Source organism: Phaethon aethereus, assembly GCF_964289735.1.
Source record: "Phaethon aethereus genome assembly, chromosome: 8".
In the NCBI taxonomy this organism is placed as follows: domain Eukaryota; kingdom Metazoa; phylum Chordata; class Aves; order Phaethontiformes; family Phaethontidae; genus Phaethon; species Phaethon aethereus.
Genome location: NC_138584.1, coordinates 21,732,641 through 21,804,729, shown reverse-complemented (window position 1 = coordinate 21,804,729; position 72,089 = coordinate 21,732,641). Strand labels below are relative to the sequence as shown.

The following is a 72,089-nucleotide window of genomic DNA, read 5'->3' as shown; positions in this document are numbered from 1 at the left end:
GTTTGCTCAGAATGGAAAAATACACTTCTTTAGATGCAAATATTGCATGAAGAAACATAATTTTCCAAAGAAATGCCCCTTGAAAGGAACACTTGCAAGAAACACACAATGTCTAACGTTGAATAGTTGAACCCAATGCTTGTATTTATGAAATTGTTTTTGTAGAAGGTATTTACAGCACCTCTGATGAACCTGATGTATTTCATTCTGAGCAGTTACTGCCTTTTTCTTAATTCAAAATGCTTCTGTGTCTATTGGCTTGTAGCAGTGCTACCAAATGCATAAGTTTACAGAAAGCTGCTCATTCTGCACTGCAACTGTTTATAAGAAATATTCTTTAGTTTTCTGTAATTTTTTTTCCTGCTGTTTTTTGGTTTTGCTGATCGTTTGATCTTCTGCAGTCAGATAACTAAAACTTTGTATAAATCAGTTTAGTGAGAAGGACTGAATGACAAACATGCCTAAAGAACTTTGAAAATAGTTTCCTTGGCTTTTCAGGGAGCAGTTTATAATCTCGTTTCAGATAGTGTGCCGCGTCCACAAGAACTTGTGGGTCCCCCTTGTTAAGCACAGGGCAGGACTGCACCAGTGATCACGGTCTGGTGGTTGTGTCAAAGCATCCCCAAGATATGAATATTTTCATTGCTTTGGTTAAAATCTCAGCAAGGTGGGAAAAATATTATAAAATTGCTCGGGGAGTTACTCGAATTAAGCTAAGGCAATGAGACTTTGAATATGTCCCTAACTGGGCATTTCGGTGCCATGCCGAAGGCACTGAGGGGTGGTTAGTGGTAACAAGACTGTGCCGAATGAAGGCGTAGTCATCTTGGTATTTGCAGGATGAATTTCTGCTGCCAGTAGCAGAACTTCTGTTAACTATAGTGCAACCTATGTCCCCAGTTCAGAGCAGTGCTTTCCGTTTCTTTTTCTCTGAGTGTAACATAAAGAAAATTTCAACAAGCAGGGCATGCTGCTTAGCTCTTGGCTTTGTCTGTAAAAGCATTGAGTTCAATTTTTTCCCTTTCTTACAAAATAATCATTCTCTGTAAGAGTGCTCTTGGGGTAAGAATACATATGCCAGTACTTATAGCTCATTACCTCACTTCCTATATACAAATACATGTTTTATCACCTAATTCTTTGGAACAAATAATTTGGAGGTTTAGTGTATAAATCCTTTCTAATTGTGTGTCAAAAATCCCTTTCCTTTCTTCTGATGATAGCTTTGTTGGATCAATATTCGTGTTCAAAATTATAAGTGAGCAGAACAGGAAAAGTAAAATTAAGTTCTTTTTTTAACACGCGTGTCTCGGCCACCTGACTCCAGCTTTAGAAATGACAGAAGTGTCAGAGATACTGAGCAGACTTTCAGTGCTGTAAAAACAGTGGAGTGGTATCAGTCACTAACCAGAAGAAAGTACCTTTGTTTTCTGAATTCCTTCATTCAATGGCATCAACACTCAGAAGTCCCTATCAAGTAAGAAGTTCCCGGTCTGACGCTCTTCTAGTCAGCACACATAGAAAGTCAAAACCGTATTCCCAGGTTACAGCTGTATGACTGAGACTAGAATGTGCCTTTGGAAATACTCGTTCCGCTATGCGTATGCCACGCTGTTTGTCCGCGTCCTGCTTTGTCCGTGAGAACCGCAGTGCTGAGTTTCAGACTCAGGACTCTGTAACTCTGTGGGGAACGTAACTCTGTGGGGAACGCCGGCGAGCATGTTAACCACGGCCCTTTCTCTCCATCTGCAGGCTCGGTGACGAACTTTCCAGTGACCGTAACGCAAGAAATTAAAACGTTCCCCCGGCAGCAGAGATAAATTCAGTCCTTGTCTCCAGGTGAGAGCGCAGACACGCGCTCGCCACCGCAACTGAAGTAAATTGAAAACAAGTGTTAGGAAGCGCTCCGTGGGCTACGGTGGGCTACAGGCTTATTGCCTTTTGTATCATTTTTAATCTGCCTGTGTTCGGATTACTCAGGAAATCTTGGAAAGATTCTTTTAAATTATCTGGGACTGAGAGGAGATAATGCTGTACATGTTTGAGGCAAAGCGTATGCATCGTGCCACATGAAGGTTTATTTCTTAGCATAATTATCAGAATTTTGGCTTATTTACAGGTAGATGACCTAATGATTCAAAGACACCTTTTGGTAACACAGAATAAGAAATGTGAAAACAGTCTGACACATTACTCGGGACTTTGCAGTCTGGGCTAGGCATACCTAACCAAAAAAGGACACCAACCTTGTTTGCAGGCTGTTTTTGCATCTGGCTGAACAGCAAAGATTTATTCTGGCAAAGCTGTCGGTATGGAGAAAGGCAAAGGGCACCAACAGGGTGTGATAGAAAAATAATTCAAACAAGAAAACCAACAGCTGGTTTGAGTTGGGTCAACCCAAATACCAGTTTATGACACCCATGCAAAAAGAGAAGGCAGCAAGTTGGCTAGGAAAATGCACAGATAAAACTGATGTGTGTTTTAAGGTATGCAATTTGCCGGAATTCCAGAACGGCTCTATGATCAGTCTTTATAGAAACTGTTATTTAAAAGATGTCTATAAAAAATTTATAAGTAACGCAAAAGATTAGTGAGGACATGGATATAGTTTTACTTGTGCAGGACTGACAGTTCAACGCTTTTTGATGGCCTGTGCTATGCTCAATAGATACAGAAAAACAGTCCAAAGATGACAAAGTCCATGAGACTGTACTGATTTATACTAGTTAAAGATTTGTCTTCATGTGCTGCTTTTCCTTTGTCTGAAAAATGGAGGTGAAAACAATTTTCTTCTACTCTTGTCTTGTTTGTTCTGACTCTGGGCCTTGATGACAAGGACCATCATTTCCGTCTGGGCAGCACTCTGACCTCAGTAGCCCTGACCTCAGGCTGGTGTTTCCAAGCACCACAGTTAAAACTGTAACAATAGTGTTTTTAGCAATAGATATGGCATCTGACGGGGGAATATATCAGCAAATATTTTTTTTTCCCATTTTCCCTTTCAAGAGAAGTATCCCCAGATCACTGGGATGTAATTTTTTATCTCCTCTTTGTAAGAGCAGTGTCCATGGTTACCTTGCTGCCGCCAGTCATGCCAAGTGTTATTATCAAGGTCTGACTGTTGCAGTCATACATAATAAGAGTGATTGTGTTTATGGAGGTTTTATTAGTCAAAATTATATTTCAGCTGAAAGGTTTACTAAAGATGAAATGGAATTTCACTTTGCATTAAATAAGAAAGAGTATGATGGAAAAAATCATATTACAATAAGAGACAATGCACTGTATGCGGGTTTATAAATTTCACCTTAATTTTGGAATGGATCTCTAATCTTGCTGTGCAAGCGACGCATGCCGCACAATAATAGCACAGCCACAACATCAAGTTTTAAAAACTGCACATTCAGTGTGGCAGACTTCCTTGGAAATGATCTAACTTTTGTGGACTGCGAGTCAAAGGCAGGCTCATGTCGAAAAAAAGATGTGTTTATTGTGGAAACTGTGGTGACCTACTTTTAGTGTTGCACTACTATATCTCCTGGTTATTTGCGAGTGCCTGACATTTCCACTGAGACAAATTGCATGGTAGTAAGCCCTTGCAACAGCTACTCATGAGTAATGTTGGGCAGCTTGAGTACTAGCTAAAGTAGACTCCCGTTCTTCTAGGAGGTCATCTAGTTGTCTTTAATACTTGAGTCTTATGTACTTCTCCATCCCTATGAAATCCAAATGCCTTGCCGGTTTAAATGCCCCTACGCTCAAACTGCTTCAGTTAGACAGGAAATCGCACAGAGTAAAACTGAAGATTGATTCTCTAAGGCGATACAAGATATTTTATGCTAGGCGTTGAGGTATCTAACTCTTGGGTGCCCTGATACCCCACAGGATCAGTAGGGCTCAGGGCTGGGATTCATGAAAGCTGCTGTGCTCAGAGCCACTTCAACAGGCCGGGGAGATGTCCTTGCCGTCCGACAGGCACTTAACTCTGGGCTGTAGGCAGAAGGCTTTGTACACCAAAGGCTCCACCCAGGGAGAAAGAACGAGGCAGTGCGTCTTGCATGCTCCCCAATCTTAGGGTGCTGACCTGGAAATGCACTGTCCTGCAAATCTCATCCCCACTGTAGGGAGGGTGAGATGTGTTAATAAAGACAAGGGCAGATGAATTATAACATCTTATTATTCCCTGTCAAATCATCTTCACTCTAAAATCCTCAAGGTTATTTACTCTAAAATCCTTTAGGGCATTCATTCCTGGGTAGGGGATTCTCAATTTTGCTTTCCTTTTTCTGCAACCTAATTAAATATTACTTGAAACAGGGGGATGATGCCCCAGTTAAATGGATGACTGCTGTAATCACGGACCATCTTTGAAATTAAACGGGAAGGGTTCCAGCTCCAGGTGCAGGCAGTACAATGGATACCAAGATATGTACAGTCCCAATTTAGAAATGCATAATAATAGTGAAGCAGTGGTGGTTACAGTAATGTTACTGACTATTGCATGTAATTTCTCCCTGACCCAGGGAATGGTAAGGTACTTTGTACCAAGCTGCTGCCATAACAGAGAAGACCGTACGCCTGCACTGTGCCGTGGAGGGGCAGTGCCGAGACACATACCTCGTGGCATTCAGGCTGCTGCAGAACTGAAATAATACAGTTGCATCAGCACGTTGCAAACAAGATCTGCCAAGAGGACTGGCATCGTTATCTAACCTAGTGATTATGGAGCTTGGCCAGGAGTGATGATGTATTCTTGGTCCCAGTCTCTATGTCCTTGATTATTTCTGGCTCTTTGTTTTTTAATCCAGATGCTGTCTAATGTTAGATGTTTGAACATCCCAGGGAGCATAAACTGGGTCCCAGGTCTCTTCCACCTGGATCCAGGTTTGTGCTTCTTTGTAGGCTCTGCCTGGCCCAGTCCCTCCTGCATTTTCCTGCAGGAGGTGGAAGCTGTAGTTTCATCCCCCCTCAGAAAGGAAGAGCCTGGAATCCAGGTCTACCACTTGCTAAGCAAATACTCTACTCGGGTATTATGCAAAATGTCATGGCTGTGAATAAAAACTTGGCATGCATTAAGATTGTTCAAAGCATACCAAATAAATCCCAAACAGCCTTTGTTGACAGAGAAGTGCTTAGATTGTCAGCTCAGCTTGGATTTTTCAGAAATCTAGTGCAAAATCCCTTTGTGTCTCCAGTTTTCATTACCCCCTGAGCGGTGAGGCAGAGTGTTCGTGTTCAGCATTCAGGATGAGGCGCATTTCAGCTCTCTGCCTGTCCTGGGCACCTATAGCAGCTGGGCCCCTGAGTCCTTTCCTGTGAAAGGTTTTGTGCCCGGAAAGCGGGAGCGGAGTGAGAGCCGGAGTGGTGCTAGCACTGTTTGAGGGCACAAGCCTGGCAGCGTGCAGGGCCCCGTGAATCAGGATTCAACACAGGAGGTTGGTGAATGTTTCAACAGGGAAAGTGCAAACACATCCCCAGTCTGCTTGCATGCTCAAATGCTGCTTCTGAAAGAAAAGGAGAAATAACTTTATAGATAAAATAAAGAAATTAATTTTAAAAGAACTGTACGAGCACAAAACGGGTGGTTTGAATTCAGCTCTGAAAGGAAATAGCCTTTTAATACATACTTGAGCAGTTAAGGTCTGAACCTTACTGGCTTCACAAATAGTGATGCTTATTGCTTGCAAGCTGAGTGCTCAGCGTGACTGCCCAGAGGCTGTAGCCCATACCTAAGCAGCCAGATAGCTTAATAACAAGCAACAGCAAGTTCTTTTCTGCAGCGATGCTGCACTTGGCTAACTGCTCAGGATGTCCTGGAAAAGGATGTCTAATGTCAACAGCATGGGTGAGACGTGTGTGTCTTGGTTCTTGTTTCAGAAATGTGAAATTAGAAATCTTGGCGTGACTGTCTGGGTACTGCTCACCTCATGCTACTCAGAAACTTCTTACTATGCTGCCATATCTTTTCCTGGACAGTATTAATACTCCAGTTGAGCTACGCAATGGCTTACATATACTAAATCTATTTATGTGTTCACAGTATAAGGCTTGCCAGGCCTTATTTGCATTTGTGGTTTATAAAACCTGAACGTGATTTCCTGAATGCCTGACGGTGCCGTATATCATCTCCTGATGTGCTCTGAAAGCCAACCTCCTCATGACTTTTAGCCTATTCCTAAGGCTGCTTACCTTATTGTAATGTTGTTGAGTTACCTCTAACAGAGCCAGCAGCTCGCTACGGGGATTTCATTCCCTCGTGAGATGGCAAAGCAACTCTTTTTCTCAGCTGCATTAGTTGTCTCACTGCAGATAACTCGTCCCAGATTTGCATAGGTGTTGAAAGTCACACCTGCATGTCCCAGCGGCTGCAAAAGGCACCGAGGAGTGCTCAGTGCTTTCTGAAAAATGAGACTATTCAGATTTCAAAATTACCACTGCAAATTAGAGGAGTGGAAAGTATGAGGCAATGAAGGATGGGATTTATTTGCATTCTCCTGATTCCAGTATACTGGTGTGACTACTAAATATATTTTGAGATCTCCTGAGTCTTTGAGAGCATGTAGTATTTTTGTCTTAACAAGGAAAGGAAGAAAATGATGGATGAAATCGTATCGTATGAATTTTATTTAAACATGCTGTCACTGATGTGCGTTTTATTTCTTGGTCCAACCGGAGCTTGGGCCATCCTGCTTTTTCAGCTCTGTAAGTTCTATGATTACACGAGAACCCCCTAAAGAGCCAATAAAACAAGTGTGACAACTCAGGATAAATAATTGCTTCTGACTAATTGTTTCCAAACTAGAGATGCAGTCATATAGGCAAAAATCATCATGGCCAGTTCGTGGAACAGCTGTTTCGTATAGAAATGCTGTGATTCATTTTGTATTCCTGTCCATTATGTGCTCTTGCTGAATTTAGTGCAATTATGTGTAGAAAAATGTTACTGCTTTTTTTTGATGAAAGCGTTGGAAGCTGCCATTTTTCAACGGTGTATTTCTGTGCTGTATTATTCCCCCCAACAAAAAGTAGCCAGCAAGTTGTGTCAGAAAGACATATTATCTTCAAAAATGCATGAAAGGTGCCAGTCTGGTTTCAACACAGTTCTGTGTAATTTATAATTGTTTTCTGTCACGTTAATCGTCCTATTTGGTAAAGATGCATGTTGATAGGAAAAAAATCCAAATAAGAAGTGACAGGATATTCTGAAGAAAATTGCCTGAGAGAAATTTTGCTGGGCTGTTCCTTCTATAGCAACAAATAAACAAACTACCACACAAATAGAAGAGATTCTGCCCAAATTTGGCTCTCCACTTGTGGGAATAGATGTGGAACTGAAACTGCAGTGATCCTGGCTGTTAATTTTCCTCGACGTTTGCTCTGTTATCTCACTTTTCTCCCTGTAAAATGGGATATTAATCCTTCCTTCTTTCGGAGAATTAGTTAGGTTCTGTACAGTCCTTTGGCACTATTAATGAAGGATTTCCTCTGCAATTTAACTCCCCTCTCTCCCTTTACGCAGATACTGCCGTCTGCACCAGGAACCTTTCTCTGCAGAGTCAGATTCCCTGTTTTGCATTAGGAGCTGATGAATGTAAAGCTGAGATTTTCCCTGAGAATCTGGAGGAGAAGCTGAAATCGCTTCAGTGAAAAGTGAGCCAGCGTGGTGGGTTTTATATCCCTAAATTAGCACTGAAGAGAAGGGGAAAGCTTAAGAAGTAATTTCACAGTAAAGCCTCAGTATGCGGGTGAGTAGGAAAATAAAGTATTCTTCATCCATGAATCATGCTCACTCCCGGGGAGGAGAGATAGATACTTATTGCTCTTGCCATTTACCCTCTAGCCAGCTGTCTGAAGAAGAGTCATGCACCTATAACCACATGTTGAAAATATCTTCTCTGCTCTCTCAAGTTGTTATAATGGTTAGAACAGAGAGGAATTGCGAAGGACTTCATTATTCTCACCATTTAATTTTGCAGGATGCCCTTTTGTGCTTCTGCTCTGCGGTACAGCAGAGTCATCCTGATTGATGTATGCATCTGGTGGACACCAAAATAAGGCTACCACTACTAAGAAATACTGACTTTGATGTCACAAATTAAAAAAAAAACCCAAAACAAAACACTAAGACCATTTTGGAAATGTGAAGTAGCAGTGCTTATTTATTTAGCAGCTATAGCACAGAAGGAGAACACCTAAAAGCAAATAAAAAACCCCTAAAGTATGGGAGTCTAGTGCTAGCAAGCACCAGTTCAGCTTTATCTCCTATGGATACAGTTGGACGCAGCAGCAGGAGTGTTATTTTCTCCCTGCGTGATACGAGTCACTTCCACAGGAGACAATATGCAATCCTAAGAGCTAAGCGCTAGGTGTTTCATATTTGCTGAATCTCTTGCTTTGAGTCATTGATTTCTTCACATCGAGTCCCATCTCTGGCCCAGTTAGTGAGCCATTAAGTGAGGAGTCTACTGTGCTGATGAAATAATAATTCTGTTTACAGTGCGCCTTCTCACCAAGGCACTGTAGGTGCAGCACAGTATCTGCTTAATTCGCACTCTTAATAATTAAAGCTTTTCTACTTAATGCCTTTGTGAAAAACTGAATTCTTGTGCTGTCTTCAACCAGAAGCAATTGCAGAGAGGCTGCTTGGGGAGCTGTTCCTAGAAGGTTGCCCATTTGTTCAGGATCGGAGCATCCTTTCCTCTAGAATTAAGAAAACATTCCCTTCTTTTGAGGAAGGTGCTCAGGCCGTGTACACAAGCACCTCAGGTGAGAAGCAGAATGCAGTGGTACTCCATTTCTGCCATATTTTTGTCCCATTAGGGACCACCATGCTCTGAAAACACAATTCATGTGACACTTCAAAGTCTTTTTTCCCCTTATAAATATTTAAGTTATGCTGAAATTATACGTATCCCTTAAAGGATAAATTGGCTAATGATAGCAGAGAAAGATACCAGAGACTCAGGAAAAGTAAGAGCTAGGATGATTTGCTGCATCCAGCCCAATCCAGAATGGAAGGAGTTTACCCACCCAGCTGAGAATTCCCCTAGAGGGGAGAAAATCTAGTTCATACAATTTCAGACAATCACCTTTTATGGCACTCTTTTTTTAATTTTTTTTTTTAATTTTTATTTTCTAAGTAGGGAAAGAAGGAGAAGGGAAGGGACTGAGGTGTCCTGGCTAAGCAGCCGATGTGCTGTCTCATCCCCTAACACTTGCACACTGCTGGCTTAACTATGACCAGCTCCTTGGTGCTCTGCTTAAGAATCCATAGGGGCACTTGCAAATCCTGTCCAGAGATTTACTTCCCTGGCCCACCAAAGCACATTTTTGTATGGTTAGGGAATCCAACTCAGGAGAGAATAAAGGTTAGTTACAAAGGAAAAAAAAATTCCTTTAACCATAAAGGCTTTGTTCTCCTTTTATTCCCCTCTATGAATATTCACGAAGTTTTTGTAAGAAGACACATTAGGGCTCTGTACATAGCTTGTGTATGTGTAAAAATGACGCACAAAAAAAAAAAAAAAGGATGTAAAGGATCAGATGTCATAATCCTAAAGTGCCATCATTAGTCATTTGCATCTGTAGACCTGCTCTTGGGCTAATACAACGTAATTAATTAGTTACTTTGGCTAGATACAGCTCTGAAGTGACCATCTGCAGTGAGATGTGAAAAATGAACCTGAGACACCAGCTATGAAATGTGGTGCCTCTCACACCGGGCTGACATGACTTCCCTTCACCTGTGGGAGCGGCTCCTGGAAGCTAGAGCTTTTGGAGCAGAGTTTAGGCTTTAGGTCACGTTACTGCTTGTGTTTGTTTGAAATACGCTTTGGGCAGGAAGGAAGACTAGCAGGGAAAAGACGATAGTCCATGTTGGTAGGAATGAATTAATTTGCCTCTTGGGCCCATGTGAATGTCGGCTTCAGGGAGCGGTGTCCGTTCCCACTGCCACGGCACGTCCCTTGACGGCCGTGTCAGGGGACCACTGGCGTACTTCATACATCACACTGGGTAAGCTGAAACACCTTGACAGAGTCCCGCTTTCTCCTAATGTGCTTGTGTTTCTGTGCCCCCCTTTCAAATGTTTGAAGGGTGCCTGGCTAAGGAAGGGTGTGGAGATAGACAGTCACTTCAGCTCACATTGCATCATCCCAAACACTTTTTCTGAAGGTAATAGGCTGTAGTAGTAGATGAAAGGTTCTGGTGTCATCAGTCTGCTTCTGAGTAATCGCTTTCCTGACAGCTGTCGTGTGTCATGGTGCCTGGGTGCTGACAGAGGGCTGCAGCTCATGGGGGAAGGGTCACCAGAGCCCCGCAGAGCTGGTGGCTGAGAGCAAACTGCCGTTGGCCAAACTGCACCTGAGCGGCCCTATTGCCGGTGTGGGGGCACGGGAACAACGAAAACTTACAGCGTCCTCAAACAATGCCTCTGAAAATATTTTCCTAAGATTTTTACTTTGCTTCTACCACAAAAAAGCAAGACTGGAAAACAGTCTGAGAGCTCTTTAAGATAAATCCTTTTGTACCTTTCCTACAGATGCAGGTAATTGCAGAGAGATTTGGGATCTATCTAAGTCAGATCCTGCCCATTAAAAAATATATTTCAGGGCTGGGTTTGACATGCAGTGTTGACATCCTTCGTTCTACAGTAAGGCAGATGATATGTTTAGCAGACAGCTACTTTGACAACTTCCCTTCTGAGGAGCTGAAGGAAAGTGCTGAAAATTTCCTGTAGCTTTTGATATTTTATGTGCTTGCTGGGGTAATCTTTATAAAATCCTGACGCTGGGGGGGTCACACTTGCTGCTACCAGAGGCAGGTGCAACTCCAGAGACATCAGTGGAATTGCATCTCATTGCGGTTATGAAGCTGGACCTCCCTTTGAAGAACAATATTGCCTTGCTTACGGTGAGGGGAGAACAGACTCGCCAGCTTCTGAGCTTTGATACCAATTCTGCAGGCTTGTACGACTGCAGGATCTTTCCAAACCTATTCTTTTTTTCCATTAGGAAAATCACCTGCACAAACCTTTCAAGAAATTATTAAAAAAAAAAATTATTTTTCTCCTTGTGGTTTAAATTACACCTTGCGTTATTTCCTATGCGTTGTGTGTGTTCTTTACTTTGTTCCTTTCGCTTTGTCATACTAGAAACTACCTTCTGTATCCTAACGGTGAATAACTAAATGCCCATGTTATGTGATAATGACTAACTCCAGAAAGAGACCCTGAAGCCATTATAAAGAGCTATTGAACAAGACTTCAACTGCCAATGTGCTCATTCAGAATGAGATGAAAACCAGGCAAGTGCCTTGTAGAGGAAGTCAGTCTAGATGTCTCATTGTATCACCCCTCCTTTAATAGGAGATTCCCTGAGCGGGACCTCAACAGTTTTCTGGAAACCTTCTGACTGGTTACTGTGAATATATTTTTCAAAATAATTCTTTTCCACAAGGTGAAATGTATCTAGTTTGTTATCGCTAGTATCGGTTTGAATCATATAAAGATGTATGCCAGATTTTTACTGGAATATTTGAGAAGGCTGTTTGACTTGCATATTTGTAGAATTTTTAGGGCCACACGTAACGAAGTAGCGATGTGTTTTGGCACGGTTGCAACTGTGACCGCTTTTAGTGTGTCTGATACCGGTGTGTCTGGTAAAAGTTACCATTACTGCATTTTTTTGAAGGTACAGTGAGACAAAGAGGCTTCTTCTCACACAGTAAGCCCTAATTAAAATTGGTGCTATATTAGTGTAGAGATTTCTGTCGCCAAACGGCTTGAGCGCGTTTGCCCTCTAGTGGCAGCGAGTTCGTCCAACGACGGGCCCGCAGGAGCCAGGCGAGAGGGGCCCTCGCACCGCGCGCCTGGGCAATCGATCTTATTCACGGCTGTCGTTTGATTTACGGTTTGGTTTATCTGTCAGCCTCTGCTGCCAGCACATCGCTGTACCGGGAAGGCTGCTTCTCACCCAGAGGTCAGGGTGAAGGGCGGGTAAGCCGGCTTTCCCGCTGCTGCCTTCCCTCAAAGGCAGGGCCATGGAGGAGGTGGCCGAGGCTCTCATCCAGAGGGGGAGCGGGGCAGCAGCTGGAGGCGCAGAGGCGGCTGCAGTCGGGTTTCCGGGGGGTTTGCTGTGGGAATCTGCTCAGCTTGTTGAGGCACGCTTGATTACGCAGCGCTTTCGTTACAGCCCTGCTTTCTGCCTAACAAGGGGAAAATAAGCCCTACAAACAGCCTAACGAAGAATTCGGGCAAAGAGAAGAACTTGAAGTAGCAAAGGTCTTGTCATATAAAGGAAACCTTTTGGGGAGGAAGGGGGTAATGAAACCCAGTAACTGTGAAATTGTTGTGTGATAACCAAACAAACAACCTCTCAGTCTGTCATTCAGAGAAATTATTGCAGTTTTCAGACTTCATATGGCAGACTATGCACGTATTTTATTTCTCATACAGTGTTTTAAAAGGTCTACCAACATTTTTGCAGCAGAAGAAACTTTTTTTGTTCCCTAGAGTGCACGTTGATGTGGAAGAAAACTGAGGTTCAATGATTTCAGTGCTGTTAGTGCAACTATTGAGGAAATTATTGAAATTCAAGGATGATGTAATATGGAAATTATCAGGTATCTTCCTGAGGGGGCTGACCCTGGGTGATCCCACTTCATCTGTATTCCAAACACCCATTGACTCAAGGCTCTTGATTTTAAAAAAGTACTATTTTTTACCATCTTGATTGCCTTAGGATGAAGTGCCTGTGGAATGGTGGAAGTGTAACGAGAGCCGTATTGGATGAAGGACTTCCCAAGCTAAAATATGAGACTTTTAAGGAAGGAATGTTGTCCAAAAGGATGCTAATGATAAGGCAAGAATTCAAGAGGAACAAAACCTTACACATTTCCACCACTCTTCAGTGCCATGCGGAAACTGTGCAGCAGGTGAGTGAAGGCGACATTCAAATGTTTGTACCATAAAGGATTTAGCCTTAGAATTGGTGGTAGAAGCTTTGAAAGAAATGAGAAATCCTTCATATTTATAGTTATAGATATATTTACATGATATAAATCAATACTATAGTCTGAGCTATGACTCTGCCTTGGCCAGGCCAGGAGTCTTTCTGTAGGTGTTTGTTCATGTAAAGCTGCAGATTTGGTAGGACTGAGTAGCACACAAAGCGCAGAGCTTTGTCTCTGCTCGTAACCTAAACCTTGACCCTTAATTCAGCTGGTCCGTGCCTACCCACCAAGAGAAAGCTGGAATGGGATGCTGAACGATGTACAAAAAAACTAGTGCTTTGGGTTTCAGATCCTTTCAAAATTGTAAATGAAACAACCTCATTGCACCACACCTGAAAAGCTCCTCGGTCCCCTGCATGAGTGAGGAAGGTGAGACAGAGAGCAGCCTGTGCGTGCTGCAAAAAAGGAACCGCGTGTCCCTCGGGGGAGTTTCGGGCTGTCACATTGCGTCTCACTCTGTGCAGGAGGGAGATGTCGGCATCCCGGCATTTCTCGTGAGCGGAGCAATCCATTTTGTCCGTCCACCAGCTGGCCAGAAGGTGGGGGGAGCGCCAGGTTCCCTGTCTGCCTGGTGCGAACCAGCTGGCCCTGGGCACGCTTAGGAGCCTGCGGAGCCAAGCTGAAGGCAGGAGGCTGGTCGCTGGTCGCTGGGCTCCGAGCCGGCAACGTTACCCGGCCCAGGAAGCTGTGTAATCCGTGCGGCTGCAGCTGGGGATCGGAGGGCTTGGCAAAGGGGGTAACCTGCCTGCCAGATTTATTTTGGTCTGTCAGGCAAGGTCACCAATTAATTCCTCCTGAGCGTTTCAGTTTGGTTGCATCAGGATTTTCCAGTGTGAAGCTGTAATGGTGTAGGGACCGATTCCCAGCTTCACAGAGGAAAGTAAAAGACTTGGATACAACGTAGGTGCTTATACTCAAGACTGAAATCCTTAATGCTCCCTTCTACGCCATTAAATAGCCAAGCGTATTGGTGCCTAATTTCTACAATCTGTGCAGCTCTCCAGCATCCTAAAGAACGGCCTTGCTTCTGCTCAGAAGTGCTGGAAAAGCTGTGGGGCTCAGCCCCTTCTCCCACGTAAGACATGAAAAGCTTTGCACAAGATGTTCTTCCCTCTACACCCCTTAATCTCTGTCAGCGAGCCCCACAAAAGCACAGTATCTGTGATTATACTCATTCAGTGATACAACTGTGGTTCCCACCTGTTTTCATACAATGATTTAATGGGTTTAAAGTTACCTGAGATGTGAGACTTCTCCCCCTCCCCGCCATCCCCCAGCTGTGTCTCAGAAGGGGCAATGCAGCTGACAGAACCTAGAAGATTATTTCAGGTATGACAACCTGTTCCCAGTGAGCCCAGGGCCCTGGAGGGTGTGATGCATATGATGACCTCTTCAGCGTTTCCTACTGAATAGTCTAGGTAGCTATTAGGCTGGAGGGGGAAGATACCTTGTATCCCCCCTAAAGTGCTTAACTCTCCTTAATATACAGAATTTAGTACATCACTCTGGGGAGAAGATTGTACTCTGGCTTCAGACACATGAAAATCAGGTCCTGTAATACCGAAAATTGTAATGTCAGAGGCAATGGGGGCACCATGACTCATGATGTCGAGATGTCCAAGTTAGTATCAAATGGAAGTGGTCTAGCCACGTTTCACAAAAGTGAAACACCGTTCAGAGCTACCAGTGTGTCTGCATTGAGTCTGAAGTAGACAGGTTAGTGTCATGGTGAGATAAACATTTGACTGCCAGTTCTAGCCCCAGCCTGAGCCTGCATCAATCTTTTATGTCCATAGTGAATCTAATCTGTATATCATCCCCCAAGCCCCATGGTCATGGAACAGTTCTTGAATACTAATAGTTTTGTTTTGACCGCATAAGCAGGAATCTAAGTAGAATTCTAGCGTGTTAGTATATTCAGCCCAAATTCTTGGGTCTATTTCTTTTGCTATAATTATCTTTTTATCAGCTGGCAAGCAAACAAAGTATCGGAGCAGCTCTAGCTATAGTTAATTCTCAACCGCATGAGGGACAGATATGACCACTATTAAAGAAGGCACTTAAATATTGCTTCGTATAATGTCTATAAAGAACGCTGAGTTACTCCTACTTGTGAAGGTTAAGACGATACATTGAGGAAATAATGTAAAAAAAAAGTGGAGATAGGTTTGAGGGGAGCTAGTCACAACATTTCATGCGTTTGTCACCACTTACTATATTTTGAAATTCATTTCATTACTGAGAAGATATTAATAGTCATGGAAGTGCCCTGAAGCTTCAGAACGAAAAGAGACTGTGATCCATTTTCCCAGTGAGACAAAACAAAGATGTGGCAAAAGCCTGAGGATTGTTATTTCAGCACCCTAGTTTAACACTGTATTTGTTATAGTGACCCTTGCAGAGTTCATATAGCGCTCGGGGTTTGATGGTGCAGGTCTCCTGTTAGTATTTTTCTCCAAAGCACTCACAATTTGCCTAAAGGCAAAATACATCAAAGATGATGGAGAACTTGGCTGATACAAGTAGCAGGACCCAAGTTTACTTGGACTAGCAGTATGCACAACCTGATGGATCCCAGTTAGCTGCTACTGTAAAGGTTTTGATTTAATCTGCCTCTATTATGCAGATGGCAATTGGAGTACTCCAGGATAATCCATAGAGGTCTTGGATGTTCAAACTCCTTCTGAGCCCTGAACTCCAACATTGCTTAACATCAACAACCCTCCTTTACAACAACTACCACGTCACACATGTCCCTGGCCCTTCGCCTGTTTGTAACCATAGACGGGTGAAAGGTACTGCAGAGGGAAAGCACAGAGAGAAGAAAGAGCAAGTTTGTAAAGCTCCAAAAACTTCAGCAGGCTGATGATTTAACACGGGGTGGAATGTGGATTTTGAAGCTGTCTGAATAGCTCCTAGATGGGGCATGGTGCACAGCTGCAGGGCTGCCTGCTCCCCCCGGGCACTGGGTGAAGGTGTGCTGAGGTGCCCACCTTTGTCCTGCTGAGAGAAGCTGAACAGGCCAGTGGACCCAGGTAAATAGGGAAGGGGAACTGGGACATCAGGAAGAAACAGGCTACAGATAATGAAGGGAAGTGCTGTAATCAGATCTGTCTATCTATAATTCCTGCTTCCCAAAACCCATCTGAAAGTAAAAGTAATAATATTAGGACATATAAGTGTTCGCTGTGAATTACAGTTAAGTGAACTGCACGGGAAAAAAGAGGGAAAACTAGATATTTTTTGGTACATTAAAGCATTTTCAGGTACCAAAATAACAACCTTCTCACACTGATTGAGGAAGAACCGTAAGTGCTATTTCAAACAGCTTTGGATTTTCTTAGTAAACTGTTCTCCCAGCCCTGCTTGCAATGTAATTACTGCCTATCCAGCAATAACAGAAATGAGAATGTCTTAGGCAATGTCTTTTTCCTCCAGAGACAATGTGAAATGGTGTTCAAAAAGGTACAGAATTGTAATGTACTGACAGGGAGAAAACCACATAGTAATCAAGTGTGGGGGTTAGAGGGGAAAAAAACACCCCAAACCTTGATTAGAATTTATATAAAACTGCCCGGAATGTATCAGACCTATAAATAAACCTGGAGGAAAAAAGATTTAAACCATTGTTAGTAAACAAAAAAGCCAGCAGATGGCATGAGAGACCTTGGGATTTAACATGATGCTCAGATGGCCACTAATAGCTGCTTTCTTCTGCAACCTTCTGTGTTGTCCCTGGTTTAAGCCCTAGCTACTGTATTTGCTAGATTCCCGAGGTTTCTTATTCATCAGCTGCGCTTAGATCCACACAGTACATTTATTTTTAGGGACAACTAAAGTTCGTTTAATAACTCACTCAAACACGCTGAGTAAAAGCCCAGCTCTGTTGAGTGTAACCGTTGACTTCAGTGGGGTTAGAACGGTACACCTTTTTTTTAATGCTCATGCTGTGGAGCAGGCATTTAATTTCCAGGAGGGGTCTGATATTAACGGTTTTGTCCTTTCCTGTCACGCTGCAGCTCCTTTCTCTGGAGCAGAATGACTATGCTTTCCTAAGAGTTACTGTGTCATTTAAAATTAGTGACTCAAAAGAGCCAGGCCTGATGGACAAAAGGTTTGTTTGTCTTTGTCTAGGATACAAAAGACTGTGTCTCCAATGGCCTTTTGCCTATCCCACTGTAATAGCAGGATCCAATTCTAAGCTTTTATGAATAATACACTAAGGCTTAACCAAAGCTGACCGTGAACAAATTAAGAACATTGTTTTGATTTTTTCCAAATGTATAGTTATTTTACAGTTGGATGAATCTGAAAATGAAAACCTTCAACTTAGCAATAAAATATACTCATGTGGTTAGGAGATCTAGTGGAAAAATTTACTTTTCCTCTCTAGAATCACTGAAGAACTTGCAAAAGGCATACGGGACTATAAATTCATAAGCATTTCTAACTCCATCAAGTAGGTAAGTAGTCATATCTTTCCGATGCAGAAAATTAGGCACAGAAATCCCCAGCCTCATGCAAAACAGCATTACAGAGCTGCAAAGGCAAGATTAGGACTCAAGCCTGGCCTGTGCTTAAGCTTGCATCTTTTTTCCGACACTCATTTTTTTAAACAATACTGGAGTACTATAACTGCAAGGTCATATTCCTTGATTACTACAGCAAAGTCCAGAGTTCATTAATTCATACCGTTGAGAAGCACTAGGAATGAAAAGTAGAGTGCATAAAAGCTGTGAAGTACACATTTTAATACTCAGTAGGCTACATAACTTTGGTTTGCTTTATAAGATAGGACAGGCATGATTTCCAAATGGGGTTTAAATCTGGACTGCAGATATCATCCCAGATGGGTTGGAAATATCTGTGTGGTGCATTAGAAACTCCAGAAGGGCTTTTTCACACTTGTACTGCTAATGCTCTTAATTCCTTTTGCAAAATGAGCTGGTTCTAAGTGTTTTGCTTTGCCGTGCCCACTGCCAACCTCAGGCTTTACTAACTTTCAATATGTTTGGATTTTACAGCTGCAACATCAGTTGAGTCTTTCAGTCGGTCAAAGGCATTCGCTGCCTCAGCAAGAGGGCACCGAGGAACCGGAGCTGGCCAGGAATGAAAGCTGCCCTTTCAAGGTGGAAACACCAAGGGCTGCGTCTGAGCCGTGGCCTCGCACGGACCAGCGAAAGGCGTGTGCCTCTGCCGCGCTAGCGGCGGCTTCCCCGGCGGAGCCCGCGCCCCAGCCCCGCTGCGTCACGGGGCGAATGCCCTGGCCCTGCTCTGGCACGTTCACCTTTCTTTCCTGGCGTCTGGGACAGCGTGCGTGGTTTTAGCACGGGCAGGATACCTTTCTCCAGGCATGACAGTTCTGCAGAAAGAGACGTGTAGCTGTTCTGTTGGATCCCTTTAATTGGGGTGCCAGAGGTGCAGTCTCATCGGTGCAGGATCCAAAGCGGGGTTTCGGATCAGGGACGGGCCTGACCTGGCACGCTTATTGGTTTTTAACGCCGTACAGTACGTAGTATTATTACATATCATCATTGTAGAATAAGCTAATTTAGGACTGCTGATCAGCCTTTTGCATTCAGGTTTTTTCCAATGACTTTAACGGTCTGTAGGTTGTTTCTGGGAGAAGGCATTTGCCTTTATGAGCTGCTTGTATTTTTTGTACTGTACATCCCAGCTTGGTCGTTGTTAATTAGTGTCATGCTTCTGTGTAGATGACTCTGTTTTACTGTGAGCAGAATTACTTCTCTTACTAATGGCTCTTTGCTGTTACTAAATTCCTGTTCTAGTAGTTGAGCATGAACGTTCTTTTTTTTTCTCTCACTACATCTCTTCACTACCTTTGTCTTCCGTGAAGTGGTTGACTGGCAAAAGTTTCTCTTTTGTAAACAAGTGGATTAAAGAAAAAGGTGTTGGATTAAAGATGACAGTCTGATCCTATGAAAGTCAGTGGCAAATCTCCCATAAGCCACAGTGAAAACAATACCGGGAAGAAAAGAGCTCTCCAGCTATAATATTAGTGTGATTTTAAAGGAAAGTGGAATGCAATATTCTCCATCTCCCCTCTTGTTTGGGGGTACCATTTTTGCAGTGTAGCACTTCTGATGAGTTAAAAAAACACAGCTTTTGTACAGGGAATTTGTGGGTGCTTTAGTACAAATAAGAACAGTGCAAAAATTTGTGTTACTGGTGTTAGTTTGAACATACTTGCATGAAAGAAAGCTGTTGAATAGAGCACTGGCTACCTGCATATAGAACATGAAAGTTCTCAAATACAACATATAGACTAAATTAAGGCTGGGGAAAGGGAAAGAGGCAGGGGAATCCCCTTTTGCCCTCTGTAGGTTATCCTCAGGAGAAGGACATAGTTGCAGAGGCAAATATGTTTGCCACAGGGTATGCACCAGGCATCAGGTTTCAGCCCACTGAGCCCTTGGTTGAACCAATTCATAATGGCTTACTTCTGGAAGTAACGAAGTGTGTGCGGTACACTTAAAAAACCTGGGTCTTTTCTAATTTCAAGTTGGTGTCAAGCTGCAACTTGAGAGAGAGGAGTACTATATGTTACTCATGTTTCTGCTCTTGAAAGAAAAGCACTGAGAAATGTTATTCTGTAATTGTTCAGTGATTTAGTTTTCAATCGTCTTTCTGATAGCTCAGTTTTTAGTTAGAAAGAAAAGTATTTTCTTTAATGACAGTTTCCCGACAGCATTTGGGTTCAGCAGTACCTTGCATCCAGCTCTGGAGCCCTCAGCACAGGAAGGACATGGACCTGTTAGAGCAGGTCCAGAGGAGGGCTACGAAAATGCTCGGAAGGATGGAACAGCTCTCCTATGAGGACAAGCTGAGAGAGTTGGGGTTGTTCAGCCTGGAGAAGAGAAGCCTCTGGGGAGACCTTATTGCAGCCTTCCCATACTTAAAGGGGGCTTATAAGAAAAATGGGGACAGACATTTTAGCATGTCCTGTAGCGATAGGACAAGGGGTAATGGTTTTAAACTAAAAGAAGGTAGATTTAGATTAGATATAAGGAACAAATTTTTGACAATGAGGGTGGTGAAACACTGGCACAAGGTTGCCCAGAGAGGTGGGAGATGCCCCATCTCTGGGAACGTTCAAGGCCAGGTTGGTCAAGGCTCTGAGCAACCTGCTCTATTTGAAGGTGTCCCTGCTCACTGCAGGGGGGTTGGACCAGATGACCTTTAAAAGTCCCTTCCAACCCAAAGATTTTCTGATTCTCTAAGGCTTCTCTTGGAAGAACATGCTGGCCACTATTGCCTGTTATGAAAAATGTATTATGGCTCAGGGCAAGGCTGATCTGTGCACAAGACGAAGAGGTATTGTGCTGTTGCTTGGGGTGCCACCTACTCCTGGTCCCCTGGGGTGGGAGGGAATTGCCTTTCTGCATAGGCCTAGTGAAAGCTTGCAGATTGACACTGCACTGGTTAAACACAGTCTAACTGCCCTGCTTGTACTTTATTTCAGCTTTATGATGCTATCGATCTTACTTATTTTTCTATATATTACGTTTCTGATGTATTTGGAATGCTACCTGATGTATTATTGTTCACTGAAGCTTTTGAAGGCATCATTTTCATAGATATACAAAAGGCGATGGTAAACCAAAAAAAAAGTTCCTATTTATACTTTTAGCTCATGAAGCAACAGCAGATCCATTGAAATTTAAATGAAAATGGGGACTGTGTCACACACTATAGCTCTCTGGAAAGCTACAGTGGGAGTCTAGCAGTCCAATTCATTCCTTTGTAGAATGTACTAAGGCTAATAGTCTTGCTGGGAGTAAAATGTATTTTTTTGCAGAATGGTTCCAAGAACAGACTTTGCTCTTTACCAGAAAACATAAAAGAAAACAAATGCTTACTGTGTCTTTATAATGCTAAATATGAAATTCTTTGCACAATGGAATGTTAGCAGTAGCCGTAATCATGTTTTCCTTTCATCACCTAGTGAACATAATTTTAAGAGAGGACTGCTGTAATTATATTTCAGATAAAAGGAAGCAGAATTTCTGGATAATATTATAGTTGGTCTGATTGTTTTGTTGACAGGGAAAAATAAAGAGAGAGACCACATGCATACTTATTTAATGAACAACATATTTATTAAGCAGTGCGGACTGTACATAATGCATTTGACTTTGGATGCAGTGCAGTAGGCTTATTTTCTTTAAGCACATTTCTTAATATTTTACTACAGCTATTGCATTCTCTTTTTATCTGTCCAGCTATTCAATTTATTTGTATAGTATGTCTATAAGCACAACACTAAAGTGTTTAGCTTAACTACAGTTGCCAGTGCAGGTACAATCAATGTCAGCATCCACAGACTCCACAACATCCTCAGATGCAGATTTCTTATCGCTGCTTCTCTGCCATTCCAGCAGGCTTACAGCAGTATCTGTCAGAAGAGCGAAGCCATTGTTAACTAACATCAAGCAAATTAACACATTTCAAGGAAATACTGTTTTGATGGCTGCCAACTCCCTCGTCAAGTAAAGAATGAAATCCTGCCCCCACAACTGACATCTGACTCATTGACTTGGAGCAGGATTTTCATCCATGATATAATTACTATAATAATTCCCTAAAAACAAAATGAATAACATTTCATGAGCACAAAGACAACAGGCACGAGGCTGCAAAAGTGCTGGAGGTAGCCACCATCAATGTAAGACCACCACATACCAGTACACATCAGCAATCTCTTTTTATGTTAGTGCTGCATATCACTCTGTATTTCAGCTGACTATTTGTCAAAGTTCGTTCTGAAGGATAAGCCCTTTGGAGAATTTTCAGAGGTTCATAAACTTCTAATTAAAGTTTCCCATGTATTGTGAAATCTGGCAGAGCATTGTCAGTTGCAGTATTAACCTTACCACATAGCTTTATCAACAGCAGCTTGAATAAGCCATATCCCTTAATGCTAAAATAATCTAAATGGAATAATGATATTCATCCTCCCAATAAATATTCTTAGCGAGTTGGAGGTTTATCATTGCACCTGGAAGGATATTAGGACATCCATTTACATTGTTTGTGTAATGAGAACGGGTAAAGCTTTCATAGTTTTACCTCCATTTGTTTTATCCCTTAGTTGGACAATATATTTATAACATGCCATCTCTCATCACAGGGAAATCTGGAGACCGCTGTATGGGTTCAGGTTGTATCAGTCACTTATCTCCTGAAATGCTAACACTCTCCTTGTCTAAATTATTGTCCAACCTGATGCACAGGTATTCCATAATCAACTGGATAATAAATATTTCCCAGAAAGGTGCTGGAGATGCTTTTTAAAAATATATAATATTTTCAAGCTGTGAAAGGAGAAGTGCTATAAAATGTCTGAATTCTGTTTTTTATTTACATTCTTGTTATGTCTCTTACTTTTGGGCACACTGTGGGTCTGATCACATCCATGTCCATGTAGGAAATAGTTCCCTCAGCAAACTGGATCATGGCTGAGTAACTGCGATCCCTATGGGTAGGGCTTGTGGCATGTTTGAAATGTAAAACAATATATGGACTTAAACTTGGAGTGATGTCTGCCTCAGTCAAGATCCTAAGACTACAGTCCCACTGATTTGAGGACAACAAGGGAAATTCTGCATCCATGTACTTCATTTTATCCTTGCTCCACTGGTGACAGTGATGGGGTCCCTCTCTTTTGGAACAGAGGACTCTCAGTTCTCATATAAAAAGAGCTGAGAAAAAGTCTTGGTCCAGTGTATGCAAATACATGTTCTCAGCCTGAGAAAGATGATGATTTTGTTTCTGCTGCTCCTCCAACTCATTGAACAAAGAAAGAGAAAGAACAGTTTTTAAGGGCTGGCCTTGTATTCCTATTGATCCTTAGCCTGAGGAAAAGCAATCATCTTGCTAAAAAACCACAAATGGCATCTTTTTCCTTCCTCCATCTCCTCCCCCCCCCTTCCTTTTTTCCTGCCTCCTCCTTCTCCTCAGGATAAATAAATAAAAAAAGCTCTTGATTAGGAGTGCTGCTAGCAGACTACCCAGTCTCTGGTTCAGTAAATGAACCAGAGAAACCTGCAGTTGCTGTAAAAACAGCACTGGCTGTGACAACTAACATATCTTTTTTTCTGATTTTCCTCTTTTCTCACACATTTTTTGTGAGAGAATGAGACAGCTTTATTATAGCCTAATATTCTGAGGCAGTGAGTGGCCTGGGGTGATGACATTTCAGAGATACAGACTCGGACACAAAAGAAATCTGTGAAACATGGATATGACAAGATTTTGGAAGTTTTTTTTTGTTGTGGGTGGGTTTTTCTTTTCATGAAAGGATGCATCTAATTCACTTCCAGGGAGCTGTGAGAAAACTATTGGCACTCTCTCTGTGCTACTTGTTGAATAGGTGGTTGTAGATAGTTGACTATTATAGGTCGTCATTGCTTTTATGGGCTGAATCAGCACATTGCAGATACTAATAAAATGAGCAAAGTGCAAAGTTCTACAGAGATGTTATTTAAAATTAGACTTACAATACTCTGTTCATCTCCAGTATTACTCAACACAGGGGTCTTCTGGCTTCAGTGAAACTACTCTGGCTTATCCCAGAGAACAATGGATTTCGCCAACAATGGTTAACACAGAGAACAGACCACTTCGCTATATGCTCCCTAATGGTAGGTTTCCCTCTAAGTATATATGCACTGTGTAATTCATTAAAAGATTTAGGAAGGAATGCACCAGAAATATCTGTAGGTTTCAGGCTGGATTCTCCTCTCATGCTTACATAACTTCTGTGTGAACCTGTCTTAGCAAATGCATCATATCCCTGACAAATTGGTACAAGTGAAAGGAGAAAAAGGCCCAGTATTTTTAAAAACCTGGGGCACGAGTGTGTGTGTATAAAATACCTTCAAAAACAAATCATTTTTTGGAACAATCTTGAGAACATTTCAGCAATGTGGTTTTTGTTGATGTATTGCACAGTGGCATAGCATGGCAGCCTAATCACAGCAGTCATGTCACACTACTTGACTGACTTTCAATTGCCTTGCTTGCCCTGGTCTACACAAAATTGCAGGCTGTAATGTACATAAAGGACTCAGTGTTTCTTATCTCAACTTTATGGAGATCCTGAAAATGTGAAAAATTTTTTATCGATCACTGCTGCCCCTTTTATCACCTCAAATGTTTTTCTCAGATGATGCTACCTGCTATCATCTAAACTAGCTTTTAGCTGGCCAGTACTGTCAGTGGTTATAGCAAATACTAATGGGATTAAAACCAGCAGCTCAGAGAGGAGCCGGAGCCATAGAGGTCTGTGCTTGGCTGTGCTGTGTTTTGTTCTTTTGAGTGTTCTGTCAGAGTCTGCAGTATGTGACACAGAGAGAGAAAAATTTCGTACCTTTTGGGAAACAGTGGAAGCCAACCTTAACTGAAGTTTTTTCGATTGGAGTACAGTCTTTCATACATTTCAGTACTGGGTCAACAGAGTAGCATGTAGATTCCTCTCCATCAATAGTAGGATTCCGATTCAGCTCCACATAACTGCGCTGCAGCTTGCACCCTAAGAAGAAAAGGAAAGGTAGTTAAAATTGTAGAAATAAACCCCAATCGATCCTTGCAATAATAAAGGTCCATATTTTCTCTTCAGCTTTTATTAAAGCACAGGTGCCTCACAAACCATTTTCACAGTAGTGAGGTTATCGAGATAGGATGATAATAAGTCGGGGAATAGAGGAAAGAACCTGAAAGGGGAGCTATTTTTAAAATCTAATTGAACAATATAACCCAAATGGAATCATGTACACCCAGTTTTTTAGAACTACATAATACACAGAAAATAACCTCTCATGTCTGAAAGCTATTAAGAATAGATACTGCAAGCACAATGGCTACTTCATTGCATTAGGAAAAATGTCAACGATAGTGAATGGATTAAAAAAAAAAGGCAGCATTTATATAATAACATCAAGGATAATTTTTGTATTGGATGATTTTTATAATGCTACAATTATCTCACTAGAAAGGTATAATGTAACTTAACAGGATCCCAGCTATGGTTCCGTTTCCTGACACACAGATAAGTACAGTTCTGCTGCCACTGAAGTCAAGGAGAAAACAGCCATTAACTTCAATAAAGTTATCTCAAGGTAAATGGAGACCTACAGAACAAAACTGTATTGATGTTATGGGAGACCATAATTATTTTTCCAGCTACATGTGAAAGGAAGCTCTTTCACTTTATGTGTATTTCTGAATATTCCCTGAGGTTGCACCCTCAGATAGTACAGAACAAAAATGGAATTTTGTGCGCTCTGAAAATGTACAGGAACTTAAGATCTGACACTGCATTCATAGTCTGCAACTTATTTGATTAAATTAAGTCTGCAGAAAACAGCTGAAACTGCTTTGATTCAGTGGTGAAAATCACACTTATTTCAGTGGGAGCAAGATTAGGCTTGATTTTGCCTCTCCAAGAAAAAAGCTACTCAGTGTAAGAAATTATAGTAGAATCAATTATTTAACATTGAACTGCACATGAGGCAAAGACTTTTGCTGTAGTATATATTCTCTATATTCACAGGCAGTGTTTTAAACAGTCAGTGGTTAATGAAGTTAAAATGGATATACATTGTTATTGTCTTTTCTAAGAAAAAGATATGGGCTGCTTTTAAAAATATATTTTCTAGCTATTAGCAAAGGAAAGTGAAATAATATTTTCCCCAAGCATAAATTGCTTTCAGATCTACTCACCACCAGAGCAGGTTTCTTCTAGCAACACCCATGAATGAACAAAAGCAGAACAACTGTGTGCCAGCTTATGATTTGGCATTAGGAGTTCATTGTGCTTTTCTCTGTCATTATTTCCACAAACTCCACAAGTCTTTCCTCTCATCCATGAAGCAACGGTAACCTATGAAATAGCACATCTTTGGAGTGAATACTGAAGTGTTGGTCTGTTACATTGTTAAGGTACTAAACAGGAAGTAATCTTGAAAGTAAACCCAATACCTTAAGGATCACACCATCAAAAGTCACAATCTTCAGTCCATGTGTTGGAGCTTCCACAATAACTGTTGTTCCATTTTTATAAATTTTAACATTGTCTGTAAAAAGATAGTGAATCATAAGGTGATACGCTTAATTTCAAATTAACGGAGAAACTGAGTAGCACAAAATAAACCATAGTGCATTTTCATTTACAAAGATCATTTTGCTACTACAGTTGTTTTCTTTTCTTTTCTTTTCTTTTTTTTTTTTTTTGTGGAGAGAGAAAGCAAAAATAGAAGAAATTATCTCTTAATTTGTAAAAGTATTCTACTGCTGTTCCCTATAGTTGGAACTGACTTTTGTATCCAGTCTGTTAAGTCTTGAAATGATAATGACATTGATGGTGCTCTCCAGCTAAGTATCTGTCCCAAAGCATCAAACTGTGACTATAACAAGCACTGTTTTTCTAAACAATCACTAACCTGGATATACCATATGTATACGAGAGGGCTTTATTTACCTGTCAGTTATGCTGGGGAAAGTAAGAGTGTATATACTATAAGAAACACAGGAGTGTAAGTCAATACAAATCTTGGGGAAGTAAAGTCTCTAGTTTTTCTTTGAATTAAGCTCATTTCTGTTTTATTTAAATTGAAAAGTTTCTGTGCAATTTATAAAAACACAGTCTTAAAGATATTTAATTTCCAGGTCAGTCCTGGAAAAGTGGGTATCACAGCTTACCTTTTTCATATTCAGAAACTCCACTGTGTGATAGTACTGTTTCTTCATTGCAAGCCACAAGGAGAGATGAATTTGCCACAGGACAAATTGTGATGTTCCTTCAGGAAAAAAACAACAGAAAAAGAAAAACAAACAAGGAAAGAAGAAATTAGTGGTTAATTTAAAATGTGAAAAGCAGAGATATTTGTGACCAAAGCTAGCAGAGAGCCAATTTGAACATCTGGGTTTTGAATGAATGAATGAGCTGTTTTCTTTCCAAAGTGCAACATCCACTGGGACTTTGAGTTTTGAGATTTAACCTTTAAAGAAAAGACAGTGTGGGGACTTATTGGGCAGGTTATCAGATAATGGTGGCTGTGAAATTGAAGACAAGAGACACCAAAGAGTCTCAGATGAGGATTCCTTATGAAAACCCCAACTTTCCCCAAATAGCTGATTGCAAACTAGTTTCACCTAGGAGCTAGACATCTCCCATCCCCAGACTAATTCCCTGAAATTTTATACCTAATTCCTGAGCCCTCAGGATAAACCACACTTACACTGAGGTAGTATTTATGTGAACCTCTCTTGAGAAAGACCAAGGATCAACCTTCCTTGTAGTAATGATGAATTTTGGGTGCTCAGTACAGTCTTGGGCCACTATCAGGTTGCAGCTTTTATTGAAAGAGTATGTACGGCTCACATGATCGAATGTTTTGAAATCTCCCTCGCTGACTTCACACGTGGCTGCAAAACAAAATCAGAAAAGAAATGGCAGATGTGACAATGACATATATGCTGCTGCAAATTTATTGAAGGCCACATCTGTGAGATTGAACCACCCAGCAAACAGGAAAGAAACTTCAGAATCTCCTGGGCAGCAGCTTTCAATGCTGCCAGAGTCTGTAAGGACAGGATAGCACTACAGAATAATTGCCAGACAGAGACTATAACTAGTATTGATTTTGATTACACACTAAACACAAAACTCAAGCTAACAGGGACTAAAATGTACCAAATTCTTGAGAAACTAAACATAGTAACCATGATAAAATGTAGTTCGCATTTCCAACAGAAGTGCTAGGCACCAACCACCTAAAACTCACATGACTCCTTTTTGAAGAAAAAAAACAGGGCAGGAGATACTTGATCTATCTTGTACCCATCATCTGGTGCCTCTCAATGCAGAGATGGCACCATTTTAGAAGGAGCAAAAGACAACCTCTACTCTTTGCAGTCAGGAGTGATTCCCAAACTCTGAATATTTACATCAGTTTGAAGTCTCTTCATTCACCTGCCACCAAAGATGCTTCTAAGTGGAGGACTGAGCTGTTGAGAAAGCAGGGTTAGAGATGCTACGCTTCTAGCATACATGGAAAGGCAAGGCCCAGCCATGGCAGAGGACGATCTACAAGCATTGCTTATTCATGAGACAAGCATATGAGTAATATTTACATTGATCTTCTTGTGCTATTTGTGAAACTATTTCAGGAAATAAATTCCAGGCAGTGATGTCTCGAGTCTCATAAGCTGGAGATGGGCCTAAGGGCAGAGTGAATGGTATTCGGAATGCCTGATAGTAAAGTGTTACCTGAAAAAGCAGAAATGAAAATACATTAAGATAAATTGAACCGTATTGCTCAAGATATGACTGCAAAAAAAAAAAAAAAAAAGACTCTTATCTTGAAAAAGAAATCATAAAGATGCATTTATACAATTGCAGTTGTGTTAGTCTCTCCAGGATGCACCCAAACCTTAAGCTTTTGTGAGGAATCATTGTCTTCTAGTCACGCTTCTTGACTTTTTGAGAAATTGTTAAGGACATTGGAAAGTAACTGACATAGATGAAGTTTAAGTGATAATTAAGTGACTTAAAAAAATGAGGTAACAAGTTAAAGTAACTGAGTAAGTTGATGGGTGTGTCTGGAAAAGTGAACAGACTCCGTTAGAGGCTGAAAACTGGCATGATGAGCGTTGGGGTAAGATCCCTCAATGTAGCTACAAATTACATTTACCAAGAGAATCAAATCAATGCCTAGCTGTGCCTACTTCTTCATTATCATATATTAAAGATCCTGCAATACTGAAGCACCATGGAAGGTTAAAGACAAACTAATTTAACTGTGTATGAATAGCTAGCTGTTATTAATTTGCCAGAGATCCATAGGGAAAATTTTCAAAACAGTGCACAGGGCTTTGGTGGACAAGGACCAATTAATCAGTGGGACTCTGCAGATCCAGCCTGTGCAAGCTGCTGTAAGAGTGTAACCAACTGCTCTGATTTGGTTAAGTCAGAGTTGTATTTGTGGCTGTCATAACTTTTGCTCAGACCTGTCTCATCAAGCGTGGTTACTGCAGATGTGGGACTTGAGTGCCAACACAGATAGATGCCGTACATGGTTGCAATGGAGTGCAAGGTGTTCTCAAGGCTTCCATTATCTGCTCTGAGACCCCTCCACATCCCACAGAACTCATCACGTTGGGTAAAATGAATAAAGATGTGAGTGCAGAGCAGTCATACTTGAGACAATTTGGGCCTAACTGCTGTTCTCAGCGTGGAGATACAGTATTTGACTACAGAGTCTGATTCTCAACTTATTGCTACATTGCACCAAAGAAAAACAAAATCAAGAGTACTATTATACGTAATGCAGTCAAGTATATAACAACTTCTCGAAAAGGGAATATTTTGCTTTTCTTCACATTAAGTATCAGAATGTTATTAGTTGAAAATCCATTCAAGGTAAGGAAAAGGAAAATAAAAATTGACACGTACCCCAGGAACTTTAATTACTGTGTCAATTGTTCGTGGAGATGTTGCAGCTGCCCTTACTATAAATTCATGAGATGGATTTCTCTGATGTGCTTGTGAGAAGCCCAACACCAGTGCTGCACCAGGAACGTATTGCATGAATCTAGAGATAAACAAGATGTGACAAACTCAGGTACATGAGCAAAAGCAGACATGAGAGGATGAGGACTACTGTTAGTTCTGAAAAATCAGGGAAACAATGGAAGAACTGAAAAGTCAAAGAAATAATACTTTGGGTCAAATTAAATGGTTGATTTTACCCAGAGGAAACACATTGGTTTTATTTTGCTCATTTTAGCTGGGTATTTTTGGAGACTAAATAGAAGAACATTTCAAAACAAAAAGGCATTTTGAACTGAAATATCATATCATTTAATATTGAAAATAAAATTAAACATGTCAAGTTTTTAAATATTTGTGGAAGTGGAACACATTTGCAAAATACTTTTGTGTCATTCAACTTGTGCCTTCTGTTAAAAAAACCAAAACAAACATGTTTGGGTTGAAGAATTTCATTCGGTACTCTCAGTGTTTTTATAAAGCCAACTAGTGTAAGAAATGCAACATAACAACTTAGGAAAGAGCAAATTACATACGTTGTGCTTGTCTTTTTTATCCAGGATGGAAGGTTTCCCCATTGTACCTTCAGCTGCACAGCTGGCTTCTTCGCCAGTTGGCCTGTGGTAGCCATGGCTCCTATCTTGTAGTCCCGGCACTCTGTGCCCCATCTCAGTCTGGCCTTTACATACAAGGAAACAGTCGCGCAAATTACAGAAAAGAATCACAGAACCACCCTTGACCATTTCAAAATGCAAGTTTTTCTTCTTTTCCACAGCTTCACATTGATTCTTTATGTTCCCAAGTCTTGGGATTCATAATCTATATGTATTTTTTTCTAGAGGAAGACTGCACTATAATTTCTATTAGCCTTCTAGATTTGAACCCCACTGCTCTTTTCAATACTGAAATATCAGGCTGAATTTGTTAATTGCAGCTGTGAAAAGCAGAAGTCTGTAAATTGTTATGCAAAGTCCTCTTGCATTAAAAGTTACACAGGAAGCACAGCACAGGGAGATGTGAAAAAAGAAAAGGAAAGACCTGTTCCTTCATTTATGATGCCCTCTCGGGCATCAACCCATTACCCAACTTTACTTTTTCCATCTTTTAATGTGAATTCTAAGAAATACAACGTTTGAAATGTATTTGAGTTATGAGTCGTCTCAAGTGAATTATACAGAGAAAAATAGCTAGATTGCCAGGCAAGAAAACTCGCAGTGGAGCAAATAATAAAGAGGTAGTAATGAAGCAGTCAATTTTTCAAATATTTATTCTACTTTTACTGGTCATATTTTGATGTATCTTGAAAGTCAATATCTCTTTTTGTCAGACTTCGAAGTGGCTGACTTTTTTTTTTAATTTATTTTTTTAATTCAAAAGAGTGGTGAAAGATATGAGCATTTTCCGCAATTTCACAAACTTTGTCAAACATTTCAAAATATGCAAGTTTTTCCTGTTTGGCTTTCCTAATCAGCTGGTGCTCTGTGCTTATTTAAAAAGCTCCAGGCTTTTTAGATGTCCCTCCTGGTGAAGCTGCCTGCGGGCTTACCTGTGCTTTCAGAGGCAGTATTACAGCATCAGCACATGCTTTCCAATTGGTTTCAGCCAGCTGAACCACAACTAGTTGCACATCAACTTTGGCAGCATCAGAACGAACATATGCTGTAGCTTGATAACCTTGATTTCTGTTGTCACTCCTTACTGCCTGTGCCACAATCGTAATGCCAGGTGGAATTACTTCTCCCAGGAAGTTGCGCTGAAAAACAACCCCCAACCATCTGTGCTTAAGTATTTCTGTGTATTCACTGGAGAGCCTACAGTCCAGTTTATGAGCGCTGGTAGCAGGGAGCAGCCCTTGTCCTTCATCAGTTTAGTTTGCTGTATGTATTTCTACACCCCCAGTATTTAAGAATAAGCTTGTTTGGAATCTTATTTCATTACCACCAAGAATTTTCAACGATGTGATTGTTTTAATGAGGGGTCCAAGATTCTTCCAAACTACCTTTGTGTACTTAGTAAGATTTTGCGTGTTATTTTAATATTTCAAATAGCTCCCTACAATATGTACTAGATATCTTCATAGCAGTATGCACATTCACAACATATTTTACTATACTACAGCTCCTTCAAGCCAATTGATTATTTTGAAATCCTTCTTAGTAACAGAGTTCTCATGACTTTGCTTCCATTTGCAGAGCTATTTTCTATTATTATGTAGATAACTTTACTTAGTACAATTATAGAATACTAAGTATGTAATAAAGATAAAGATGATTTGTACTTAATGGGACTTTACATTTACCGATCAGTAATGCCCATGAAGAGTCTGTTTTAGTTATACTCTGCATGCATTCATGACCTCAGGTCTACATCTAAAAATAATTAACTGGACTGAAGTTAAAAAAAAAAAAAAAATCTTTAAATAAAACCTATTTATTTCCTCCCCATTTTTACCTAAGTGCAAAATAGTTTGCATTTTGGGCTTTCATAGGAAAAAGAGAATTCTTTCCCCTTTGACTTACAACCCCCCATCCCCTTCAATTTTTATATTTTCATATTTTTCATGTATTGCAAACACCTTTAGAAATTAAAGAAAATATACCCAAGACATCAGTAAACAAAACCCTAAACCAAGGGAATTTGGAGGAAAAAATATCTCAGTGGATTTTGACTTTCAGTTTACAAGCTTGACTTGCAGAATACTTGCTGAGCTTAACCCTCTCAGCTGGTTAGAGTGCCACCACATCTACAGGTCCTGCTCAGCAGCCAGCAAAGCCCGGCTATGGTTTGTACCGCACGGGCAGCTGTACCTCCCGCGTCAGGCTGGAGCCATGGCTGTGGCCAGTGCTGACTCCTCTGCTCATGTGGCTCCTCCTTGAACTGTGGCCAGCGTTTTCTCCATGGTGGTGGCTGCTGCTGCTGCTGCTGCTGCTCGAGTGCCTGCTCCTGCTGCTGCTGTTGCTGCTTCCTGACTCAGAGGAAGATGATGATGAGCTGCTCCATGTCTTACTATCTGGATGCTATAAAACAAAAATAGGTTAAAAAGCTATGACACGGCTCTAGTTTTACAGTGTAGACACAAAATCAGAGCTATCAGCCTCCCTCTACAGGTAATGGACAGACTTAGACATATCTAGAGTGTTATTTTTATTATCATATGCAGATATGACTTATGTTGGGTAGGAAAGTTCCTCAGATCCACCCGGACCTCTCTGCTGACAGGAAGGCCATGTAGAAAGTGACTGCAAATGGCAACATCATGTTGTCCAGGTCTAATGTTAGTGAAAATAAAAACTGACAATAAGTGGTTAAACATACCCATGTTTTTTAGAAATAAAAAAGAGGTTACAATTTAATTAAAAACACTGTAAATGATCTTCCTCCTTCATAAGAAGGATACATAATATCTTTGCAGGTAACACCTACAAAAGCCACTTCATTATTATCGTTCTAATAGATACTTAAGATACCTCTGTGCCATAATGCATACTGAACCTGGTTTCTGATACAATCCACATACATGATGATTCTGCCATGATTGCCTATTCCTATTGGAAGATCCTGCTGCTTTATAATTCCCCCATGGTCTTAACTTAGCTTTGGCTACACTGTCCAGCATCTAGCCCAAAGGTCTCCTGACTGAAATTTGAGGATTGCAAAAGTGCTGCAACAAAAGAAGGTTGTGGTATAATAGCCAGTATTTTAATAACAAATCTTTAGCATAATAAAAAAATCTAATTTGTTTAGTAACAAATGCTTATTTTGGCCACCGTCCGTGTTGATATTGGACAGTATGGAATTCTCAAGTGAAATGAATCAAAGCCCTTCAGAAATATGCTTGATCATATCAACTGTAGCCACCATGGGAATGTGCACTTGAATAAGGGACCTACCCGATGGACATGAGTAGACCTGAAACGGAGACGGTATACTTTTGGAAGGTGATCTTCCTGCAAAATGCCAAAAGAAGTTATTACCTACAACTCAGTAAGGATCACCTCCTAGCAGAAATCAAAGCATTAGGAAATTTTACCCATTCTGTAGACATGTCGTGACTACTGTGACTGTTAAATTGGGACTTGACATGTTTCGTCTCAGCTTGTCTGTCATATTTGCTGTGGCGGTGGGCAACACCAACACTTCCACTGCTGCTAGCGCTGGCACTGCTGGTGCTTCTGTTGCTACTCTGTGTTTTGTGCTTCTGCTCACGGACACTTCTCTCTCCTTCAGCAGCACTGGCATGTGGAAATGATGTGGTCTTGGACTGCTTCTTAGCCTTCTGCTTTATACCAGATGCTTTGCTACTGCTGCTGCTGCTCCTGCTTTTGCTGCTACTACTGCTACTACTATGGCTGCCCTTGCTGCTGCTACTACTGCTTTTGCTGTTACTACTGCTACTACTATGGCTGCCCTTGCTGCTGCTACTACTGCTTTTGCTGTTACTTTGGCTGCTGCTACTGCTGCTCTTGCTGCTACGACTGCTCTTGCTGCTACTACTACTGCTACTACGACTGCTCTTGCTGCTACTACTACTACTACTGCTCTTGCTGCTACTACTACTGCTACTACTACTGCTTTTGCTGCTACTACTACTACTACCACCGCTACTACTACTGCTTTTGCTGCTGCTGCCACTGTCCCCAAAGGGATAGAACTTCTTTCCTTTGGCTTTGGACCATCTTGTTTTCAGTTTTATCTGGGTGCCTCCCTGTGATGCTCTGTTGTCAGAATTGCTGCTGGAGGGGCTGCTCGTTTTACTCTCGGCACTTCCACTGGTGCTGCTGGCACTGGACGATGAGCTTCTGGATTTTCTTGGCCCCTAGTCAACAGTACCATTGGAAAAACAAAATTATTTTTCTGTGTTCCTGCAGAAGGCTGTGAGTAAAAATCAGATACAGAGCACTATGAATCTCTCTGCTGCCTTAGAAGACAAAATGTATGCCTGATAGCATTCTTGCAGTACATCAAAATAAGGCAGATTCATAATAATGTCTTAAAATGACACACAAGTAGAACAATACCCAAAACCCTTTTGTGATAATGAACATGTAGAAATTGTTGATCACACAATTACACATAACTAATATTGGTAATGACAGCACTGCAGCTGTGACTATCTCAAGCAAGTTGTGCAGGTAGGTGTCATACCTTTTTGCTACGGTTGCAGTAGCTGGAAAGAACTGACTACCTTTTGGGTACACAACAGCTATTTTATGTCTTACAAGAGAGTTTCAGAAAAACCTACAAAACCAACCTGGTCTTCCTCATGTCCTCCACCTGCAGAAGAGATGAGTCCAAACAAAAGACTTGCAGAAAGACTTTGTGCACCCAAAAGCCTGTCTTTATTTTCAAATCTTTGTTTACTATCTAAACAAACGAGGCTACTTAGTAAAAGAAATATAAATAACCAAGCTTTGTGTAACATCTCCCACAAAACTAGAAGTGGATTTTTACAGCAGTACCTGGTCATCAGTATCATCAAGGATTTTCTTCACTCTTTTAATTACTTGTTTGCTGGAAGATACTTGAGCCTCTGGATCTTCAAATGTTACTAAACGTACCATTTTTGTAGGAGCTTGGTCTCCTGCTTGAATTGTGACTTGTATTTTTTCAATAGGTGCCTCTGTGTAAACTAAAATTGCACAGCAGTGAGTATTACTGTTAGTATTAGCAACTGAATAATAGAATAAACCAAGTTTTGCTATAAGTTATTTAGCCATTCTTCCCCAAATGAAAAAAAAACCTCATTGATTGTTTTTTGTATTGAGCAACTTTGTTAAGAAATTTCTATAATAGTTAAAGTACATACTAGCAATAATCAAATTTTAAAATATTAGCATGATACTAGTTTCTTTTCAAGGCAAAAAACAGAATGACCAGCAGATTTAAGTCAAGTGAAGTGGATTGTTTAACTAGGTAACCCTGTGGGATAGAGAATTAGGCACCAGAAAGGAACTAAGGCTCAACTGTTGAACTGTAAAGAATGGCCCAACGGTTAGGCCATTAGTCTGATGTTTAGGAGACCTAGATTCAGTGTCCTGCTGTGCTTTTACTTCTCATGATCATGGATTAAGACATTAAGGACTAGATCCTGGCAGGGTTAATCCATAATTCCCTTTAAGAGTCTGGGTTTTTAGAGTGTAGCTACAGGACACTGCATCAGATCTGTTGCCCATGTCCAATTGCTCTGTGCTTGCATCCCAAATCCAATGATTCAGGATGCATCAGACACGCTCTGCAGGCACAGATCAGCTCTGCTTGATGCTGGCCGTGCTGAGTGGTGCTGCTGGGAGAGCTGGGAAATCGCTGCTCAGAGTGGGAGAGAACCGGATTCCTCCTACAAACATAGCCTGTGGCCAATACTGGCAGGGCTGGTAGGTCTAATGGTAGTTCTACTGGTATTTAAGATAGAAAAGATATATACATACATATACAAATATATATGTATATACATACACACCCCTACCCACTCACCCGTTACTTTCTTTTTATGCACCGTTGTATTTACCTGGCTTGAAGCTCATTCTAAGGGCATGCTCTCCAACTAGGTAATAAAGAGGCACATTTTTGATAAATGCCGCATGTACGCTTTTCCTTTCAATGCACACTTGAATCCCAAATGTACTTGCATTGGTGCATATGGACTGAACAAATGGCTCTTTTTGGGAAGAAGAGCGTCCAAAGGAAAAGGAATTTCCCGATGAAACATCTTCTGCAGACTGTCTGTCCTATAAGATAATACACACATCAAGTTAAACTGAACATCTGTAAGAGGAATACTTGCATGTTGTGAGTCCTGTTTCAGTCATAGTTACATGTTTTACAGGAGGAATTAACCAACTTTTTAGGAAGTGATAGGAAGGCTGTTGCATAGAACAACTTCCTTTCCAATTGCCAAAATTATCCACGGAATGGCTTGATTAGACTATCTAGACTAAAAAGAGCTTCAGGATATAAGAGTGGAAAAGTATATCACAAATTAATTCTAAAGAATGAATTTTGTTTTCCTGGAGTATTAGACAGTGTTAACAGATTCTTGATGAATCTGAGTGTGCTCTAGAGTGACTGGAGTCCTTTCCTTTGATTTATGTTAGGTCAAATAATAGAACCTTCATCTATGTCCATGAAAATTCTGTCTCAGTTGAGGTCTGACATGAATGTGAGGCTATATCAACTAGAGGGTCAAAGCATATCAGATGTTAGAAATATCTACTCAAAACTTCATAATTTACATGTGCTAAGCAATGCTAGCAGAAGAACAAATTAAAATTAATTAAAATTAGAATCAAATCCATGAAATGAAAACTATTATTTCATGGAGCAACAAAGCAAATTGCTAAGAGACATAATCATAAGCTTTCATTTCACATGTGATACAGGTTTGCAATTAATTTTTTACTCAGTTTGTCATGTCTCACAAGATTCCAAACTTGTACGAACCCCACTGAAAAACTAGATGTTAATCTTTTCTTTCCAAAGGAAATTCTAATGGTACTGGGAAATGCTCCAGTTAGTGCCATTTTTCTGTTGCTGTTCATTTAGGAATAATTGTGGACTGCTGGGTTTTCAGGAAGGGCAGCACAGAAGAACAAAGCAGAAGAATTTTTCTTGTTCCAGGCTATTGGAAGCTGCTCTCACTGACAGTATGTTTGCATATTGACTTCTCCATAAGAAAGTGCTGTACTTCTGTTCATCTCTTTTTTTTATTTGAAAACTTTTCAGAGTTGCAGGACAACAATGAAACCAGAACACGACAGTGTGTGTATTCCTCACCTCTGTCACTTTTTCACTGAATGAATTGTCACAGTGATGCCTTCACAATGCTGGCAATCATAGAAGGCCTGTAGTGGCTTTTATGGAAAACTGTAGCTCAGGAAATCATTTGACTTGACACACAAACTGCCATCCATCCTTGAATCAGGATGGTTATAAACATTAAATTTGTCTCTACAAGTTGGGCAATGGAGCATCTTGTTGAACTTTTGTGGCTGCCCCAGGAATGTGATGCTTGCATAATGGTTGCAAAGTATTTTAAAGATTGTGGGCCGATCCTGTAGATGGCAGTGTAAAATTAATTACCAAAGAAGATGCCTTTGCTTTTGAAAAAGTGTTGTAATTCTGAAGTATTACACCCTTTATTTTAAAATAGTGTTACTATAGGGTTATTTGTATTATTAGATTGAACCTGACTTATTTTGAGCAAAGCCGCATTGGTCAGAGATGAATTGTACATTTTCCTATGGAGAAAAGAAATTGTCTTCCACTGATTAAAAGCCCCAAAAGAATAGTTAGACACTTCATCATTTACCCTGATGTTATCAGTCTCGCCTGATGCAGAATCGGAATCGAAGGACATCTTCATTATGTCAGGCACTGCTTCAGGTAGAAGAACTGGAGTCATCTTACTAGCAGCCAAATCCCCAATATTTCGTGTGACAGCAAATGTCTTAGACCTGCAGAATAATCATTAGAGGAAACCTGTATCGATAAAACACTGCCGAGGAAAAGACCTGAATAATGCCTTGTAGCACGTACTCAGCAACAAGTATCATACCTTGCAAATTGCTTTACAGATATTTACAGCATCTTTCCTGTTAGTCTTATTTTCAAGGACTGCCAAAAAAGAATAAAGACATGGACCAATCTCAGGGGCAGATAGCTCAGTTAGGCTTTTAGAATCATGTGTACAAGTTAAAAACATTGCAGTTAATGGGATCTCTGTATGTCTAACGCCTTGAAGAACAGCCCACTTACTTAGAAGCCTGGCTATGGATTAAGTTATTAAATTTTTGAGTCTTATATTTTGATCCTCTAGATTTCTAAATTTTTAAACTCCTCTTCTGTATGTTCACTGCTAAACTTAGTTCCCATTTCCTTTGACATTATATTTGGAAAAATACTGCCATAACTTAAAAACTACCTAGGGGCATGGCTACCGAATGCTGTTTCCTGTGCAACTTTTGTTACAGCAGAACTAAAGGAAGGAGCCTGAACTGATCAAAGTAAATGTCTCCAGCTTGATCTAACTGCACTGGTACTCATGGTCTGACAAGACATCAGAGAGAGACATTTAGGAAGGTTAGGATCTTATTTATATAAATGCATTCAGTATATAGTTTCCAAATGTTGTGGACTCTAAGAGTGTTAGTCAGCATCCAGGATGAGTGATAAAAAATGCAGCATGAGACTGAGACCCTCATGGCTAAATATCCTGACTCCCTGGCTCCATACCCCATGTTCTTCATGGAAGTTGTTGCAGTGCTGTGAAAGCTATGAGTTTTGTTTTGGGCCAGAGAAATATCTTGAATATTGAACACTCTGAGAGATGAAAACCTATTTCCCTCAGCTATTAACATTGTGGTAACTCTACCTTATTAGCCATTTATCCGTGCTAACATCCAGCTCAAAATTCCCCATGTGCTGTTTCTCAAGTATGAAGTTGATCTGCTTGCCCTGGGGCTTTTGTGGTCTGCCAGTGGAGGTGACAGTGAATGGAAAGATGGTCTGCAAAATGGTCTCTATTTTAATATGGTCCACACTGTACTAGCTTGAGCAATTCCAATCTAATCTATTTGAAAGATGAATTTGTATTCATTTGATAGCCCTCTTTTCCTCTTGAAGCATCCTACCATGCTGTGTGCACTGTAAAGCACACAATTGCACTTCATGTGGAACACCTCGATAAAACGTGTGTCATCTGTGGGCTTTGTTTTCTTTTCCATCTCTCCCTTTTTTTAGATAAGGACGTGACAGCAACGCTCAACGCTGGGTGAGAGGAGAACCTTGAATGGAATCTGAAATAAAATATTCTCCCTAACAAGCTGAGGGGATAAAAGAAAATACAAATCAACTTGCATTTCAGATGGCTCATCCAGGTAAGGGGACAAAGAGGGAAATGGCTTTTATTTTAATCCCATTCAATAATTCAAGTGACCACTGAACTGCAGGCTGGGTCTCCAAGCAGAAAGCCCTGGGGTTTCTTTTCCATTTTTTTAAAGTATTTTTTATGCCAATAGTCTACTCCTGCCACCTAATGAAAGTGGAGGATCGATTCCTCCCTGTTGAGCACAGAGAGCCGACAAATGTAGCTGCATCACAAGTGACACATGTCAATGTCTGCAGAATCACACGGCACAGTAAAAATAGGCTACAAGAGCTAGCTCTGCTGCTTTAACAAGAAAAACAGTCACAAAGAAGGCCTAAAGCTATGGTATGAAAGAATCTGTTCTCTCTGATCCCACACAAGGGATAAAAAATAAAAGGGAGATTTTCCAATATGTATTAGTGTATTTTTTGGATGAGAGAAGAAGCTGTGCTATAGCATAAGCCAAATTCACTGCAGGGGTAAGGGACAAGCAATTCAGCTGTGTTGGACCTACTGATGTTTCAGTGAGTGTGGCCATACATACATTCCTAACATGGGCACAGAAGAGCTCAATGCCTGTTTAAAACAAAACAAAAAAATCAACGAAAGCCTATTTTCCCAGGTTTTAAAGCACAGCATGGCAACATATCTAAATAAATAAGAAGCAAGAGACAATCCTCCAACCAGACCTTTAGCTCTCTTACTGCTGTGGCGAAATCAAAATTTCTGCTTTTTCTACATATCATCCTTCTGACCTTGGTGCAAAGGTGTTATAACAACAGAGCCTTGAAGCACCAGTCATTTGCCTTCTCTGTCCCCAGACACGCTGCGCTGCCTTGTGACCTCAGAGCGTATGCTGGCTCTTCTGCATTTTGCGTATACATGTTGTATACAGCATTGTAATGTAGTAATTCATCGTATAAGTTGCCCATGTGAAGCAATTTCTGCTTATCCTACAGCTAAAACAAGCAAAAAAGCCCATAGAGTGTCTATGATAGACACTCTATTCAAGACTATGTATATACTTCAGTAGTCTGTCATCATGAGTATGTGATATATTTGCAAATTGCATTCTCTGGCAGCTCTCCATATTTATACTTTAATCACAGGGCTCTAATTTTCCCTGAAATTTATTTGATTTTTATTTCTTCCTGTAAATTTTGTTTAAAAGTATGTTTAAATAGCCATCTGTAGTATACCAAATAATTACGTTAAAAGAGCCTTAAAAATAACTATTATTTTTAATTAAATTTAACTTTGATAGGATTGAATTGAAACACATGCTATATATTCTCTCCATGGTATGATTAATTATTTTGCTCTGATTTTTGCTATGAAGAAAGTCGAGTCCATAACGTGCTGATTTGTCTTGGGAATACAATCACTCTACCACCAAAGTTTTAATTATTTTTTTTCTTTAGAGTCTGCAATTGCTCACCTGAGTTTCTCTTTGTCTCCTGAAATTTTATACAAATCCCACAGCTGTGACAGGTTATAACCTATACGGTGTGTAGGATATAACTGAACTTAATACTATGGAAGACTTTGCTTCCTGCATCTGGGTGTGAGAAATGAAGGGGAAAATAATATCACATCCTGACTAGCTTTAATGACACGGTACTATAGAAGGTAACCCACTGACCATCAAGATAAAGTGCCTAATGCTAAAATATTTTGAACAGTGCTCACAAACAAATGAAAGAGCAATAGCTTTCTGGAACCATTTCTTTAAATGGGAAATCTAAAACTAATGAGGGAAGGTGTCAGAATCTCTCCAAAATATTGAATTCAATAGGTTCTTTTTTCTTTGGTGGAGCTATGCAAAAGGAAAAGAAAGTCTATGCTAAACTAAGATTTTGGACTCATTCTATGTAAAGAATATATATGTCCTTTCTCTCTATATATCACGCCTGCTTGTTTCTCTTCAGACCTTTAAGATTTTACTTTGCTTGTTCCTTGACCTCCTCAGTGATGTGGTTCAGTGCTACATTCTCCAGTTATTGCTTTGCCTTCACTTGTACTCATTGCTGTTTCATTGCTCTGTGTGATTTCCACTGACCATTTGTTTTGTAACAGTGAACGGGAATGTTTTTGGAGAAAAATTGGTGGTGCTGAAAGTTAGCCAGTATTAGCTTTCTCATATATTTGGTGTTATAGAGCTATTTCCGACTGACTACTTCACTTTATAAATGATAATGCTGCAGGGTCTAGAGCGGGGCTTGGGCTGGAACTCATGGACTCCTCCACTGTAATTCCCTGCGTCTGATACTGACTTGTTTTATGCTTTCTGGCAATGCATTTAACCCTTTTTGTGTCTAATTTGTTTTCCCTTAAGTCAAAGGAAGATAATATTTTTTACTTTGCTTTGCAGGGAGGATCCTTCTGCTAACATTTGTAGCTCTGCTTGAGTCTCTAAACTCTGTATCAGTGTCCAATATTCTCATTTCAGTACAGCATCCTTATTGAGTTCATTAATATCTGCCTCACTCTCTCCGACAGTGAGAGCTAGTGAGGGCAGGCACCTGCTGTCCCTGATGACAATGGGAGTGGACTGTTCTGGTCTTCACAAGAAATTGAACAAAACTTTTGGGCTGTGGCACCCCAGCAGCTTACACACAGCTAACCGATGCTCTATGAACTGCCAAACCCCTCCTTCCTCTGCATGGAGAACCTGATTACAATCACGTTTTATAAAGGAGAGGAATCATCTTAGGGAGGAGGATGTGATGTCAAATGCCTAATAGGGTGGTCTGCAACCATTGAAGAGCAAGGGAGGATAATGATTAGCCTCTGTGGTGACTAAGATGAGGAGACCTGCAGAACTTCTCTGGGTCAGCAGCCATGAATGCTAATTGTGGCTGGATCAAGCAAGTGAGCTCTTTTGTTGTGGCTGTATTCCTAGAGCAGAAACTTGTTAACATTTCTGCGCATTGTGTAATAGCTGGTTTCTGTTGTCAGTGATGCTTTTTCCTTTGTGATGAATTTTCAGCTTGTCTTTCTCAGTATTTTTTCGTGTGTGTGTGTGAAGGTTTTCTAAGCTTTGGTCTACTGCTTTGATTCCTTGGACATACTCTTTCTGTTCCCTTCCTCTCTTGGTGCTTGTATTTCCAGCTGTTTTCATCTGTTTGGCATCTGGCTACAATAGTTTTCCAGAGTGTATTGTGGTTGCATGCACTGATAATAAATCAAGTAGACCTAACAGGCAAGAAAACCAAATGGCAGCCACAGGGAAACAAGGTAAAAACACAAGAAACACCAAGTCCTCCATACTCAAAGGTATCAAATGCAAATATATATGGGTTATCTGTTATAATGGATAGGATTCAGCTGGCTTATATCTTACCTAGTGTTTCGAGTTCAAATATATATATAGGTATAGAAATTTCATGCCATGTGTGTTTCAAATATCTTATGGGTCTTAAGAACTGAAAAATGGTCCGAAAGGGGATTTTCAGGTGAAGACCACAGCAAATAAAGTATATTTTCAAGCAAAGCTTTGGTACATACCATTTCATTTAAATTAAATAAACTACACCAATTATTGCCAGTTACCCAAGCTGTCAGTCAAAGGCAAGATCCGTAAGCAAAAGTTCTGTTTTTTTTGTAAAGACTCTGCATTGCTACATAGAAAGATAGTAAGTGCTATGTCTTACCTTACAGTAATTATGTTAGACTCATCTTTACATGGTGGAATTTCAATTTTGATATTTTTTTCCTTCATATGGACAGTGGCAACAACATTCGCAGGTACATGAACATTCATTTTGGTGTGTGCTTCCAGCCCTGCCTGGATCACGTGTGTGTTGATCCCCATTACAAAGGTTATCTCCTTAGCCATGCTGAAAAGATAGAATGAGGGTAAAATTAAGTTCATATAGCAAACAGATGTTGAATTTTTATGGCCTCTGTCACTTGGAAATATGACACTTATTTTATACTAATTATTTACCTTAGACTCATTTTGGATCGCAGCCTAATGTTGGCATTTAGTAACTCAGTCAATCTGAAATCAGACTTTGGAGAAGGTGTAATCTGTGCTTGAACTATTAGAAAGAAAGCCAAAAAAGTGTTAAAAATTCCCTTCAATCCTGACAAGTATGTTTGTATTGTGCAACTCTCAAAATACGTTACCATTTCCTGACACTTTTGTGATAGAAGAGTAATAGAAGCTGGTCTCCATCGGGAACCCAGTGCAGGTAGGCACAATACGACGGATCTCAGAGGACAGTAAAGCCTTGGTCCACTGCCTCCCTACACCACTCTGAAGGCTACTGATTATTCTCCTTATTGAAGGGATTTTTTCATCAGGTCCGTACCATGCCTGCAATTACAGAGTTCAACTTGTCTAAATAAGCAGAACTTGAATATCATGATCTGTGTCATTAACTGTGCCTCAGGAGAAAGTCTGCCAGCAACGATTATAGCTAATCCTGATCAAAGCTTGACCTTATTTGCCTTGATTAATACTAAAGACAAAAAACCTCTTGAATTAAGAAGTTAAAAAAAGGGAGAGAATGTGTGAAAGAATTTTAAAGCTTTTGATGCTTGGGTGGCGATGTTTTTGAAATGATACCTGCAATGTATTTTGGATTGTGTTTTTATCAAGTCCACCAAAGAACAACTCTTGGCCAAACATCTTCAAGTAGCCCGATGCAAAAGGTTTGTCACTGGAGAACGCCTTCCAGTCAGAGAGCTGCATGAGAAGAGGAAGAAAGTCTGATTCTTCACAACATTTGGGGAAGCAAATAATTTTCTTTTCCCTGAGAATTTACCGTTTTCAGGATTTCCTTGAGGTCATAGTCAGACTCCCAGTCCCTGTCAGGAGAGTAACCTTTAGCAAACATCTCTTGCAGTCCTTCAACCGTTATTCCCACCTGTGGGAGGAAGTAAAGTGTAAATGCCAATTGGATGATGGTCATAAGAAGGGATGAGAGGGCAAACTACGGGTAGACCCAATTACTTCCAAGGGATCAGCCACTCTTCCAAGGAAATGAGTCCGCAGCTGCGATATTGCCATTGTTGGAATTAAGCTGCCCGCATCATTCAATACCAAATATTTAGCTGCCAGTCCACTCATAAGGAAGTCTGAAGAGAAACAGGCAGTAAAACACAGCACAGTTAGTTTTTAAAACCACAGTGTGCAGATTGTATCAATTTACTAATTACATAATTCAACTGATACAGCATGATATGAGAAAGGCCAGAAAACCCAGCTATAAAACTGATGCTATAAAACAGTCATAAACAGAATATTCTGCATTTTTGAACTATTAATGGACAAAATTACAAGGCCCCTGCTCATTGCATGGCGGTTATGATATTTTTCCAATCACTTCTGCTGTATCATTTCCATCCGGTCCGATTCTATAATGTCAGCTTATGAAATGCTTTTATGAGACATCATTTAGGGCAACTTGACAAAGGGGATCAGAAATGAAAACAGACTTGCCATCCTTTGCTAATAGTTTACAGAAAGCGATATAGAAAGTCCTGTAAGGACAGATGGTGAGCTTTGTAGATTTGTCTCTCAAATGACTCAGAGGCAATTTGATACATCTAGTTCCAAATGCTGTAACTCTTTACATGAAATGCACTAATTGTTAAGTAATTTTTAACTATTGAATGAACTTTGAGCAAACATAATTTGTGTCTATTTATTTTCTCTACTTTAGGTTTATCATCCATAATGTTCTTCAATACAGATCATCAGTGCAGAGCACAGTCATATATATTCCTCCTGATCTTGGCACAGGTCTATACAGTCCCATTTTCTGAGTTAAAGTAATCCCAAGGCTTTTCTAAGTTTCGTTAGGTTTCAAGAGGAACAAGGCTGACGTGATATGGAGACATCCCTGTCATGATTCCTTTCTTCCAACCCTTCTCTCTCTTCACTTCCTACACTAGTCAGAGGAGAGGGGAGTATTTTAGGAGTCCCTGTGTTAAATTTCGGCTATCTTCATGTTAATAGGTTCCATATATTGATTAAATTCCAGCACCACCAAAAATCAGCTTTGGGAATCCAGTACAGCCAAGATAATTTCAGAGCCCTGGAAGCTCTAGACCAATAATTTCAGTACCTGTATAGAAATGTTTGATGAGGTGAGAGGTTATGAGAGGTAGTGAGTCTTTGACCTCTTTCCAGAAAAGTAATGCTTAAATTCTCAGAAATTATTTAGCCAAAAGTTAAAGAAAAGATTATAATTCAGTTCACAAATGTGTGGTATTATGAATACTCATGCCCATATGACTTCTCTAGTGCCAGTCTCTGTGTTTCAGATAACATCTTGCGAGTCAACACCTTCCCATTCTCTTTTGAACCCATGTATGCAGACCAGGGTCTGGATGGTCCTTTACCCTTGCTTATTCTTCACACAAAATTGCTTTGTATCAGATCATTGCGACTGATTTTGATTTTTTAATTTCTCAGGACATTCCAACTTTGCTTGTATTTGAGAAACAGTCTGTTGGAAAAACAATCCACTTAGTCTACTAAATCTGTATGAACTGGCATTTCACTAAATCATCTTCACTCTTTTGCTGTACAGTGCTCCAGTGCTACCCAAAATGCTAGGTTCAGTAGCATCTCCTACAGTCAGAATATATGTATTTATGCCACCCCATCGATGGCAGAGGAATCAGTGGAGAACCTTCAACAGATAGCAAGGAGAGATGACCAAAGCTCACATTTTAATGCTGATCCTATAGAAAATAAAAGGCAAAGCGATGCCACACTGGAACATTACTAATAAGCTGACTTGAGACTTGGAAATGTGAAGACTACTTTTTCTCTGACAAGCTTAACCAGAACAGTCTTAGGTGTTATGTGGACTGAACACTAAAATAAAACACGGTACTTTTAGTGATTTTGTTAAGGCTCTTTTTTTTGTGGTCTAACCCAGGAAAACTGTTCATTAAAAAACTCATGGTACTTACTGATAGTTAAGAAGTGTTACCCATAAATGATTAAATGATTATACAGATTTCACCGACTTGAAGAAAGCAGGGATATTTTCCATACCTCAGGCATTACATAGCTCTAATGCTCTAAGAAAATATTTACCAATGAAAAATCCTACTGACACAGTCGCTCTAGCCAGTTTACTGTGAGAATGTGATGGCACCTGCATATATCTGACTAAATGTCTTGCCTTAAGGAAGAGGGATAGAAAAATAAGTGACCAAAGCAAGCAGTCTTTGGTATTTATGAACATTAGTACACATATGTCATTCTAGAAATCTGTAAAAACCTATGTATATTGACAGCCAGATTCTGTAAGTCCTTACATTGACCAGAACCTGGGTTATCCCTTTGGTTTCAGTAGCAGTGTCTAGCACATGAAGCACTATTTGTGGTGGCCATGTGTGACAGATTCCACATTAGCAATAGGTTCAGCTGACATTAGTGCCTGTCGTTAAAAATTCTGCACCTAGTACCACAAAGATTTGTGAAGCTGAGGGCACATTTTTGCTTTTATCAAGGAAATAGGTACTGCATTACAGCCGTCACTATGGTAACTCTTCCAGAATGGACTCACTGAAACACATTTCACCCATGGCTAGTGGTGACAAATCAAATCAGAAAGCTGGAGGATGGATCCTCCTCCCACACCACTGTAATAGAAGATTGACTTCAATTAGCTAACTGAGTTATCCAAGTCTAAGGTTAGCATGTGTGAGAAAAGGATCTTGCTCCTTATTCTTCAGGATGAGAAGTTTAAACATCACATATGCATCGTAACCAAATTTCTGACACTGGTCTTCACCAAGAAGTAACAGCAGTTTACTGATGTGCTGCATTTTCAGGCTACAGCCAGAACAAAGTAATCTATTTCACATAGCCCTCTGCCAGCTACACTCATGAGTACTGCACCCTTCTTTCTCACTGTGCAAAAATTCAGATAGATTAATTTTAGAAGGAAAAATAAAGAAGGAAATGAGTACCTAAACATAGAAACACATATCTGCTTATTACTGGAAAATGTATCTTTCCCTGAATGCATTTTAAATGGTACAAAAGTTCACACGATGCATATTAGTGATTGTATTTCTTTGGGCACTCTCTGTCTCCACCTCTGAGGCAGCAAGCATGTGTGTTGTATATTACTGTGATTGTTGTGGTATGTATTATATTTATGTTTCTTATAGAGCAGATAAAATGGTCATGTAAAAACCATGAAACAGGGGCAGAGCAACAATAAGATCTACAAAAGTCTTTCAAACCACTCCCTCCATCCAAAAAAGAAGGCAAAAGTACTTGTACACTTAGAACTGTGGATTTCAGATGTTTCAGTGTCTCTTTTTCTATTGATTACTTTGAAAAGAATCTTTACATGTACCAGTGAATAACAAAAGTGCTAAAAACATCCAAGCCCTAGACAAACAGCATGTGTAAGGAGACAGTGTTTGTAGATATAATCTCCCTAGTCTGCCAGCTACATATGCCAAATCACTGAGGCTGTCATGGTCATTTACATAGGGGATTTGCTTAAAAAACCTCTACTGAGAAAAATAACATACATGGAAATTGGAAATAGCTACAGCCTGGCCCAGCAAGAACTGTCCTCTAATGTGGTCCTCCCCTCTCTGACTACATTTTTATGTGCACCTCCTATGGCTGTAAGGGGTCAGCCTCCAGATCCCACATATGGATCTGGTCATTCCAGTAAAGAATTCTGGTAGGATGGTGCAATAAAAATCTTTAGACAATACGCCTGAGATAGCTGCTCCTGGGTGTAATGAATTGCCACAAAACAGAGTTTGCTGTTTCACTGGGCACTGCTGTTGGGGTGAAGAGTATTTAGCATCACATTTGAATTCAGCAAGAGTTGTAGGTGTTCAGCACTGGTAGAAATTAATCCACTTCAGCAGTAATTTAGGTCCCTTCTGTTTGTTTGGTGTTGAACAATGGTATGAAATTGTTAAGCACCACTGCGACTAAGGCATTTGATACAGGAGCATGTGCCTCACCAGCTAATGAAAACAGAGGGTTAGAGCCCCACAAGCCCTCTGGTAATTTCATGCTGTCAGTGTACAATGCAAAACACACAGGGACCTAAACATTCTCCAAATGGAGAGCCTGAGATTTATTTTTTTTTTTCCACTGAACATAGGAGAATATAGAGGAACAACATGCAGCTACCCAGCCGGCTAGGAGAATTGGGTTCTCTTACTGTATGATTTTTTTCAGGCACTGACATGTATATATTTCTCTACAAAATCTTCTGAATCTTACCTTTAAATATACTGAAGCGGAAAACCTTGCTGAACTGATATCCAGATCTGTCGAATTTGGGACTTAATACTCTTATAACCATTCTGCAGGCAGAAGCCCTGAAAAAATTCAGTGAGCGCATTAACACCTCAATCAGTTTGCCACAACTTTTTGTCTAGGGAAGGGATGCAGATTTTCCTTACATCACTTGAAGATCTGGAGCTGTGCTTCTACCCAGGGCCCTCAGGTAAGAGTAGATGAAACTTGCCACTTGCATGCTAGGTTCCTTCAGCACAGCATCAGCTAATGTCATCAGTATTGGAAGACCTGGCTTGGTTTCAAGCAAAACCACTGCAGCTAACTTTCGGACCCGAGGATGGATTTTGTGATTCAGGAAAATCTCAAGGGTAATAGCTTGGACCTGAAAATGATAGACACATTCAAATTTACAGTATGTTTGAACATTTTGTTAATAACCATTCATCATCAGTGAATCATCTCTTCATCACTAGTGCAGTAAAAATTTATTTAATTATTATGGCAACAGTGTTCCTGGTTTCATAGTCTGAGGGCTGGAAGGGGCATTATGGTAATGTAGTCTGACTTCCTACACAATCAAAGCCAAGGAACTTCACTCGATGACTAGTTCACTGGATGATCTAGTCTATTATCCTTTTTTGACTATAACAAAACATATCTGTAGCATAATCACTTCAGGTAAAAGAGATTTCATGGATCCATCACATATCTGAGAAGTAGTTTCAGTGATCACTTATCCCTACCCGTAAAGGTATGTCTTATTTAGAATAATTTGATCTCCTGGAGTCCTTTCTGCTAGAAGAAAAAACAATTTACTACCAGAAATCTCTATGTCATGTTGGCAGTTTAAAACTGAAAGTTTATGCAAGAACTGTAATTTCCACAGTGCTACTTGTGACCAATGTGTTTGACCCTGGCAATATTCAGTATTAAGACTAATTTTGTTCTAGAACCTTTCCAGTTTCCATAAGCTGAACTTAAGTCTTTGTTTCCAACTTCAGAATGGATGTGGATGGTGTAACACCATTCTTGCAGCCCCTCTGTGCAGTCCAGTCCTCCTTGAGACAGCGCATGTCCACACTCTCTAATGAAAACTTTGATCCAGAAAACTTCGACAAACTTCGGAAATACCCTGACTGGTTTTATTAATTTGCGTATGTTGATTATCAAATACCAAGGTAAAAGCAGTGAGAAGGATGCAGTAGCCTCTTTCTAAATGTAACTACCTTTTCCAATTAAACAATAAAAAAGACAGACCATGTATTAAGTCTGTTTAATGCAAATATGGTGTGTAGCTAGCTGCAAAGCAGGCATTAAACTGGTTTTTGAACAATGAAAAAACTGGCCACAGTCACTAACTTGCTCCAATTCAATTTTCTCCAAAGAAAATGCATAGAAAATGGAACTAAACAGTGGTCTGGGTCATATGTGAAAAGCTGGCCAAAGGGCAATCAGAGACACAGCATTGTTGTCAAATTGGCTTTTTTCTTCCCCAGGAAATACCCTAACTCCTACCCTTGCCATTCTCTCCTCCCCCTGTGCTTTTCCCCATCTAGCTCCTGCACTCTGGCAAATTGTTTCTTTATTCTTTTTCTTAAAAGCATACCCTGGCACACTATTGTCTGTGGATCAATATATGTACTCAAACTGGGAGTCATATAGAAAAAATGAGTACAATGGAAAAACTGATACAGATTGGTAGGAGAATAGTTAATTAAAGCTTTTATTTTACTTTTTGTATTAAGAATAGTTTTACATAAAACAAAAAATTTCAATATCAGGAAAAAAAAATCTTGAAAATGCAAGGTTTCCTTTTAGAAGAAGATTGCTTTAAGGTGAAAATGATTGTAAAGTGATGTCTTTGGTGAATGAGAGTATGCCTGTGTAACTATTGTGATATCTAATCATTAGCTCATTCAGGAACAAAAGTCACATTTAGTAGATGTTCTGTTTATGACTTAAACCCACACAATGTCTGTAAATTTGTAATTAGAATGCAAACTTCTAGTATCTATTTACAATAAGATCTGGTCTTGAATTACAATTATATGTGACACTCAGTATTAAATGTCAATTCTCTGAAAACCTTGTTTTGTGGTTCTCTCACATACCAAAGTTGAAGTAGCACTAAACCCATCTTGGTCAATAATCCAGCTTTCTGTCTAGTGTCCTTGGAAAATAAATGTTCGCAGTGGAAATACTGATTTGTCTTCAACAACAGAATAATGAATGTATCCTTTTAATGGGTTTTTTGTTGCAGTCTGAACTACTAGAGGTTAATGTCAAAAGGAATAAAACAGGCCAACTAAGGAACAGGTAAGTATTCAAAAAAAGAAAATATTACAGCTATATTTAAAAAAAAGTTCTGCTTCCCCCTCCTGACCCATCATTGATTAGCAGCCTTGTGTTGGCTTATCATAAGTGCAAAGGAGGCAGCTTTGTTTCCTTACCATTTTTGGGTCTTTCATGCCTACGTTTTTCAGGGCCATCACAGCAGTTGCATGGACCTTGATTGGCAGATCTGAGGCACTAGCTGCATATCCTGGCAAAAATTTCTTGATGTGCTTGATGCTGGCTGGATGTCCTACATTCCCAAGGGCTTTCAAAGCCAGGGAAATCTCTTCGATGTTAGACTTGCTCAATGCCTCTCCTGCAAAGCCATGAAGTAACTGAAAAGAAGAAAACAAATCTTCTGTTGAGCTCAATCCCAGCTCTTATGTATATGCCATCCCTCAGCCTCTTCCAAGGTTTGACTTTGATAATTTCAGTTTGTTCAATTTGCTTATTTTAAATATTTTCAAATTCTTTTTGTCCTCATGAATAGGACATTTTATTCATAGAACAAGCATAGCCAAGAAAGCTGAAAGGAACAGCTTCTTCATCACTATGCCTTAAAGTTATCAAGTATGATCTTTTAAAGGAAAAAGTAATGGCTAGGACCTAGTTCCTACTGCCTTTCAGGGTGAGTTGGGAAACCTGCAATAATGCTGTTTGAATAGGTCTGTCTAATGGTTGAAGACATTTGCTAAAATGCAGATAATTAAATTCTTCAGACCCTTAAATAAGATTCCTGAAGATATGGCTAGTGGTGTTGCTCTTAACTTCAGCTGTGACAGAAACTTTTTAGTGTGGATCAATAGCTGGCAATGAGATCACCAGGACATTTTACAGCCTTTGTTGTAAGCAACTGGATCACACCTGCATTTATGTGGCAAGATTTGAAATAGTTGTCTGAAGGCAGCTGAATATGAGAAAAGACCTAAATCTTAATAGAAAACTGGTTTTAGTGCTAAAAAATTACTCTAAAAAAGACACTCTGAGACGTTATAGAATAATTTCAATACAGTTCCTATGCTTTAAAATATCACATTTGAGATCCATTGATGATGCAGAAACAGTCCATTTGATAGAACTTATTGAGTGAATGGATATTTGAAATACATTGAATAAGTCTATACAATCATTTGCTTTGGGAAAGAATTTCCACTCCTTGGCACAGGGCTTCACAGATTTAATTAGCTCAAGAGCATTGGTGGCAATTTTAGCACAGGAGATGCGCATAAGAATGTCAGCCATGCCTGTGTACTACAGGAAAAAAATCATGGCAAGCATGCACTGTGTTGGGAACACCCTGCTCTTACTGGCGATGGTGGACTGACCAGAGTCGAAGATTGAAAACACCTATTTCTTTTTTCCTCTCTCTCACTGACTGAGTGTCTGACCTCTGTAAACCCTGACATGCATCTCTAGAAGGGGGAAATTTGTTTACTGCCTAATTGTTTTCAGGCCCGTTGATTAAAAGCAGTGCAGAACAGGGAGGGCATACTATTATTAAAAGCTTATAGTCTGTGTGGATGACTGGGCTCTGCTTCTGGCTGAGAAATGGTGGGGGTATGTGACTTTGGGTAAAAAACTGAGCTTTTGTGTCACTTAGTTTATTTATGAGTATATATAAGTACTTATATTTAAAGTATTTCAGAGCAGTGCCATGGGACTTCATTAATGATTGGCAATAAAGCACTTGGAGATACTCAGATAGAAAGCGCTATGAATTATACGCTTCTTCCCATCACTCTCTTTCATGTGTTAATCTAAACATAAAAAAGCTGTATTTAACCAACTGGGGTTCTTTTCCCCAAAGGAAACACTGTAGCGAAGTGAAATACAGGTTTCTGAATAATGAAGAAAGAATTCAAGGCTTAATTTTTCTTTTAAACGATAAATAACAATATGGTTACCTGGAGACATTCAGAGCAGGAGTCTGATGAAGAGCACTGTTTGTGGCACAGGGATGCGTAGCTGAGATGGCAAACCTTTCCGAGTACAGTACTTGAGCGTAGGCAATGTTTTTTCACAATGAGCTGGGGAGAAAGCAGTTGTTTGTTACCACTATTAATGAAGAGCAACAACATTAAAGAACACGTTCCTGCCAAATGCAAGGCAACACTAGGCGTTTGATATTTTTGTATCAATGGATTTATTGTTAATTAGTGGATATTACTGTATTTGACAATGCAATCGTAAAGTAATTCCAAGTAACATCTGGAAGGCAGATCTGTTGCTTTTATAGTGTTTCAAATTTAAATTTGGCATAGGCTATAATCCAAAGGGAGGAAATCACCCAGGTATGGAATGGAAAAACACACATTATTCAAGAAACATTCATCATTGTTTTATAATTGCCTCAGTTACAGGTACAAAAAACCTTGAGATACATTGTGAATGGACTGCAGTACTTTGGGCAGACAGAAGTATTTCGTATAAACATAGGAGCTGACAGGAGGCACCAGCCCACTGCTTCCTTGAGTGGGAAGCAGAGCATCATCACACGGTAACAGCCAGGCTGTCACGGCTTTTACAGAGGGTACCACTCTGAGACTTGTAGTCTCTACCTAGGGTAGGCAGAGATAGGTTCCTGCATCTGAGGGTAGAATTAGACCCTGTAGAATAGGAAAAAATGGTAAAAATCATTAGACTTTCTCCTATGTGGGCTCCACATTGGCATAATTCTCTTGATTTCAACAGATCTGCTGTAACTTATGCCCATCCTGCTAGGTCAGTCGGGATGAATACACTGATATAACAAATATGTATTTCTTACTCCATAGTCTTTATAGGCACTCAATTAGAGACCTAATCTGATGTAACTATAAAGTACATTTGAACAAAGAAAGACTAGAAACCGCTGTTTGCAGTAATAACCTCTGTCACTGAGGGGTATTTTACTCTTTCTCTCCTGTTTCATTCTGGATTCATTTCTGCCCTTCTGATTTGCATTCTCCTCCCCTTAAGACAGTCAGGAAATAAACTCCTTTCAACCTCACTAGAGGATATAAAACCTTTATATTTTCAAAGCCTTTACAATCTTGTCAAAGGAATAAATATGATAGATGCTAAAATCAGTAAAGAGTGATTTGAGAGTGTTTAGAGAATCCTACCGTTGCTTCGTCCATCACGTCCCGAGTTGGTGTGCTTGAGTGCAGAGCCACAAGCACCGTCTGAGCTGCTTCCCAGTTGGTGACTTCTTGCCTTTCCATTTTATGCCTCAAGAACCTGAGTGCACGGTGACTGGCAACCGCAGGAATTATATCCAAAATGTAGCGCCTGTAAGGGAAAGGCAAGGACCATTTTCCAGATCTGCATTTGAACGTGGTCATTCCAGACAGTCTCCAACAGAGTTTATCAGCTGAAGAATCACCACTTGTGTTGCTTGTACCTGTACGCCGGCCGACTGGAGAACTGCTTCCACACTGACTCGTAATCCTCCTCATTTGCTGCACGGAAGAGGTGCATAAGCTTGAGGACTTTTGCTGGTGCATCGCTGGGAAGCTGTTCAGAGGTGGTCTCTATTAGGTCTTGCAGACTTTCCTCTATCTGCAGGAAGATTAAAATGCACGAAGCTCACATGCACTGTTTCCCACACACACGGGTTCAACCTCCAACGAAGAGTCTGTCCAGTAGCTGAACTTTACCTGGCTTTCCACATTTTTTATTCTGAATAAGTGGACAGGAAGCTGAAGCACTTCGCTGCCAAACTGGTACTGAAGTGACCCACGATTCTGGAATACTTTTGGTGGGACCTCTGCCATGTGCTTTTGCACGTCCATCAAAGCAAGTTTCTGCCTGGAATGGAGGAACCCAGGGAGATAACATCACAAGATGCAGGGTACAAACTAAAAAGAGAAGAGTGTTTCTGCCTCCCTGCATTGCAATATGACTAAAGTTGTTTCAAAAGGGTTTTGTTATTGAGGGGCAAAGGTATTTACAAATAGATACATTTGGACATGATGCTCAGAACCGTACTCTGAGAAGGTGTGCACTTACACAACAGGGCTCAAATCAGAGATGGCCTTTGGCAATAAGATGGCTTGAGAATTTAAGGAAGAAGTGGGAGGCGAGAAGCTGTGGCCTGAAGAAGATCACAGGAACTGTGTGTTGTGTTTTAAGAAGTAAATTACGGATTAGAGAAAAATAACTGATGTGAAAATTTTTTAGAAATTATCACTGAATTTAAACCTTTTAAGAAGTTCATAAAAGCTCTTATGTGTCTGTTCCTCCTCAAAGCTTCGAAAGGAATTGAAAATGGAGATATTGAAATTGAAAATAAGAAATGCTACAATCTTTTTACTTGAACTATTAGAATTCCCTCCAATTTTTGCCTGATGAATGTCCTGGGGACTGCAGAAGAGAAAAGATTCTCATGAAGTTTAAAATTGGATTTCCCAAACAAAAAGGGCCAGATAAATTCAGGATTAGTCTCTAGAAAAGTACTTAAGTTTTTGGAAACTTTTCAAGGAGCACCAAACCTTCATCCTTTGTTATTAAGAATAATTCCAATGACAGACTGTCTTTGTAAACATTTTCTATCTTTGCTACATTTTCAGCTAAAGAGATGCATCCTATCCCACCAATTATGTTTAAAATAGGTTGTTTAGGGCACTATAATAAATTTAGGCATTTATACTGAACAACTGAAAAAATTCCGAAAGCAATATTGTTGTACTACAGAGTATCTCAAAATCTCTGTAGAAAATTGGTGTGTTTATTTTGGAATCCCTACAATGATCTTCTGTATCATTTCTATCCACTCCTTCCATATGGATTGCAGAGAACTGCTGCAGAAAATAGCATATAACTGCTTTACAGACAAGCCACTGGAATTTGAATAGAAATTGCTACAGAATCAGAAGAGATTTTTTCTCTCTTGAAATTTTATACAATGTTATTGAAAGGGCATTTGGGTCAGAAAGTATATCGTCAGGTACACTTGGACAGATTTAACTATCCTTTCCAGAACACAATGAATCTATCATATCATCATCTTCGTCACTTTGGGAAGAGATATATCTGCCTAGAATAGATGGGAAAATGTTATACTCTGAAGAAAAGAGCAAATGAATATTAAAGATAGGATTAAAAATATGAAACAATAGTAACACTTCTCTTGCCTTTGAAAGGTGCTGCAAGAGGCTTATGCTGAACAAGTCTGAAAACTCAGCTCCAAATATTTTAAGTCCTTGATGTTAGATTTTCCTTTTTTTTCTTTTTTTTTCTTTTTTTTTTTTTAACACAGAAAATACATTGTAGAAATAACTACAGTCTGAAGACTTGGGTGACCTATCCACATCTTCCCAGCTATCTTATATTTGGCCCTGTCTGCTGGGCAATGCAAAAGATCTAGAGAAAATGTGGAAAAGTAAAGGCACTACCCTTTCTGGGGGCTCGATACCTGAGGAAGAACAATAAGGAAGACAGTCTATGCAGGCTTGCAGAAGGAGAGTTTAAATTAGCAAAAGTCCATTGGCTCCAGACTAATGCTCACTCACAACAACATATAATTTGATAAAAGCCCTACCGTTGTATCTACCTTCACCTTGATTGCGTGAGATAGTAAAGCCACTTTCACCTTTACTCTTCTTTACTGGTTGGTTTGGGTTTTTTTTGGTTAGCCAAACTGAACATGTTCATCATATTAATGAAGTTAATCAGTGATTTATTGACATGAAATTTCTAATGTTACAGCTTACAAAACTGTATATATATCAATCGATTCTTGCAGAAGCTAATGGAGCAATGCAGGATTACAGCAGCTGGAGTAGGACTGAGGTATATCTTCTGTACAGTGACCCTTACGCAAAAAGCCTCCCTCTTCAGTAGGGCACCCCTGTCTACAGAGTCCATCACTAAAGCATGTAACTAAAAATTTTTTCAGTAGGTGATTTAGAAGTAGATTAAAAATTTTCAGATACTGAAAATGTTGGGGCTTGAGCTAAAAATGAACAGGGGTTTTATTTCTTAGACAACTGTATTCTCATTTCACCCCAAATTTGTTTAAGAGATACACAAAATTTGCTGTTGAAAAGCAGATATATTTTACATGCTTTGTGCCCAGTCTTTTTGCAATAAACCCCAATTACCTATCAAGAAACTGTTTTGATGGGAGATTTGCAAGCAGCCCACTGTACTTCAGAAGTATATCGGAATCCAAAGTCCTATCTAGGTTTCTTGTGAACTAGTCTCCAGGGTCTCTTACTGCATTATTATTTTCCAGGGAACTCTCTTTCAGTGAGTAACTGTCTTTCAAAGTATTTCACTGCAAATATATTAGTTCTCAATTTTTCAGATGGAATTACATTTGTTTTGGCTTTTATGACATAAATCAAATATCCCTGAGAAATAAAATAGTCAAACCCTGCCAAGTTTAGCTAACAAAATTTGGATAGTGATGTGCATGTTTCAGATTTACAACTAACAGTGAAGGTTGTTTTTATGAACTGCTTGGGATTTTATGTAATTAAATACTGGCAAACAATAGGCTGTGGAAGTAAAGGATTTATTTCAGTTATGGAGTTTGACCAGATTACTGAGATGCTGAGTTAGTTGCTGAATTAAAGGCATATGTACAGTACCTTGCTTCTACTATAGCATTTCCTCCTGTTATCTCGTTGAAGGGTGCAAACTGGTGGATTTCCTCAACATCAGCTTGTGTAATCACAGCCTCATTACGTGAATATTTAATTTTGTAATTGTAAGTAGCAGTTGCCTGGGAATTCTTGTTTCTCTTCATAATATAAAAAAGCAAAGAAACAAAGAAAACAAAGTCATTGAACTTCTAAATTCTGTGACTAGAAGCTATTACATCACCCACTTCAATCCACTTATTTTCCAGGGCTCTTTTGTTCATTGTCCTTATGAGCGCTTTATGTGAATTCTGCGTGCACGCTTCCATGGGAGAGGTCAGGCATGCTGCCTGGCTCCATTACTTTTACTGCTAAGAAGCGTTAGCTGGTTTTTCCCTTTCCCAAATATAAGTAATTGGTTATTCCCTTGCGATGAAGACACATTTTCTAAGGAGAGCAGCAGTATAAGGCACATGATTTCGTATTTCAAAGACAGGATTATAATAAATTGCAGCAGTACCTATCTTGAATAGCAGAAACTGGACATTGTGACTATTTTTTTTTACTCAGTGGAGTAGGTGAATTAACTCATGTTGATAATCAATGGTTTCCAAGCCAGCTAGTTTAAGCTAGTTGAAATCTGTCTACAGTAGATGACAGTCTGCACCACAGACCTCTGCTGCTCTGTGGATCTGATTTTCATACAGAAAAAAAATGTTAATAGCTAGATACAGCAGATCTGACTCTTCTCTTATTCTAAGTGTAACAAAGTGAGAGAAGACATGGATGCCAAATGGCTCCCTGTATATGAATATAAAATACATATTCATAATACCACTCTAATTTACCTGCTGGCAGGTCTGGCATGGATTAGTGTATGCTGAACCTGTGACCATTTGAACTTTCTCTTCACAACTGTTCAGGTCCTTGGATTTGGTCACATAGACTAGGTTTGCTCTCTTGTTTTCCTGGATTGCGTACGTTGTGTTGCAAATACCTCCGATCCCAGCCTGCCAAAAATGAGAATGTGATCACAGAAGTTCACCTCTACACAGAGTTGCATCAATTCCCCACATGGGATTTCCTGTTTAATTCTGTATTCCGGATAGCAATGAATGCTTTTTTATTTATGGTACTCTCCAGCAGCAAAATTGGGATGATTGTTACTTTCTTTTTTACATGTACATGTTTCCAGTAAACCAAATCAGAGTTTCACTGAGAGAACTAAAATTCTCCAGTTTCACTGAGACAAGATTTGGAGCCTCAGAAAAGGTGAGTAACAATTTCCAGTTAGAGCTGCTGATTATGAAATACAATTTAAGGAATATTAGTAAAAGGTGCCAAAACAATTTGATCAGTCAGAATAAAATCTCAACAGCAAAGTATTTTAAGGTTGGAGATGACATTCTGCTCCTAGAATTTCATTTTATAGCCAGCTTATAAATAGCTATAGAACAGGCCTTGCAATATCAGATGATCTGTCACAATATGAATAGCAATAATTAAAAAGAATTTCAGGATAGCAGAGTTTTGATTGTGGGTTTTCTTGAGTTTGCAGTTTTAGCTCACATCTTCAATAACATTTCAAGCATATATATTTATAAGAGCGCTCAAATTTCCTCAGTCAGTGAGGAGATTCTTGGAGAGGAAAATATTTGATTGCATTTTAGGAGGAAGGGTTATTTTCATGATTTTTTTATTATTATTGATAGCATAGCCGCTCCAGAGAGCAGCTCTGGGCTATGTCAGAAGAACAAAATGGTCAGAAGAGCAAGTGATTGGGAGGCGAGACATACCCACTTCACCTTTAGCTTAAAAATACTCCTGAAGACCCTGTGGCTTCGGCAAGGGGTAGAAATAAGAATTGCCTAAGACTTTCTGACAGACTTGTGCTCTGCAAATACACGTGTGGGGCTCCTCTGCAGACTGCATGGTGTGGTAGAGACATCTGGACTTTAAATGGGAATGTCCAGCCCACTGGGCTCAGTGGGATGAAGTAGCCTCCTGACTAGATGGACTTTCTGGCTGTGTGCGGTTCACAGCTGGCTCAGATACCCTTACCCTACACCCTGCGGGATGTGATGTAGACTTTCCCAGGTTAGTCCTTTAAACTTCTCTGCAGCTCAGATTTTAGGATTAATAATGCTTATCTTCCTTTACGGAGTGACTTGAAATTTTCAAGGAAGGGTGCCAATGCTCATTAATCAGTTGCTGTCTGAGAAAAGCAAAGAAAGCTTGGAAATGATTCTAGGAGGCGAAGTCACATATATTGCTCAGCAGCGAGAGTAGGACTAACTGAATTAGAAAGAATGAAGATGTAAAACTAGATACGAGAAAATAGCACTGCAGAATACGTGACACCACCACCCAGGTTTCTATGTGCAACAAGCAGCATGAAAATATTAAATCACATAGTTCCTTCCCCAGAAACAACTTTACTTACATAAATTTTTAAAAAATTAAAGTTACTCCCGTCTGCATTTTCAATAAAAGTAACATGAAAGTATAATAATTTCAAGTTTTTTGCTGATCTCTGAATCGAATGTAGTCTAATCAATGTAAATATGGTTTCGCAAAAACTAAACACTGCAATTTCTGTGGTAAATAGTAATATCGGATGATTTACTTTGACTAAGATATTAAAACCTGAAAAACGGTGGAAATTCCAATAGAGCATCAACTGCAGCTGTCAAAGCTATTACAGTAATGTCATGGCATATATACTGTTTTCCTCCTAAAAGAGGAGCTAGAAGAGATTAAAGTATATATGATTGGTAAAAAAGTCAAATTACTCTTATTTTAGCTTTAACCTTGTGCTGTATGTTTTGTTTTAATGCAGTATTCAAATTTTATGTAGGCTTCAGTTTTCACAGGAGTTTACTTTCTCTAGAATCACAACCCAGATTTTCTAAGGGTCTGAGACTGCAACTGCATTTTCTGAAATACTTGGATCAGCAAGAATCTGAAGAGAAGGCTTATTTATTTACAAAGTGAACACAATGGCCAAAACAAAAAGCTCACCTCCTGTAAGCTGTACAAATGCTGCATCTTCTTTATGCTTAGCTCCAGCACATTCAGAATCCCTCTGTAAATGTTCAGACCATCATCCGAGACAGAATCAGGAGCCATAAGGTTTCCAACATGGCCATTGCTATACTCAAACTTGATGGGATTACTTAGTTGCCCAGTTAGTACCTGAGTCAGTTTGAGCGATCGAGAGAATGAGCTGGTAGGCCAGACACCATTGTACTCTGCTGCTTCAATTGAATGAATCTAGAAGAGAGGGGGAATATAATTCCTCTTTAATTTTTTCAGTTAACATTTTTCAATGCATGTAGGCATCTAGAGCTTTACTCTAGAGTAAGGAAATAAAGAGTCAAAAATACACTTCTAAATAACACAAAGCCTCTTCAAAGGGAAAACTTAAAAGCTGTCATTTAACATAGCTAGTATCAATATACATACTTCCATATATGAAAGGAGAGGGAGTAATGCGAATGACTGTGATACTTCCACAGTCACTGCACTCTCTTCTGTTTCCTAGATAATCCATATTGTCAAAGGTTGACTTGTATGAAGAAATGAGCCGGAGAAGAGCTGCGTGAAGCAGGTTGCTACCCAGAAGTAGTATGGAAGACCTGCAGAAAATTGCAGGAGAAAGTTAATGGTGCATAAAGCATCATTAACTCCTGTTGTGAACTCTGTCGTCTCCCTTGCTGGGGTCACAGAGCACAGACAGCAGTCAGAAACTAATAACAATGTGGCTGCTGGGCCAGCCAGATAGTCATAATTAGTTTGAGCAGCAGAGAGCAGATTACAAAAATTGTCCTTCCCTACACGTTTTGCTGCAGAGCCGAAGGCTCGGGCACTGCCCAGCCCTGCTCTGCGCTTCGCACTCCAGCCTCAGCCTGGGGCACATCCGAGCAAGTAGAAAGTTGTGCTAAGCTATGCGTAACTCGAATGATTTCTGCCCCATGGGAATGGGGCATGTTTAGCTTAGTTTCTCAGAGGACCCTTCCCTTCTACATATTTTGACAATTTAAAGAGACTTTTCTCTGACACCTTGGGATGGAGATGTGATGCAAGATACGGATTAATTTCTCAAAAAGCCATACAAACTAAATCCTCCTACAGCAAATCGCTAGAGACCGCGCTTTTGTATTTATTTTTGTTATTGTTGGGGGAGATCACTGCCAACACTAGTAACCGAAGCTTACAGAGGAAGCTGTTACAGAGCAAATCCCTCACGTTGCCTTTTGGACATGTTTCTGGCATATCGCATACGGGCAGGTTTGGGACTGCTCTGCAGGGTCAGGGGGAGGTAGTTTTCCTCAGCCCTGGGGGCCCAGCCAGGACTTAACGCTGTCTGCTAGGTTTTGAACACAGCTGGCAATTCTTGTGGGTTTGTGATGAAAAAATTGTCAGCTGGAAACCGCCGGGGGAACACAGCTTTTTGCTTGGGCTGAATGCGAACTAGTAGGCTACAGATGAAAGATTAATTCCCTGAACCATCCCTCTCAACTGTCTAATTATATATAACAGCAGCCAAATAAACTTTTCCCAGAGCAGAAGGGAATAAATGTATTGTTACCTTTCTCTTAGCGCTTGCCCCCAAATTCTGTGATATTTTTTCTTTTCTCTTCTTTTTCTTGCCTGAAATTCTTTCTGTATTTATTTTTGAAAGAGAAACTTTTTTCCAAATGCACAAATGCACGAGGGCAGATTAAATGGTTTTGGAAGTTTTTAGGGAACCGGAGTCAATTTTTGTTGGAGACTCACCCTGACACACCGAGTGCAGGAATAGGAGAGGATGTAGGGTGAAGACAAAACTTCTTCTGCCTCCTCTCCACCAGGGAAGCCTTCTACCCACCAGTACAATTGTGTGGCTCTTATTTCCTTGTTTTTTTTCCAAAAAATCCAGCCATTTGCAAATGTAGTGGAAAAGCAATGTTTTCTCTCTAGATTTATTATAATTTGAACTTATACAGAAGGCTAATTCAGGCTGGAAGGCTACAGCATTTACAAGCATTTATCAGACAGTCACCCGTCTTTTTAATCTGCAGTTTTCAATTTGCCAAATAAAAGCTTTTAAAAATATCATTTTTCTTCCACATATACACAAGAATAAGTGGAGTTTGTGTAAAGCCATTGCGGAGCGTGTTTCAATACATTCATTAGAAGCACATATAGGCTTCTGTTAAAGGCAAAAATGTTTTTCACATAATCAGAACTCTTAGTAATTACTCAGCATGCAGTAAAAATATACAATTGAGGATGACAAAGAATGTCATTTGGGACCCTGCAGAAAAAGAAGCTTCTAGATGACATTAATTATGCGAAATATTGAATCACATCCAGCTACTTTATTGCCTTTCGTTTGCTGGTTACGAAATCACTTGATTAAATAATCCTAGGTTGTACAGTTTGGGACAATTGGATTGATCCAGTAATAAATTATTGGGCATTTCAAATTACATTCCATTGTCTCCCTGAGCACGAAGCAGAAGAAATCCTTCAAGCCCAAGGTTGGCTTGAGCTGAGAATTACCTGGCAAAGTGCAAATAGAATTTAGGGCACTGCATAAAAAATAATAGTGTTAGTTACATTCTCCCTGAGTAAGTACAACACACGATGAAACTTAATTACTTCCCAAAAGCTTAAAAAAAAGAAGTCAAGTATGAAGAGAATTTTACCTTTCAAATTGAATACATTTTCTTACCCTAATAAGACAAAGTTTTGGCCCAATACCACTAATTTCCACTTTACTTTTTATTCTTATTCCAGCTCTTGCAAGTCCTTTCTCTGGAAGTCCAGTGAGAAGCATGCTTTCATAATCAAACGTATAAACCTTGTTTTCACTGAAATCAGGTTCTGCAAAGAAATGGTCCCATAAAACATTATAGAGACTGTACAGAACATATTAAAGTACCTGTATTAGAATGTATGGAACAAAAAAGATGAATTTGTTCAGTTTTGTATTGCACCTGAACAAAATTAGCTGTTGTAAAATTATATTAAACATTGATATACTTTTCAGGTTCTATTTTGAATTTCATTCATTATCATTATATTAGCTGATAGGAAAATTACTTACGATAATTAAGATGCTGGCTCCCTGAAAGAGAAGGGGGAGGGGGGGAAAGAATAATGAAATGACAAAGCAAAAAAAACATCCCCAAAATGTTAATGTATTTTAGTATGGAAGGCTATATCTCAGCTTGTACATATGGCATAAATCTTTCTAATTAACTTTACTTCTAGTTCAGCACATAACCAAAAGCCTTTTTTCCCTAAACAACAAAAAAATTGTCATAAAATGTTTTTCTTATAAAATATTAAAATTCATGTTTGTAAGCAAACTATATTTGGATTCCAAAATTTCCTCCTGAATCTATTATTTTAAATTCATCAAAGCAGATAAGTTACTTACCCACCAGGGTTAAAACCAGGGCTAATATCAAGCCCCTCATGATGGGACTAAGGTAAAGGTGAACATGCTGGGTTCTCTTTTATAAAGGTATGTGCTATCACATGTTTCTTTTGGCATGTTGGTTTGCTAAGTAAGTGTATTTTAAAATGCGTATTGATCAATCAAAAAATAAACATTTGAGGTCATGAATGCTGAAAACTTCAAATCACCTCACGATTTCAACTAACTTCCTTTCTATGTGAAATAGAGATTTAATTTTCAAAATACATTTGCTATTTTTTCCCAAGTTTATCCATATTGTAGCTATATAGTAAAACAATACTTACAACTTAAAATGAAATAAAAATAGCTTCTCAATCATAACGGAAATAACCTAGCTTTTCTCCAATCATTTCTTCCACCTCCTGATAATTTGTTCTTGCTAAGGATCATGGCTTTGGAGACACACCTTGTTCCGTCACACTGGAACTCTACTTTTAGAGGAGAATTTGTGACTGATTTCATAGATTTAGGATTGAGACACACCTTAGAGCTCATAGGCATGCAATGAGAAACTGTCTTTCCATGGTATCTACCATGGCTGTCTTTGCAAGCTTATCTTGCTACCCACACCTGGGAAGACAAATCTTGTCAGTATGACCCTCACATTAGCTACTGGCTAATGGTCAAAGTTTATACTATGAAAACAGAGGGGAAATTTATTTCTTTATTTATGAAAAGAGTCTAATAAAAATAAGCTGCCTATCCAGAAGGACCTCAGTGAGTTGGGAGCTTCGGGTCCTTCTGAGTGGGTTCTCACGGGGCTTTAGCTGCTGCCACTCTTGGGAAAATAGATCCAGAATTTCTCCCTCACAGTAATAATATTCAGACCGATCCTTGCCGAAACTAAGTCAGGAGGGGTTTTACTCCCTATAACATCAATTATACATATTTTTTGCAAGTGTTTAATACTTACTTTGAATTTAAGCTTGTCATTTGGTCAAATAGTAAGTTAAATATCATGTAAAAACCCACCTGGGTACCAGGGTTACTGGGGGGGCAGGAAGGAGGGCTCAGGAACCCGTATCTGGCGTTTCCTTGAGGCTGTGAAAGGTACAGCCCCCCGCAGGAACGCACATAGTCAGGCAGCTAGACTCTGCCCTCCAGGAGGAGAACAGGGTGCTCTGTTCTCCGCCATTGCTACTCATCAGGAAGGAGGAGTGTGAAACCTGAGCACGGGTCCTGAGGCCTCCACCCCCTCGGGCCTGAGAATATATTTCCTGCAGGCCCTCTCGCAGAGTCCCTGTATGCCATTACTTCATTGAGCTGGCGTGACGCCGCCTGACTGCGGAATGATGCAGTTTGCACGGCCCCTCTGCTCTGCCGCTGCTCTCCACAGCCTGGCTGGCTGGGCAAACGGGGGAAAGCCAGCAGTCAGGCGGGGGCTGTCTAGTTTGGGCACCTTTGCTACAGATACCTCCAGAAATCTGGAGAATTGTAATATTACAGCTTGCTTTCATAAAGGGCAAGGTGTGCAACTGGATGAGTAGTCATCTCTTCCGTGAAATGAAATGTGAGTCCAGCAAAATACTTACAAATGCATGATAGACACATGAATGGTCACAAGAGGTTAATAATTGGGGTGTCGGTTCGCTGTGGGTTCGTGTGGCGAAAACGTACGCACACACGGACTTTCCCTGCTGTTTTCTTTGAGGCGTGTGAAGTAGGACATGGCGCAGCGCGCTCGCAGGCCCTAGGAAACGCAGCGGCACACCTCGGCTGGCACCCAGGCCCTGCCGAAGGCAGCTGGGAGCGCCTTGCAAACAGGCCCCTTTTTCGCAGCCGGCGCGGAGGGAAGCCCCCAGCAGCGGCGCGGTGCTGTAAGCGGGAAGGTGCCAAGCTTTCCTGCCTCGGTCACGCTGGTTTTAGGGCACTGCACCTCAGTGCCGCTGCGGCAGGGCCGTGCGGTCGTGCCCGCCTAGCCACACTGCCACAGGACAGAGCATTCAACAATATAGATATCTCATACACAGAACTACGTAAGGGAGACTATTAATTTAAACACGGTTATTAACAGCGTATCGAAATGATGTCTAAAGGACATATGCATATTACAATGGAGCTATAACATTTTTCAAGTTTAATAAAAGGCTTTGTAATTAAGGTGTAACATGAATAGCTTTGTGCGAACTGGGTAGTGAAAAGACTGCATTTCTTTTTTAACTTGGATCACCAAGTCTAAGCTTGCAATCAGAATGTAGACAGCTGATTGCTAGACAGTTAGCTAAAATAATTAAGATTGCACAGGCTGCTGTGTTCTCCCATCTGCAGCATGTCCTCTCTCTTTTTAATAGCTCCTCTCTGTGCAGGCTTGTTTTCTTGGGGGTGAGGAGAAAGTGAGCTCAGAATTGTTGTACCATTATTACTTTAAAGAGACAACCTAATAAATTCACTAAGTGAAGAGGAGATGCAGCTAGAGTTTGAGGGTCACAGCACTGGGCTCTAATCCTTTCTCCAAAGCAGACACGTCCTTCCAGATAGCTCTGAGGGAATAAACAGGCAATCTATCACTTTAAGCAAATGGATAAAAGGAGGAAAGGCGAGAGCCACATTTTTTAAAGCCAATACGATTTTTCTTAAACATTCAACATGTCATGTTAGTGAGCAAGAAAACACATGAAGAAGAAATAAAATGTAATTAAACAGGCCATCCACCAACAACTTCCAAGTGCCTAATTTGGTTGCAGAGGAAAGAACTTTAATGTGGGCATGGGTATCTCTTCCTTTTTTTCTTTCTTTTAGCCATAAACTATGAAGAAAAGGAATTCTTAAAAAGCAATGGGAAATATCTTGGGATTTTTCTCGTGTTTATGGAAGAAAAAATATCGTGTTGAGTGTTACAGAGAGCACGACGGCTGTATAAGAGGTGCAATAAGATGAGGTAGACTGCTTTGAATTTACAGGGCACTTGCACCATAAATGAAACATGAATACAGCCTAATTAACCTGATTAGAACTATTGCTTCTACACTGCAATTGTCTTTACATAACACATTCTGCTAGAGTAACAGAGTCTTATTATCTACTGTTGTACTGCCACCGATAGCTCTGCACTCTCCTTGTCCTGTATTCATATTGCTGAATTATGGTGCAGTGATGCCATTTCCATCCTGCTAATATATAGCCTAACGACAAAGCAGGGATTAACAAAACAGCTTCCAAGTAACCATACCAGGTTAAAACAGATATAATCAGTTGGCTAAGCTAAGTGATTTTTAGCCTTCAGTTTTCCTCATTTCCAAAGATGAAAAAACCTTACTTAAAAAATAATTAAAAAAATAATTCACACCTATTACATATTTAACACTCAGGCTTTGATTTTTCCCCCCCCAAATATTCAGCATTTGCTATTGTAGCGTAGCCTCCAAGATAATGTTTGATATTCTCTCTAGAGACTCTGGACATTGTCTAATGAATAAGAATGTGTTCTGGGTTGGGCTAAATTGCCATATGCTGATTCTAGTACATTCACAAAGGGGTTTTGTTACATTAGCTTGCTTTAAGAGGTGCTTTTTGCTTTTTTTACTTCTGTTCCCTTTACTAGAAAGTAACCAACAGGTCCAATTCCCTGCTGTTATGCTAGTTTGATGCTGGCACACCACCAATGGAGTGATGACTGTGGGAATTGGATACAAGGTTTGCAAAATGAAAGAGGTAGAAATGCTATTTGTATTTTGTCAGCTTTTGGAGCGTGCATGGTTTGAAAGATGCTGTTGGTCTAGATTTATAGTATAGCTGTAGAGTTTTGTTTGGATAAATTTGCTTTTTGTTCATACATGCTGTTAAGCCAAAGCCACATCTTTGTGCATCTCAGTGAGGCAGTCAGTGGGACTGCTCCTGATGCCTAGCATGGATTTGCTTGTCGTTTCCAGAGAAAAGAATTAAATTAAGAAAAAGAGAGGAAAAGTGTGGAATCCAACTCTGACATTCTCAATCTGAAAACAGATCATTTTGATACAGCTTAGCTTTACTAAAATGTTCCAAGGGTTTTATTTTCATTCAAATATGGAAAACACATTCTGAAACCTAACAGTCCACCATCATTGCTATTATCATGCTATCAGCCAGCATACTGATTAAGTGGCTTCAAGATTTTCTCCCCCTCTCAGTATTTCCCAAGTCATTCAGTAGGGTTAAATGTTAGACAACTTGCCGTCTGAGATTTGAGTCACGTCATATTTGAGGACTGGTGTTTGCTATGTAGTTCTATTGCACTAGAAGATAACTTCTCCAAGTTTATCTTAACCCTAACTTAGACTTCATGGTCACAGAGTGATTAGCTGCCATGGCATCGGTACCGACAGGAAATCAGGTAGCCCTGAAATTTAGCCTTGTCATGTCTCCACCTCAGTCACTTTGGAGATGAAATGATGACCGCACATATAGGACACCGGAGAGCTCTGTGCACTGCACTAAACATTGTTCTACTATGGGCTGAGGTACTGCTTGTAATTGCATGCTTGGTTAAAGCGATCATGGCTAGGAACTTACCCAGAGGGAAAAATACTTGTGTAATGTTTATTCCAGTGTACTCTGACTGTATAAAATGTGGGCACTGCCACAGGGAGGTGAGGAGGTCCCAGACCATCCCATGTGCCTTAGGATGGATGGCAGGAAGAGGGAGCATACCTGTTCTGCCAGACTTGGCATCAACAACCCTTTGGCAGGAGGTGCTCTGTGCACATAAGCAAGTTGCCACTTCAGAAAAAGGCCCATTGTCCTCTGTAATCTTGTGCGAGGGTACTTTTCTATTCTCAGAGGAACCAGGCCTAAGTCACTGACGGGCGTATCTTAAAAAGAAGAAAATTCTCAATTCTTTCTTTTTCTTTACTTCAGGCCAAATATATTAGGACTGCAAAACTTCAGATTCTCCTAAGAAAAGAATTGGGCTCATTATTTTTCTTTTAAAGTGCAAATTTGTACAAATATATAATGAATTCTCAAAAGTGCTACCTATTTTGTGGTTCCACAAAAATGTGCAAGATTCTTTATGAATGATGGAGAAAGCATTGACTTTTTCCCCCAGAAGCCAACATTCTCAGGTATAATGATGATTATTTTTCTGTTTTATAGGCCTTTACCTTAGTGACTTATTCCCTTATACCACAGAACCGCTGCAAGAACATGATGGATATGGATCATCACTTTCTAGTGTCAGAGTATCAGATAAGTTTATGGTATCAAGAGGAAGCTCAGTATGAACTTACTCTCAGTACAGAATATATGAGGTGTGTGATACCTTAGTTTTACAGCACTGGGTCACTGTGACATTAGGTCATGGGTCAGATAAGATAAGCAGCGTATTATTCCCAAGGAAGGAGCAGATAATACTCTGCCAGTTCAAACAACAAGCATTGACTTTACCCTCAAAAAAAAACCCCAAAACAACAAAATCACCTACCAGTATTTAATCAATTACTTTGACTTCCAAAGATTAAAAAGTCTAATCATACAAAAATAAGAACACAATTTTGTTGTTAAGCTACTGTGAGAGTTCGTTAATAAGCTGAGCACCATATGTTTCATTACTTTGAAAGAAAGCTGCTAAATGATTATTCCCATTACAGCATTTATTAATCTTAATCCCATTTTCTGTATAAGAAAATTACAGTTTAAAATATTAAATAGAGCACTGATTTTCATATCTGCTTATCAAGGAATGTAGACTCAGTAGTGTGCTATGTTTCCACATTGCCCATAAACATCAGAGGACAAACTAACTCTTGAACACACCTTTGACTGTGAAGAATTATTTTCTTCCCCCTGATATAAAGAATGAAGGCTGAACAAATTCGTATATCCAGGAGATGTGGGATCTGGATACAGATCCAGGCCTGCAATTTTCAGCTGACTGGTGTCTTATGCTCTTACACAACTGCATTTTCTCCCATCTTGCAGAAAATTTATTACCCATTTGACTGGGAACAGTTCTAACTTCTTATGATAAAGACTTTTTGCTGCAGGAAGAATTTAACACAGCCAGAACACTACAAATGCTGTTCTCCATATTTAACAGCTCAAATTCTATTTTCAAGGCTTTTTAGTATGAATATAAGCAAAAGTTAAAGGCAACCTCTGGCTCACTACACTCTCAACTCCGCACTGAATTTAATGGTACCTGTTTACGGAGTTTAACTGGAGCTATATTTAGTATATACTGACACTGATTTGCTCTTTGAGTAATCACAGTAACTTCAGTGCAAACACTCAAGGAATAAAATAGTTGTCAATATGAATAAGGCTTGAAAATCTGCTGTATCATAGGTACGTCTCAGAACATTTAAAAAAGTTCTTTAAGACTTTATTTCAGAAACCATCCAGTTTCTTAATTGTTCATTTATTTATTTTTTTACAGTAATATCTAAATTTATTTCCTTTTGCTCATGTCTGGAGAAAACACCTGGAAGACCGTTATTGTCTTGGTGTTCAAAGGCAAATGGCTGGGAAAGCAACTTCTGAATTTAATTTTCAAGGAATTCCTGCACTGATTAGCAAACAATACTGGTCTCAAAACTGTAATTGGGCATAATTATCTATTTTTTGTTTTAATTCTTCAGGGAAGGAAATGGAATGAAGCCAGAGAGACTCCAACATTTTCTACAGTTTTGTCTCATTGGCTTTCCTTTTGCCTCTGACAATTTAGTTGTGATTCATTCACAGGCTGAGTTTCTACTGGGATAAACTGAGTGGGTCAGTTTACCCCAGCTGTGTATCTAACCCAATATTTAAAAATTTTTGACATAGGAAGTTGTTGGTTGATGCTACCCTCTTATTTTTCAGAGGCATTCTAACAAATAAATTCCTTTGAACTGATTGTTGGTGCCTAAGCCCCATAATTCATTGCTTACACTGCAAAACACAAAGGAACATAAATATTATCTAGTACGTAATTCAATTAATTTTCCCAGAACTTCTGGACACTGTGACACTTAAAATGCAAACCGGAAGAAGTAAAAGTAAATGGAAATTTGGCATCCACTTCATTTAAAGACTGATTTAAGACCTTTCCTACAGCCAATAAAACTATTTGGATTCACACACCTGTGAGTTTACCAAAGCTAACGTCAACTTTACCATTCCATTCTCTACTTGTGCACTTATAAATACATGCAGCATATAACCCTATACAGTATAATAAATGTATGCATTTAAACATGTATTTATTTTAACTCCTAACTAGTTATACAAACATCCTATAACACTTGTGTTCTTGGTCTAGCCACCACTGGCAACTGCTCTTCAGCACAGGTGCCCATGGCTGCCATCTCACACACAGTTTCAGCAGAACTGCCTATTAACACAGCCTAGAGTTTTAACACATTTTTTTTTGTGTGTATTTATAAAGCTCAAATCTCTTTCTCAGTGTAATTATTACTCATAAACATTAAGGATTTTTTGAAATCTGTCCATGTTTAGGCTCTCCAGGTAGCTCCTGGGCTTTCTGTAGCGCAGTGTGCTCACGCCATTGCTCTAATAGATGATGGCATGCCGTTGTTGAACTTGGAGTCCAAAGATGTTATCATTTTAGGTAGAAGTGTTGATGCTAAATAATTCAATGTCTTTCTGGAAGGTAGCAGCCCTATAGCCTTTCAGTTCTCCTCACCAATCAATCTACAAAGAAATGTTGCTAGGAGAAGCTACGGAGGACTGTGGGAACAGCTCATCTTCCAGGCAGAAAAGCAACTGCTGGTAACAACAAAGGAAAATTAAAATATGAGACATAAAGCTGTAAAAGAAAAAATGCTTGACATGAAAGCACATCAGCAGCTCCATCTGTAAATTTCCACTCACCCAACCTGTTGGGAACTGTATAGAAAAAGATAAAAGCCAGTGACAGCAGTGCATGTACCAAGATTTAGGCAATGTCTGAAGAGAGGGTAACAAATGCTCTGTCTTAATGAAGCATGGAAAAGAAACTGGTCTCACAGTACAATTTGAAAAGCCAGGCCAGTCACCTGGGAAACAAGAAAAAAGGAAAAACAAGCAAATAGGCTATCAGCTCAAGCCTCACAAAGCATTCACGA

General features: G+C 39.9%; 1 protein-coding gene across 1 annotated transcript; it reads right to left on the bottom strand.

The window, feature by feature from the left end:
* Nucleotides 1-21,308: 21,308 nt before the first annotated feature.
* Nucleotides 21,309-64,066, bottom strand: LOC309407165 (vitellogenin-1-like; the record flags this gene model as incomplete). The annotated part of the gene is made up of 35 exons (XM_082002622.1): nucleotides 21,309-21,427; nucleotides 24,404-24,565; nucleotides 25,756-25,915; nucleotides 26,014-26,108; nucleotides 26,734-26,831; nucleotides 27,273-27,459; nucleotides 28,168-28,303; nucleotides 29,489-29,627; nucleotides 30,121-30,263; nucleotides 31,131-31,337; nucleotides 32,392-32,601; nucleotides 33,475-33,531; nucleotides 33,615-34,400; nucleotides 35,044-35,213; nucleotides 36,090-36,309; nucleotides 37,890-38,034; nucleotides 43,100-43,285; nucleotides 43,396-43,489; nucleotides 43,578-43,767; nucleotides 44,020-44,139; nucleotides 44,219-44,320; nucleotides 44,407-44,531; nucleotides 48,679-48,776; nucleotides 48,861-49,078; nucleotides 51,147-51,365; nucleotides 52,935-53,057; nucleotides 54,135-54,300; nucleotides 54,413-54,570; nucleotides 54,669-54,819; nucleotides 57,606-57,757; nucleotides 58,445-58,606; nucleotides 60,618-60,869; nucleotides 63,316-63,467; nucleotides 63,691-63,711; nucleotides 64,027-64,066. 35 exons carry the CDS (start codon nucleotides 64,064-64,066, stop codon nucleotides 21,309-21,311), a joined length of 5,763 nt encoding a protein of 1,920 aa, XP_081858748.1.
* Between the last annotated feature and the right edge of the window lie 8,023 nt (nucleotides 64,067-72,089).